This window comes from Geospiza fortis, unplaced genomic scaffold (assembly GCF_000277835.1).
Source record: "Geospiza fortis unplaced genomic scaffold, GeoFor_1.0 scaffold24, whole genome shotgun sequence".
Classification (NCBI taxonomy): domain Eukaryota; kingdom Metazoa; phylum Chordata; class Aves; order Passeriformes; family Thraupidae; genus Geospiza; species Geospiza fortis.
In genome coordinates, this window is record NW_005054432.1 from 149,951 (window position 1) to 222,039 (window position 72,089).

General features: G+C 38.8%; 1 long non-coding RNA gene across 1 annotated transcript; it reads right to left on the bottom strand.

Moving 5' to 3' along the window:
- Positions 1–28,806: 28,806 nt before the first annotated feature.
- Positions 28,807–34,361, bottom strand: LOC115948563. The gene is made up of 2 exons (XR_004082374.1): positions 34,162–34,361; positions 28,807–31,168 (listed from the first exon to the last, which is right to left on the bottom strand). It is a non-coding gene; the product is annotated as an uncharacterized LOC115948563 (long non-coding RNA).
- Between the last annotated feature and the right edge of the window lie 37,728 nt (positions 34,362–72,089).

Below are 72,089 nucleotides of genomic sequence, written 5' to 3' on the forward strand. Positions count from 1 at the left end.
AAACAACACAGCAAGATGACAAAGTAGGAGGAACACCCAAAAGTCCTGCAAATATGCTGACAAGATCACTTATTCACCTTTGTGCTATGAAGTTCTTGGATTAGTAAACTTACTCTCTTAGGAATGATAACTCTTAATCAACCAGCTTCACCATAGGAGGAAAATATTAACATATATAACTCAAATGGGTTTGACTTTTCTCCTACAGGTCAAACCCTTTGGAAAAATTCTCATTGGTCCTACATTTGAAGCTCCAGTAAAGTAGCTGAATAAGCATGAAACAGTTAGTGGAAGAAACAACTTTTTAAAATTCTTCTATCTACAGCTAAGTCTGTAAAGAAATCCTTGGATGTTTTATAAGAAGGTTTGGCTGCATAGCTCAGAATATAGTCTTCAAAAAGCCCAAAGTATCTATTAAGAGTTAACATGAGTGCATCCATTAAGAGGACAACAAATGACAAAAAATGAAAATGAAACAAAAAGACCTTAAAAAGAACAAAATAAAAATTGGGAACTCCAGCTCCTTTAAATCTATTTCAAGAAGGTTTACAGATACAAAGTAAAAAATTAACAAAACTACTGTCATTGAAATTTTTCTAGCTCTTCACTGTGCTAAAGCAGGCTGGGCTTTGTTTCCCATTGAGCCTTTGAACTGCACTTCTTTCTTGTGTTACTCCTTCCTCACTACACTACAAAATTCAAAGGTTTCCTTTGCCTACTCTTCTGGTTTTGCAAGGAATGTGATGCCATTCTGGTGCAGTGTAACTCACGAGATGCTGAATGAGCATCTCATTCTGAGCCAACTTTTATCCTTAGCAACAGTTCATTACTGTTTTTAATTATTTTAATAAGAGATGGAAATAGCAGGAATGTTCAGCAATGTTGCAATAACATAGCTACATTGCTCATTCAAATGAAACTGTATTAGATACAAACTGTTCATTAAAATACCATTTGTGTGAGACTTAACCTTAGAGAGAGGGCAATTCAAAGCCAAAGCTGAGTTTTTTCTTTCATTTGTGCCTGCACACTGCAACTGTCACACCCCATTGGTAAACAGACAGAGCAAATGATTTGCAAGAACTAGACAGATGGGTCAGCAAAGACTTAACCTCAATTTCTTTCCATCATTTTCTTAAACCTCAATAAGAAATGTTGTTCTATATAATTTTTAAAATTTTCTCAGTACCACAACTTGATAAAAACCATGAGTTCAGGAAAAAGCCCAGCCACTCTGTGTAACAGATTGGGAGTTTTCCAAAGTCATGCATAAGACAGATGCCCATTTCCAACAGAAGACTGTGCATGTTTTATGAAAGGTGATTTATTTTTTCTAGTTTAGTAACAACTAAACAGATGTATGGAGGGAAAAATGGCACACAAAGAATCTCACACACAAACAGACTCAGGAAAACTCAGACTTGACGAATCATTTTACAGATGGGGAGGGAAGGTATAGCTCTTTTCTCTTTCCACATGAATATGTCTCAGTGTCATTCAAATCAGCCTCATGAAGGCCTTTCTCTAGTTATTTATGTGAAAGAAAGGACTAAAATTGTCTTGAATGGCTGAATCAGAGTTTGGCAAGAATAACACCCATAGCAGTTTTGCTTGTTCAACTGCCAATAATTCACTGAGCAACATAAAAATCATAGGAACGGCTTGAGTTGGAAGGGACCTCAAAGCTCCTTGAGTTGCAAGACACATCTTCTACTAAACCAGATTGCTCAAGGTCCCACCCAGTGCAGCCTTGAACATTTTCAAGGATGAGGCATCCAGAACTTCTCTGGGTGACCTGTTCCAGTGCCTCATTACCTGCTGAGCAAAAAATGCTTTCCTAATATCTAATCTAAATCTCTCCTCTTTTAGTTTAATGCCATTCCACCTCTCCTCCTATCATTATCTGCCTGTGCAAAAAGTCACTCTCCCTATCTTTTGGAAGTCCCTCCTAAGTTCTGGAAGGCCACAATGAGGTGTCCCCAGAGCTTTGCCTCTCTTCTCTTCCTCTGAATGACCCCTGTTCTCTCAACCTGTCTTTGCAGAAGAGGAGCTCCAGCACTTCGAGCATCTTTGTGGCCTCTTCTGGCTCTACTCAAAAGCAGATCTTCCTCATATAAACCCATCCCATTCCTCTCTCTCCAGAGACACCAGTATATACCACACTATTCAGGAGGAAGGGCAGGGGATCTCTGGATTTTGTAAACTTTTATTCCTTTATATTTGTGATACATAAAGCACAGCCAAATAAACATATTTTATTCATGAAACCAAAGTTGTGAGGGGGGTGGTAATTCTTTAGGGGTTTGCAGAGATGCTGAATTTGTTTGCACCTATCCTCTAGAAAGTTCTTGTTCCTCCTGTCTGATCACTAGATATAGAGGGTGCGTGTGTGCAAATATGCATTTGATTTGCTAATTAAAACAGGGTCATTTTCTCCCATTTCTTATTCTTCCTTTGTAGTACTAGCTGGAAAGAAGGTGTCCCTGGGGATCTCCAGGGTTATAGAACAAATTTTGAGATATTTCTGTTGAATGCCCTCAAAATGCATTAACAATATATATATATTGACTTCACATTTCAGTCAACATCAAAAATTTTGACCCTTGAGGTAAATATTAATCTCAGCCTTGACTCAATCAATATTTACCACTTGGTTCAATACATCTTGATGATCATCTCAAGTTAATTCAATATATACTTGGTATGCAAGAAAGTTTATTACACTGTTACATGGGGTTTATGTATTGTTCTTTCTATTTTAGTTTAAGATAAAGTTTCTAAATGGTATTTTGTTAAATAATATGACCTACCTTTGAATTATATTCTTGATCATAAATAAAATTAAAGATTCATAGACCTGATTTGCAAGCTTGGGGAATGAACTACTCAGCACCAGGAAGTTTTGCTTAATAAAAAATTCAAGAAAATGTCAAAGAACACAAATGTCATCTTTAAAAAAAAAAGTATTTTCAATACTAGAATTTCTTGTACTCACAAAATATATGAAAAAGAGGAATTGTTGTATTAATGTTCCAGATATCTAGTAATTCAAAAAAGGAAGAGACTGTTCCACGGGTATAAAAACCTGTATAACATACTCTCAGAAAAAGAAAAAAAGATGGAAAAATGCAAACCAAATTTTTAGCACTTCTCAAACAAGAGCTCAGAGAAACCTCTGTTCACCACCTGCACACTGCAGCTGTTAAAGACAAAACCCCTGTTACTGAATCTGTACACAGTACTAGGCTATGGTCTGAAGAACCTTGTGTCCACTGAAGCTGCATTCTCATATCTGCTGTGTTTAACTGGTGAAGTCAGAGAAACAAGTTTGGATTTGGTAAAAAACAGGCAATCCCAAATTCAATATTTTGCTTAGTTTGGGAGCTAAAGGTTGATAACAGGTACCAAGCCTAAGCAGGAATCCTAGCACCATAAACTGAACAATCTCCCTGCACAAACTGTTCCGTATAAAGTAGCTACGCAGATAAATTGTTATCCAAATAAAGTGGCTACAAAGCAGGAGTGAAAACTGATGGTATTTACTGACACCAAGAGCAAGGCTGTTTTGAGAACTGAGTGCAAGGCAGCCATCCTCTCACCTTACCCTGCACAGGTCTGGTGGAACTCCTGACACCCCACGGGATCTCCACACCCACCACTCTTCCACAGGTTCCCTCCTGGTTGGAAGTAAAATGAAAGCACAATGCAGATAAGCATCTAAATAACAGGCATGGACTGTGTTTGCCCCACAGACCATGACTGGCCAAATCTCTATGCTATTTATTTTGTTAGAGAACCCACAGAACAAAGGAAACTCCAAATTTAGATTTCTCAGTGTGTTGGCAAAAGCTAGACTTCGGATAGATTTTGTTTCATGAAAAAAGTAGAATATACACATTCATTCCTACAGTGAAGTTATTAAATGTTGAACAATCAGCTGTCACATAATTTTTAAAAGGTTGTGTTTCTGAACCCAGACTGGGTTACTCCTTTAATGTATCTCATGGGACATAATATCAGGACAAGAATTATCTCTTTTACCAAGAAAAATCTCTCTTTACTCCAGGTTTCATTCAAGAAAGCAAAAATCAATCAAATTTTCAGACTGATTTCCTTAACATCAAGAGGTAATTCACAGGCCAAAGTCACGAAGCACCTACCTGGGTATCTTTCATTCACTGTGCAAAACAGTAGAAAGTCTTCTAAGAAACAAGAGAAATTATAACATGTCTCTCCAAATATGTCTGCTATCAGAAGGCAGAGATAAAACTCAGTGTTTTCAGACTACAGTACTTGAAGACTTTGTAGCTCTGACCACACAGCTAATGAGCACTTTAGACATACAATTCACAGGCATACTGATGTTAAAATAGCAGACCTGGTGCTATTTACTGCCTTGGTATTGATTTCCACAGGAGCAGCAGAACCTCTCAAGGAGAAGATGAGCACATAGTGCACTCCAAATATTGGATGTATGAAAATATGGACAAAGCATGCCTAGATTCCCTATAAATACAGGCACCTGAAATTGAATATGTGCTCAAATTTACTGTTTACTACTCCACAGCATCAGATGGTGAATGACAAGTAGTTCTTAGCTCCCAGCTATGAGCTCCCAGAAGCCAGCAGATTGCCTGCAAGAACGAAGAGAGAAAGCCTATATTCAGCAAACTTTAAATTACTAGAGGAAATCTGTTTCTCCACTGGAAAGTTTTTGATTTATGGATCCCTCGTATGATTAGATACCACCAATGAAGGTTCCATCTATTTGTTATGCAAGACTGAAAATGGGATCAAAGTTGTAAACAAACATACAAGATGAAAATTAAGCTAAAACTAGATAAAGCTCCTCTTAGCACAAGGAAAACACTCTGGAGAGCAATTGGGATTCTGGTAAACCATATGGATCACAATTTTTTGGTCTGTTTCCTTTCTCTCCCATTTTCTCCCACTTTACCACCTCAGTTCTGAGGCTGTTAACAACAGTAGAAAAAACATTGCATAATTACAGCACTGAAATGGCTACAGTTCCCAATGAAGCAGCAGAAAAAATGTAGGCTGAAACAAATAAAATATAGACATAAACAAGGTCAACATACGAGAAATCTTTGTTGCATAGGAAACCAGTAAAATATACTTTGGGATAGAGAAACAAATAAGAAAACCAAAAAAACCCACAGGTAATATAATGTGTAAGAAATTGTCTTTTTTAATAAAGTGAAGTTCTTCTGTAAGTAGCCAATGCCACAGAACTGCATTTGTATACAAGATGCTGATAAGTCATGAACCTGATCCTCCAAACCCAAACTCTCAAAGCTGAACCAAAGGTTCTCCCAAACAGTTTTGTCCTTTGACTAAATCTTCAAGTCAAGGGCAAAGACTGGATACTTAAAACAAAACAAAACAAAACAAAACAAAACAAAACAAAACAAAACAAAACAAAACAAAACAAAACAAAACAAAACAAAACAAAACAAAACAAAACAAAACAAAACAAAACAAAACAAAACAAAACAAAACAAAACAAAACAAAACAAAACAAAACAAAACAAAACAAAACAAAACAAAACAAAACAAAACAAAACAAAACAAAACAAAAAAAAGCAAAAAAAGTGTGCTACAAAAAATAAGCACGAATTTGGTGATTGGAATAATAATTCTAATCCACCCCAAAATAAAGAAAAAATAATTAGGCAAACCATTTTTACTGTTTACACATACCATCAGAATTAGGTGCAGAGCAAGTGTGGCCCTTAATAGTTACTAAGGCTTATTTGACCCTATTCTCCATTTTCTTCCCCTACATTCAAAATCAATATGTCAGCAAAGAAAAGATAAATTGAAAGGTGGACAAGATTTGCCAGGGGACTGAGAAATGCCCCAGGTACACCTCATTTCTTCCTATTCCCCACTCACTTTTCTACCTTTGTCTTAAATCTTGGATTGTATGTGTCTGCCAAGACCACATCAAACCAGTGCAGGAGACCCCAAGGAGGCAGTGTATTTTCAGAAATACACTGAACGTCTCTGTGGCCTACCAGAGGTCAGAGATGTTGCCAGTGAAGCTTCATCAATAATTGCTGCCAGCAAGGTATCCTTAATGGGCATTACTGCACTTAGAGCCTTCTTTCACTGAATGCATCTCGTGAAAATGCATTTCACAGTGACTCTCATTTGACGAGCATTTTATTGGGCACTTAACGATAAAATAAAGATCAGATGTGTCACAGGTAAACCTCATAATCTTTAACCCCTAAGACTATCAGAAAATGTTTTTTAAAATAATAAAACATATAGATTTAAAAGAGCTACAGATTTTGCTATCCTCTGTTGAATTCCAGAGTGGCACCAGTGAAGATTTTGCTGACTTTTCCTTTTTGCAGAAAACAAGAAGATATTGAATGATACAATGTCTTAGGATTTACTTTATTGCTCCTAAATTAAGCTTACATCTGCAACATGGAAAAAAAATACAGAGATACCATAAAAGAAACACACTGTCGCAATGAGGAGCTCTCCTTGGACAAGCAGAAGTTCTCAATGAATAAACTGGTGATTCCTTTACAGAAAGAAGTGAGGAGGTGGCAAATTATGTGTCTCTGGGAGAAAACCCAAGTATGGCAATGAGATGGGTGAATCCCAAACTGAGGATACCCAGACTGAAGCTACCAGAGGCTCAAAAATCTGGTGCAGTTTACATATCTGCTGAGCAACAACCAGACTCCAGAATGACCTTTGAGGATGAGACTTCCAGTTAAAAATTCCCCATTATAATAGAAAGTACTGGAAAGAAATTGGTGATTTTCATGATGGGATCATGCAACAATCAGAAGTGGATGCTTCCATTTTCTATTCTAAAATAAACTCAAAACTCAAGCTAAAATCTTTATGTTTCAAAGTCTATGGCATAAGAAATGGAAGTAAAAGAATTTTAAGAGAACTGTGCCATCATCATGACTTTTCAGGGCTCACTCCTTATCTCAGGCTTACTTTAATTAAGCAGCCCCACTGCAGAAGTCATTTACCCTTACAGTCTAAATAATTTCAACCAGTCCTTACACAAATGTTACGAAAAATTTAGCAGCAAAGCAATTCTCTTTGCATTCCACATGCTACTCCAGATCATCAGAAGTTCAAATTGTCTTCTGGGTAGTTGGCAACAACTGAAGGGAATGGAAAAAATAGGTGAGACATACACATTGATGTCTAACCATTTTTGTCACAGTTTCCTACTGTTTTGAGAAGGACTGGTGGAGTCTTCTGTGCTGCTCTAGACCAGAAAAAATAGTTGTGTAACTCTTTGACTACCAAGGGAGATCTAAGTAGAAATAAGCCTTCACACTTAAAGGAAGTCATCTGGCTGGCATATTCACAATTCTACTTGTACTGATATTTTGGGCTGAAAAAAAAAACCAAAAAAATCACTCTCCCTTCAAGCCAGAGCACAAGTGTTATTTTACATCATATCACCTGCCACACTGTTCCTAGTCTTCACAGGGTAAAGAGGCTTCTGTCTTTGAATTTTAAATATTAGTGGCTTTAGTGTTCAGTACCTCAGAAATACTCTGTAAGAAAATGGAAGGTGGATATAGAAGATATTATCAATTCTATCCTAAGCTGAATCCATGGGTGCTTTTGTACTTTAGATGGCCCTCTTTGGAGGAATGTCAACAAAGCTGCTGACTTTGAAACCTTGGCAAAGGAGTCCCTCTGGGCTCACTGAGAAAAGCTCACATATGCAGTGTCACTCACTTGCTTAGCCCAGGTTAGAAAAAAGGATCATGCAAGTACCCTGCCAATAGTTATCTATTTATATTTGGAAATTCAATAGTTTTATATGAACAGAAGTCTATTCAGGGAGAAAGCTTGCATACCAGAAATGAAGACACTTGTTGTCTTAGGAGTAGAGAAACATTTAATTTCTCTTACCATTTTTTCATATTTCTCCTTTTGATTTACTTTAAATAAGCTCCCTTTAGGCTCAGAAGTCTGAAGGGAAGGGGGTTGCTCCCTCTCCTTTTTTGCAGTATGAATAGGAATTGCTCTCCAGGCAGGTTTTTCCAAATGCCCACAACTTTGCTCTTTACTTATATAAAAGGCCTTCGAAAGAAAACAGTGTAGGATGGTTTGTCATCAATTTGAGATTTTTCTAACATTCCTACACTGCTCCAGGTTGGAGGGGTTTTTGGTCAAAACCTCAGCTGCTATTTTCATCCAGCCATAGATGTCAAGATAAGCAGAGCACACTTTGGTACTCGATACTGGAGTCAGGCACATCATCAAGGATGTGAGAGGGGTCATCTCATCCTCACTCTGTTGTTAACAGAGACTATCACAGCACCCACTGAATTTCTCTTTGTGCATATTTTTAAATTCCAGGCTACGATCTTGTTTCACTCTTTAACTTAATGTCACATCCTCTGCTTCTAAATTTATTCTTAAGCTGAGGTTGTTCAAAAGGCACTTTCAATGATATGGAAAGGAAGCTAAATAGGTGTTGCTCTGTAAAATGATATATTCCCTAAAACTGTTTCCATTGGGTATTATAAAGGCTCAGCAAGCAAACTCTCAGGAGGAATAACTAGGTAATGCATCAACCAAGACACAGAAAAACAAGAGGCAGCTGGGCTATTATTAAGAAATGAAGCAGAAGTAGTTGAAAATATAGGGTGCAAGCTTGAGGAAAAAAGCAATTTGGTTAAATAAAAAGAGTAACAGCATCTGAATCTATACAGGAAAGCAAGAACAGCCTTAAAAAAAAAAAAAAGAAAATAAAAGAAAAAAGAAGCAGCAAACCCCTATTTCTCACTGTATAACAGTCTTCTGTCTTTCAGCTGCAACCAGAGCACACAACAAAGTCCATGTCTAAAGGGCTCCTCAAAGCAAAATTTTCTAGGCTTAGTTCCATCTTCACTGAAACCAGAGTGACTTTTGGGGTGTGGGCACCTCCGGGAGGGGCGATGTGAGCCCTGAGCTCTGTTGTTATCTCCACGTGGGGGCACAGTTGTACTTGCATGAGGTGCTGTTGGGCTGTACGGGTCAATCACCCTCCCTCAAACCCTCTAAGCAACACAAGGGCATCTACTTAATTACCTCAGAACAGAATTTGGCACTCCCTTTTGTCTCTATTTTTTTAAAATAATTTATAACCAGGTTTTTACTCCCAGCAATAACAAATTTCACTTTTCCTCTAAGCTGGTCTTTTATCCCTGGCACTGTGAAATACAATGGGAAACCATGAATTGAGATACTAGCTGCTTCAATTTTTATTTTCAATGTATTAAAACAAAATTAGAAGTGATACTTATTAAACTCAAATAGAGATTTCCTGTGGAGGCATACAATAAAGACTTTGACATCAGCAGATCTACAAACATTAAGTGTCACACTTATAATTTGTTTTAATAGTCATGCAAAAGAAACATTCTTTGACTTGAACTGTGGAAATGTGTTTGGAGTTCTTTGTGTGCAGGACACTGAATTCATGCCTGGAGACTTCATTACTGGAAAACCAAACAAGCAAATTAGACAGAATTACAACCGTGCAGATTCAGTACTTAATTCTATAAATAATTTCCCTGTCCTAGTGTATTACACATCCAAGTAAAGCAAAGACAAAAGAAATCAGTCAGAAAGAAACAAAAGAAGAAGATAAAGACCTAAATAATTTACAGGAAGTATCAGAGAACAAGAATACAATTAGTGTTTACATTGCAGTGGTTTTGGACTGAATTTGCTTTATTGTAATCAAAACTAGGGCTTGACCCTCAGCCTCCTAGTTATGGAACACCAAGCCTGGCTAGGTTCCTTCAAACCTCTTTGATAGAAGTAGCTCCAAAAATTCAACAATCCAACATTCTCCATGTGTGCTTTGCTCACAGCACAGGCTCCATCAGACGAAGCACTTGCTGCATTGAGTTTAGTGAAAGCTTCCATGGTCACACAAAGTCAGCACAAGACACTTACCTGGCAAGTGACCCAAGGCAGCAACAGAGGAAATGCTCTCTTCTGACTGATTTTAACATACAGAAAGTGATCAGTTTGTCCAGTTACAGCCTCAGTTTAATGCCTTAAACATAGCACCAGGTAGATGTGTTTCAGAGAGCGTGCAAGTCTCTTTTAGTCCCACCTACAAGTCAGTTTTTTACATTTCATCTTTCACTGCCTATGATTCTCTTCTTTCTGTGTAGTTAGTGGGATTACCTGTCTCAGGTTAACAAAGAAGTTTTATACTCACACTCAAAGCCCAAAAAATTATATATATATATATATATATATGATTTTTTAAATCTCTGGCTGGAAGAAATGACATTTTCAGCTCTTATTGTAACTACTTCATATAAAGAAATATAAGAGAACAAGGCCCATTTTTTCCAGCAGGCCACAAGACCTGTGTTAAACTGCCTGGAATTAGCCTGCTCTCCTTACTTGCCTGCACTGTTATTTATTTGCAGACTTTCCTTTCCCACAGTCATAGATGCAGTCTTTTAAAACTGCTGCCTTTAGTGTACAGTGAGAGATGGGAGAGCAATTAGGGGCTCCATTAAGGCTTTAAATGCTTCAGGTACATGGAATCCTGACCAAATTGTTGCCTCAGTGTTAAACTGCAAAGCAGAGGCACAATTCCAGCCTCCAGATTATACATCTCTCTCTATTAGCCCAACATAAAAGTCACAGTTTCAGGTTTTTTTCTTACTTGCAATTTTGGAAAGTGGTGATCTTTCACAGGGCACAGGCATTAAAAAATTGTGAGCCAATAAGTGTTCAATGCAACAGAAGGAAAAAAAAAGGAGGGAGCTGGGAGGGACAGAGGGATAGATTAAAAAAAAATTACACACCTATGAAAAGGACATACCTACTGACAAAAGAAAGATGATCCAATTTCTATTTGTCTAACCTTAAGCTCATGCAGAGTAATTTAAAATATTTATTTCTAGTCAAGACAAAAGCTAACAGAGGAGACATTACTGAAACAGGATCACATTAAAAACATTTTAAGGGAATTTTTTGAGAGGCTCATAAGGACTCCATCTAGTTTGCTCTGAAATCATTAAGATCCTTGCCACATATTTTTTTTAGAAGGGACATTAGGAAAGAACCTCCCTTGAGAGAAAAAAAAAAAAGAAAAGAGGTCTTTCCACCAATTTATGACTCTTACAATTGTGCAAGTGGAAACAAAATTTTGTTGCCAGCACTTGCCCTGCCATAACTCAGATATTACAGAGCAAGATTAGCAAGAAGCTACCAAACACTGAGTAAATTCATTGTCATATTTTAGCAGCAGCATATACTGTATGAGCACACTGCATTTTAGAAACTGTTTAATTAAGAAGTGTTTAATCTCTTAAGTAGTGTTTAAACTTGACTCATTTTCTGCCCCAAAAGAAGTCACCCATTTTGGCCATGGCAAAGGCACTGCCCTGGATCATCATGGAGCAGCATGGGTTAAACAGATTATTAATATCTCTGCCCTTGTGCAATTAAAATATACTTAAATACATTTCAGTGTAAGAGGAAAAATAGCTACCAGCTGATACTGAAGTCCCTCCACAAACATTTACTCATTTCAAACTGAAAATTTCTCTGTAGTTTCAATGATGACATATGCTTTTGGGTTCTGCGAATTTTTTTGTTAATAAAGACACTGGTATAGGTATATATATATATATTCCCTATTAGAGCCAAAGAAGTGATAGTAGTAGTAATTTAAAATAAAAAAAGATTTCTCAAAATAAAACAAACAAACAAAAAAACCCCCACCAACGTAAACTAAAAAACTTCAGCGCAAAACACAGAAGGAAGACATTAAAATTGGTTCTGTATAAAATGTTAGGGAAAAAGAAAAAGAAAAACGGAATTCCTCCCCTTCTTAAATTTAACCATTACCTTTATCAACAGAGAAGTACAGCCTTTCAAACAGATATGATATGAAGTCTGTTGTGATCTTAAAATTTACTAAAATTTTAGAATTTTCATTAAGTACCGTCACCATGATGCATTGTAACACTCAAACTTATTACAAATAGTGAAAAAAAACCCCTGAGATATACAAAATTTCCAGCAAACTAGATAATCTTCTCCTCTCTTTGTTTTTGTTCTCCCATGACTACAACTCAATATTCAGGGTACAATAGCACTATATAAAACCATGTCATTGCACTGTAAAATCTTTTTAAAAATTATTTTGTCCCCTAAACAGATTGTAAGTTAAATTTCATGCACCATTTTCTTAATCTAAGTGATGCTTTGGTCTGTGAAGAAAGAAATTAAGTAGAATGAGAGATGCATACTCAGTACTCAATTCTCTTTATCATAAGGAAAATAGTTTTATTATGTACAAAGGATTGTAACTTACACCAAAACATGGTAAAATTTTGTATTCTGTTGTATGTATGTATGTATCTCAAGACATCTAGAAGGGAGCCTGCAATTGCCTGCATCTGACCCACCCTAATATAATTTTTCTTGACTGAAACATAAGAGAGAGGGAAAAAAATATCTAACCTTTAAGTTGAAAATTTTGGAAGCCCAAAACAGACTGGTATACACTCTTTTGAAACAATTTAATCAGACTGAACACTCAGCTCAGCTTTTTTTATCTTTCTTTCTTTTTTTTTCCCCCTCTTTCTGGGCTTGTCTGCACAAGAAGGGATAATGGGGAGGTGTATCATTCCCAGCGAGCTGCAGTTCAGTAACTGCTGCATATTTAATGTCACACTGCAGCCATGGCCACGCAGCCAGCTGGCTCACATCTACACTGCAAATAACTGCTTTCATATCTGGGGGGATTTTCTTGACATTAAGCATTACATGACCACGCTCCGTGTTCCTTTCCCCCCTACCAGCCCATCAGCATTGCAGAATTTCACCTGCTGTACGTTTCAGACCACAGCAACAAGCAAACAAAGCACATTTAGCAGCCCCCTGATCCCTCTCCTGCCAGGCAATAATGCATCTCCTCCTCCCATTCTGGCAGTGCCCCTACCCAGACCAGCCACCCAAGTGGAACTGGTGCAGCATTTGTGGTTACCAGCACAAGGGCATCTGGAGGTACATTTGGGGCTCTGCCAGGGCCCAGGGCAGCTGCAGGATGCCAGCCTGCCAAAGCCAAGCTAGAGCCTGGTCACAGAGCAGCGATCAGCCCATCTGTGGCCACCACGAGGGGACACAGCACAAGCGTAGCTGCAAGGAAGCTCCTTGGCATAATATCTCCCCGAGCCACTGCCCAAAATTCAGGGACAGATGCAGATGGTCAGCTGAGCTGTTCTGCCTTGGCAACATTTAACAAAACACACAGGCTCTTCTATCAGCCAGAGTAGTAGAAGTGAGGAAAGATCGGGATATGTCAGCACGGAACATCTGTAATGAGATCATCTCTATTGTCGATGGTAGTGCACAGGTGAGGAAATTTGGGTTTTCTTAATAAAGCAAAAGAGTGTTGAAACCACCCTGTCAATGTGGGCATTTCCAGACCAACCAGTGTGTTAGAAAATGTGTGAGCATTGAGGAGAGAGGGCAATTGTACAAAGAATATGATTGTAGATACCATTTGTTGACTCAGTGCAATTTGGGAGCCACTTTCTGTGCAGACATCCCAGTAGTGTCCTGGAGACTGGCAGGTTTTATCATCTGGCTGCTATGACTTTCTTCATGAAAACACATCTCTCTTATCAATGGATCTGCCAGCATCATATCTAGGCTAATGACTAATAACCTGGGTGGAATTTTGGGATAAAAGCAGCTACATGATATCCAATCGTGCTTTCTATCTGCGGCTGTTCCTGCAGTTCTGGGAGGAACTTACCCTAAATGTACAGGGAAATTTTTCCTGTGATGTTTGTTTTAAAAGCATGGCAAAAGTACAGATACTATACTCATTATTCTGGGGGAAGTCACCTGATGCTCTCCTGACTAATACTGACTTTTATTGGACAGCTAGATATTCACCAAAATTGTTTAGCCACCATCAGAGCAATTGCATCTGGCTGAAGGAAGGATGCTCTTTCACAGCTAGGCTGGTGCTTGCTGAGCAGTGTCTCCACCTGGTATTTTCAGAGCAGGTTATGTGTTACATAACACCAGTGGAAGCATGAGAAAGCAGCTCTCTGGGGGCTGGGAGGCACAGGCTCAGCCAGCTTTGCAGAGCCAGCAGTCAGCCTTCTCTGAGATGACACTAGGGACATGTCTAGCTCTTACCATATTCTTGCTCTTCTTGCTAGATAAAGACTTGTCTTTTAAATTAAAGAATCCAATTTCCAGTGGTATGGGTTGTTTTTTTTCTAGTACCTTGTATAATTTTTCATGCATATTTCATGGGCAGTCTATGCAACACAACATGAATATTTCAAGGCCTTTTTTTTTTCCCCCAGAATTCTAGGGAAAGTTCTTTTCTATTTGAGTATGAAAATTTTCTTATTACTCCTTTTTTAAAGCATTTTTTCTACTGAAAAAGGAGTAAAATTAAGGATGAGTTAATATACAGAATTAGCAACTACTGGACAGAAATCCCTCTGTGAAAATAGTATGATCTAAACTAAACTAGGTGAGATGGATCCTGCCTGTGCAGTCTCGTTCCAGCATTCCTGAGGATCCGCTGCCCCTGGATGTCCATAGGCACTCTTGCAGGCCTGAGGAAACAGCAAATTACTCTTCCAAGTAATGGGGTATGTTTGCTTTGGGCTGTGGGAGAAGCAGGACCAATTATCAGGCCACTTGGCAGTTATATCTGCACTGGTACAAGAATCCCTTTTAGCAGAAGGAATGAGAACAGGGAGCAGAGAAAGTTTCTTTAGGCAGACTAGAGTGATCTCAGCACTGTATATATTATGTCATTCACCAGGACTGTGACATTTGGCATAAGTGGAAGGGCAAAGCTCCCCACTGAGGGATGGGTGACAAGGCATCCACGCTTGGCACAGTTTGGATTTAGTAAATTGCTTTCCCTATCTTTCCATTTCATACCCCCTGAAGTCATGCACAAAGTTCACTGTGAAATAAATGGAGTTTTGAAATGATTGCTGACAATGTCTTCATACTGATATGTATTTTCATGGAATTATTCCACAAAATATTTTTTTCTTCCTCATAGTTCATTGCCTAAGAGCAGCACTAGGTTTTGTTTAAGGGTAAAAACTGAAATGGCTTTGTACAGCTGTAATGATCCAATCTACATGTCACTAAATGCTCCAGGGAACACCTTGCGTGTTGATTCTCGGGTTCTCTGAAATGCACTTCATAACATGCTATGATATTTGTGGAACTAAAAAAGGGACCTGTTTCTTTCTAGCCCTCTCAGACTCCTACTGCCTCAGCTCAGGCTTTTGTGGCAAGAATTGCTTCTCCTGCTCTGAGAGATAACCCAGGCCATCTGCAGCCAACTTGCTGCCCTTCCATGAGCTGCAGTCCAGGACTGGTGTCACAGGACCAAACAGCTCTCAAAGGAAGCTGCTCCTGCCAGTGGAAACAAACTCAAACCACTCTGTTCTCCTGAAATGGCTTCTCCATAAATATACAGGAGAGGGCTGCTTCTTGGCAATCCTTGCAAGCTGAATTCTCAGATCCTTGCTGTTGTTCTGAGGCCAGTGGTCAATCTGAGTGCAATGGCCAGTGAGGGGGCCACAAACATGTATAGGCACCTGCCCACATTCATGTAACAAATGTTTCTGCTGTAGAGTTCCTGAGCACCTATCCCACTGGAAACAGGCCATCCTAAGGAAATTCAAGGCTTCCAATAACCTGATTTTGCTGCCCTTGTATCCAAGACTAGCTGGAAATGGACTGGTCCTGATTGAAATTAAGCACAAAGATAGATAAGAAAGAAGAAAGAGATGGCTGTCCTAGTGGGGAGACAGACCAGTGGGAAGTAATAGCATACTGATGCAAAAAATACCATGTAGAATAGGCCAATTTTGCTCATTATTAACTCCATGCTGCCTAATTTATGACACTTTGAAAGAGAAATATGGAACAAACAATATTCTGTCAGGTATATATATAATATAGATTGTATTTTGTCACTGAATCTTAGCTCACTAAGCTCATTTGAGAAATTTTACTCAGAACCAGTTCCCTTTCCATCTTCCCTTAGATAATTCCTCTGTTTCACTGAAGAAATGAAAGCATACCAACAAATCATGCAAAAAACTCCTGACAGCATCGTATTAACTTTACAGAAACAGACTGATTATCTGTTAAAGTGAACAAAATCTTCCCTTCTGAAGAGAAGGAACCTCCTCGTTTATTTGTTCAATAATAACTGCATGTTAAAATTCCAAAGTTAATCTACTTCTCAAAAGCATTCTTTGCATGTTCCTCCCCCTCACCTTCCTCTGCTTATGTAGCCAGCAGTCCTGTCATCTCTACAGGAGCTTTTCACTAAATCCCAGTGTTCCGGTGGATTAGACCAAGAACATGAATTCTTTCTGTGTGTTTAAATGCTAAAAATAAAGCATCAGATTTTCAGCTGACATAAATCAGCCTGATTACACCGAAGCCTGAAGAGAGCAGGGAATAACCCAGAGTATAAAATCCAGCTCACAGAGATTTCCAAAATTACCCATGTACCTGCTTCAGTGTGTACCCATATTGGCACATGGCAACACAGAATAGGAAATGTGTACTTACTTCAGTAGTTTTTTTGACCTGCAGTGCTTTAATTTACCTGTTCTTGATTCCAATATACACTTGCTAAATTTTAATTGCGCAAAAGGGGTACAAAATCAGCGGTGTAGCAAAGCTAACCATAAACAGGCGCAGAAAGGACCTGTTCACCCACTCGTGTTACCTGCAAAGGCAAGGCCTAAGCATGCCTCTGATGATACTCCCATGGCTTTTACTCTGAGTGACCACAGAGTTCCATCCTCAGGATGAGATGTGCTGGTCACATCTCTGTATTGCTGTTTCATGATGTCTGCAGACCCAGCTAAGCACTAAAAAAGCATCTGGAAAGTTTAAACTTTTTGTTCGGTTTGTGACAGCTATAGATATTTTGTACTTTAAAGAGATTATAGAAATCTCGAAACTCCAGATCTTATGCTCTGTGGGGGATTCCACTATTTGGGCTGTAAGGCTTGTGTTTGGAATGTCTCATGCCAAAACCAGTGGCTAGGTACAAAGCAGAAGCTTAGGATTTACTCGGGCCTCCCTCAGCCTCAGAAAGGGTCACAGTCCACCATTCACATTTCCAAAGATATACTTAGCAATGGAACATCCTTAAACCAGCTGCTGCAGTGTTTTACTTTCCTTCCTGATAAAAAGATTATCTAATGTTTAACTTCTAGACTCCTTACTGAAAATGAAGTCTATTACTTCCTTCTTGGCATTTCTGTCATGAAGATAGGGAATAGATCATTCCTTTCCTCTGTGCATTCTTAAAGATTAATGTGTTTCTCATCAGACTTCTAGCATTGAAACGAAATAATTTACCCTGCAAATGAAGGTATATGGACTTCTCAATTTCCTTATTTCCCTCCATATTCTCTTCAATGACTATGGAAGAGCAGTGGCCAGGACTGAACACAATGATTCAGTTGTGCTTCTTTCTGTTCAGTAAGATGAGTGTATCTTAAAACCCAAACCTGTTGGTACACCCTGGTGTATATTTTGCTGGCTTTCAATAATATAATTATATTTAATTCTGGTTTTGGTCTCAACAATTTGCAGGTCCCTGTCCATACACAATTTACCTGGTTGCTCCCCTACCTGCCTTTGTATGGCTGATTATTCCTACCCAAACTTTGCATATTGCAGTTGTCCTTGCTGACATTCATCCCATTCCCACTCAGCCTCAAGGTAATTTCTCCCATTTTTGGAATAATTTCAAGCACCAAAAGTGTCTTTCGCCACTCTATACCTCCCTACCTGGAGCTGAACACACCACTGCAGAAACTTTGAAAGATCTTTCCATCATGATATTGTTATGAACTGTGGCTTCCCAGGTAGTTTGTTTGCCTTTAGTAGCACATAAAATGCTACTAAAACCTTCTTGAAAGTCAGCAAACTTAACATCTGCTGTTACTCTGCTACAGAAATTTGTTAAATTTATTTAGAATGAAGAATTATTTACTGTCTTGTTTTGCTGCTGTCTTCTAGGTGCCTGCAAAAATTCAATTAAACTGTTAAGTGTTAGGTAAAATAGTTTTTCCAGTCTTTTTATTCACTTCCATGGCAGCTAAGTTTAGGAAGAAACTTTATCTAGCAAAGATGACACTCAACAGTGGGATCTTCCAAATTCTTCTTCTATTAATAACATCAGTACAAGGTCCTTTAGTACCAATTCCTATAGATGTTAAGGTTAGCTCTTATCACATATGGTTGTAAAAGCTGAAACTGTATCAGCTAAGCAGGAAAGAGCAGTGGGAGCCAAACTTAGCCATGTTGTGAAAAGACATCTTGCAGAGAAGAGGCTGTGTAGTACTTATTCCTACCTTCCAGAACGATAATACTAAGGAACAGAATTATCCTTGGACTTGTGGGTGGTTGTCTGCTAGTTCTGCTTTTCTCTGTGCCTTCTGGCAAGTCATTTAACCTTTTTCTGCTGCAGATTTTTTGCCTATATGATGGACATAATGATGCTCACTATCCTTTTAAAAATGTGCTTCAACAACATTAAAGAAAAAATAAAAAATTCTCAAAGTGCTAAGGCGTTATTTATGAATCACTTTCCCTGGGCAAAGGAAAGTGAAATTTTAAAATGGTGTGTTAAAAAACCCCAAGCAGGAAGCATCCAGCATAATAAAGATAATATGTATACAAAAACATCAGAAGTTTCATTGTTCTGCTCTTAGGAGTAAAAGAAGATGTAACATATGTTTTTAACTCCTCCTTCATTTCACCAGCTGTTCCATGCAACCTTTAACTCCTAAAAGTAGAAATAAGCTCATATAAAGTGCATTATTGGTTGGAAAAAAAATCCTGACAAATTTTGCTATACTATATTCACTCCACAAACATTAATATGAAATGAGGATTTATGGAGTTAGTGCCACTTTTTTTTAAGATTATATTTTTTTTCCATAAACTTAAGCATCAATCTTGTTTAGACATTTATGACACACCAGTAAGCTGTCATGTCAAAAAAAAACCAGCTATCAGTGCAAAGAGCTACAGAGATTCTGTGGATGACAGCAGAAGAGATTAGTCAATTTGAGCCCCAATAATTAAACTTTTCTCAAGAAATCACATGAACAAATAAATAAACAAATAAATTTTAGTATCTTATAATACAAAGTCAGTTATATCTATTTTATGACTCCTTGTGAAAGAATGTACAGAAAAAAAAAAGAAGAGAAAAAGAGAAGAAACAAGAAAATGCTTACTGGGGAGCCTTGACTAGACCTGTCATTCAATTTAATTTGAAATATTTTATTAAATTCTGTTTACACCTGTGTCATGCCTTGACTTAAACAGCATCAGAACATTTTGTCCTACCACATTCTGTCATATTTCTTGAAAATGTGAAGTAGTTGCTGAAACACGAAAGTAAAGTTTGAAATCTGAAGTGGAGGTTTTCCCTGGTGAACTTTAGAAGTACCCAACACATGCTGGGGGGTGGTGTTCCCCTACAGAACTTGTCAAAGCTGTATAACTATGTGGTAACATTTGTAAATCCCATTTGCTAGAGCGTCGCCAAGTTCAAACCAGCAATGGAAGTGGTCTTCACACACATTTCCATATGCTTGCATTTCTAAAGTACTTCAAAAGGAGTATCAGGAGTCTCCTGCTCACATATGGCCTGTAGAAGGCATTTAGAATTCTGGAGTGTTAACTTGTGGGATGGGAAGCAGCTCTGTACAGGAGAGATGGTTTCCGTCTGCAAATGCAAAAAACTAGAATTGTATCCTCATCAGAGCCTTAGCATTTACTTTTTCTTTCTTAATTCTCTTTATTGTGAATTTTGTATACTGTGAATTACACATTACAGACCTCCTTTTAGCTTTTCTGCAACAGTCAGCAAATGGAAGTCTATTCCTTATGTTTTGTTCTTTTATTCTTTCCTCTTCTTTTATTTTCTTAAACTCTCCATTACTCCCCTTCAATATGACTACCTGATTATACCTCCTTTATCACATGCTCACTTTTGCTCTCCCTTTCACACATCACACCCACATGTGGTTTTTTCATCAACTTATCCACTAATTTTGAAAATAGTACACTGTGGTGGCTGGTTACACCCTTCTACATTTCTTGTTTAACTTTGTGACTGTTTTTTGGCTGACAATGCAAAATATTGGCAGTAAACTTTGGGTTCAGGACCATTCTCTTGATGTGTCTCACAATATTTTTGTAGAGTCTGGAATATATCAGCCAAACTACCTTATAAATTCATTGCCAGCTGAATAGATCCCAGTTGAAATGTTGTTTCTCATTTCAGTGTGGATTCTAAGAGTTTTAGACACGTCCGTCCTGCCTTTCGTCAAATAATACTTGAAGAACAATCTTTCATTTGAATATGTGTAGTCTTCATAATTGTCCACTGGTTCCAATGGGGCAGGATCCTCAAGCACTGGCAGTCTGGGATGTCATCAAGGCTTCACCAGTACCTTCACTCACAGCTTTAGGTATTTTCATCATGAAAAAATGTTGGAAGACATTTGAACTTGTTATTTGATGCATACAGATCTGCAGATGAGCGTATTTTGCGATAATTTCCCTGTACCTGGCACAGAATTCGGTGCACCTCAAACTCTGCGTTTAGTTTTGGGTCCCTCCTGAAAGGAGGGCATTGAGGGGCTGGAGTGAGTTCAGAGAAAGGCAACAGAGCTGGGGAAGGGTCTGGAAAACAAGTCTGATGAGGAGCAGCTGAGGGGGCTCAGCCTGGAGACAAAGAGGCTTGGGGAGACTTTATACCATTCTGTACAACTCCTGAAAGGAGGCTGTAGCCAGGTGGGGGGCAGCTTCTCTTCCTAAGCAGTAACTGATAGGACAATAAAAAAACACTAGGAGAGATTTAGGTTGGATGTTAGAAGAAATTCTCAATGGAAATGGTTGTCAAGTTTTGGAATCGGCTGCCCAGGGAGTCACCATCCCTGCAGGGATTTAAAAGTCATGTAGATGTAGCACTTGGGGACATGGTTTAGTCGTGGGCTTGGCTGTGCTGGCTGAATGGTTGGACTCCAATGACCTTAAAGAACTTTCCAAAACTAAACAATTCTATGATAATTTAAAGTGTCAGGATAATAAAATCATTTTTGGCAGATTATTTCTGCCAGGTGTTTTTGATATGTGTCTGATATTTCTGAAGGCATAATCTCCACATTTCAAGTTGGTAGGTAGCCTCACTTAAGGATTTCCATAACAAGACCAATCATAGCTTAAGAAGTAAATATAAATCAACCACACTAACAACCAAGTAATCAAACAACTCAGCTCCTCATCTGTTATGAAGCAAGTTTGTAGAGCTCTTGCAAAAACTCTAAGCTTACTGTTCCAAGACAGTTTTTCAGCTCAATTCTGTTTCCCTCTTTGAGCAAGCTCTACAGCCAAAAATATATAAAAAAATAAGCCAATGAACTGTCCCAGGTCAAGCCAACTCTATCATGGAATTTCCTATTATAAACAAACCTTTGGAATCACAAATCAAAACTTGGTATCTATATTGTTCTTTCTCTCCCCAAGTTAACCTTGTTCTTATCCTTTAAACTCACTTTATACGATTGTCTTTGAGGGGTAGTTTCCTTTATATATATACAAACCATCGTTGCAGTGATTGATAATATAAATAAGCTGTAAGCACACATTTCATCTAGGCTTGTACTGATATCCATTTGCTTGTAGCATTGTGTTAGGGGTATTACTCGTGAAACTTAACAACTTATTAAAATAACACTCCCCTGCACAGAAAGATGATGCCTGCCACACTCAAGTGAAGTGAAGAACCTCTGTCACACTTGCTCCTCCTTTTGGACTTGCATCTCTATTTTGAAAAGAAGACTAGTAGGAGATTTGAGCTTAGATAAATCCATCTTTTAACAAGACTGTCACACAAAGTATTTCTAGAGTCATTATTTTTTGTTATTTTATACTAATACTTTTTCAGAAAAGCTGATTCAATTCTTTTCCTTCTCTTACCAAAGCATTCTTCTTCCTTTTTGAGATAGGATAAAAAAATCCTAACAACCTCTTTCTGTGTTATGTTCTTATTCTTCCTCACAAGCTCAAAGAGGAATCATTAAATAATAATTTAAAAGTAACCAATGACCATATTTGTGATTTCTCAGCTAGGCCAGAGATCGTTCAGCACCTTAACTTATCCAGTCCAGCAAAACCTGTATCAGAACTGCCCAGCTCAGCCTCTACAATTATAGATCGATTTAATGTGCAGAGGTAAACTTCAGTGCTCTTCCAGGCACAAATTTTCACAAGATTCTAATTCTTCTTCACCTGTGTACTCAGGCAGGATGCTTTGGTTCTTCCAATTACTTCTTTGGGGGGAAGGTTTCCATGTTGTCTGACATCATAGATTAAGACCACCAGAATGTCTATTATTGAGAGCCATTTCCTAACTCTTTCTCCTATTATTTTCATCTGCAAAACTCAGACTTCTTACTGAGGGCCAATAAGCCCATAACAACATTAGAGTGAATCTAAATTTGTCAAAGGAGAATTCAACTTATCCCAAGCTAAAAGCATTTCACCCAGTTAAGATTTCTCTCATCATTATTTTCCTTTGTGATTCCTTATGTTGTCCTTCCATCAGATAGTCCCATAAACAAAGTTCATTATTATTTTATGAGTTTTCTGCAATATCTCAAAGTCTTTATTTAGTGGAATAAATACATCTTCAACAGAAGAGCAAGCTATTTAAAACAGGGTGTGTCAGTATCAATTTCCTATGCTGAACTTTCAATTAAATGAAGAATTAGGAAAATAATCTAAATAAAATAAGGGTATATTTTCCTTCTGCTTTTTCCCCCAATAGAAGGCTCAAAGATTAATATACCATGCAACAGAATACATGAAACTTCTACAAATTTTAACAAAACCACAGACAGTGAAAACAACTACATTCTGCAGACAATCTTTTAGAGACAAAAGTGCTCTTCAGACAAGGCCTCTGAACAGGTTGTTTGCAAGTGCCTCTTGATAAAGAACTCCCACATGCAGCTGCGCCCATCATTCCCTGAGGAAGAAAATGCTTCCCTTAACATCCCTTTGATGGGCCAAAATTCAGCACCAAAACCTTTCCAGCCTGCAAGAGAGGCCTCCAGAGTAGGAGCATGAGCTCAAATAGAGCTGGTGGGTCCAAGATGGGGGTGTGGGTGAGGGCTCCAGGTGGGGCTGGCCAGAGCCACAAAGGCTTACTCAAGACTCTGTGATAGAGGAAAGAGTCAGAAAATTGAGGATGCAGCCATAATAGTAATAAAAACAAGCAAAAAACCCCAATATTAATCACTTTACATGAATTTCAAGAGAACTGCTTGAAGACAATTCCTCAGTAAGATACCATGCTTTGGGAACTATTAAGTAAAGTTCTGAAGGCTGTTCTTTAATGATTTGAATATCTAAAGCTTGTAGGAAAAGAAAAAAAACCCAGTCATTATAAAATAAACTCCCAACGACACAGACTGTGTATCTCCTCCTGTTTTGGTACGCTGTTCTTTAAATTATTCAGCCGGTAGCCACAAACACATCTTCATGTGGGCTAGGAAATATGCTTGTACAGACTTCCAGAAGGCCAAAGTCTTTTTTTGCTACATCAAAAAGCCATGCAAAAAAGTGTGCTGAAATAGAAATGAAACTCCTAGTACTTTCACAGACTTTACTGGTTCAGTGCATATTTGTTCATGGTAGCTTTTGACAAGAAACAGGATACAGGTCACTGGATATTTTTTCAACTATGATCCAAATAATATGACTTTATCTAATTCTTTTCCCACATGATGAACTTATAACACAAAAGTTTTCAGAGGAGAAAACACTCCAGCCTATTGAAAATAGAAGTGGTAGCCAACCATCAAACTAAGAAGCAATGATGACGGTAAGTACAATCTGACCTCATCTTGGCAGCAATGTTGGCTGATCAAAGAAAGTTAGACATGAAAAACTAACACATGAGATTTGCCAGTAATTTCAACTCCACCTTTGTCAGTGGCGAGTGAGTCCATGTCCAGCAAATCCATTTCCATACTGGCAGGACTGGAATAACCTTTATGTGACTGATAGACTGCTTCTGAAAAGACAGCTGATTTTGATCCCTCAAGCACTTCGGAGGGCTGTGTTAGTCCAGTACCTTTAAAAACACAAATTTATAAACAAATACAAGGTCAGATCACAACATGCTGTATGCTAGACTGTTTGGGTTTTTTTTCCCAGCACATTCATTCTATCCAGTAAATAAGCATTTGGAATGTAATAATTTAAGTGTAGGAAGGGAAAAAAAGGCACAAATAGTAACAATCACCAGGGCCATTAATCTCCTCAAAGCTACCTGCCAGATCTTGGCAGTAGAGGCAACAGACTAGTTTTTTTGGAAAGGACACAAATACAGTACTGTGGTTTATTACTTCTCCAGATATATTGGTTTGGCTCTACTTATATAGACCTAAGTGGCACACATTGTCCAGAAAGTAAGTAAATACTGGAAAAACATGAAGTTCTCATGTCAGATAATGGACTTTTAAAATAATCAAAGTTTTCATAGAGCTGTTACATTTAACATCATTGCCATCGTTTATTTTGTCCCTGAGCAATGGGGGAAAAAAAGGTAGAGAGGAGAAGAGCATGAACTAAAACATATTAAAAGAAAAACAAAACCCACAAACCATCTGCAAATGTTAATGGGTTGATATAAAAAAATCTAGCCAGTCAACAGCTATTGCACCTGGATCTGCTTCTGCACAATTTCTTATGGTAAGAAGATTAAAGATGATTCTATCCATGGCACCCAGATAGCCTTAAACTAAATGTTCCAGATGAAAGGAATGTTGAATATGAGAAGATGATATAAAAATCCATCAACAACAAATGTCAATGGTTGGCACAGAGCAAAACCACTGTCTGACCTGAGACTGGGGACTGGAGCTCTCACACATGTGGAGCTTTTCAGAATGTAGCAAATAATCCCAGCCTCCCTTCTGTGATGATTCAGAAGGATTTCTTTGGAGGATCTGGGGTCATCTGCAGTATTTTCCAGTTCAACAATGGGAAAACCAAGCACCTGTTTGCATTCCCTAATGAAATGTAAGCTACTTAGGAGGCTTCCCACAAGACCGCATCAGAAGCCAGAACTATCTTCCCAATAAAGTGATCTTAAAACCTCTCTCCATGGGTATGCTCCATAGGCATGTGTGTTTGTCTTTTGGAAATGTTGATTTGTCATTTTAAGTTTTAATGCAATTGCCAAACAGTACCACGATATATTGTAAGGTTAAGATAATGAACACGGCAATTTCAGGAAAGAGGTTCTCCTAGCAGCATCATGAGCCACGTTAATTAAAACAGGGCAACACCAAATATTTCACTTTGTGTGAGATCACCCATATCAAAAGACTACCCTTTTCTAAAACAAAATACCACTTTTCATGCTGGGGAAGGTTTATGTTAAATTCTAACAACCTGGAGTAATTATTTGATGCAGTTGATGCAGCAGCTTGTACTGCAATGATCTTGTTTTTTTTCTTCTGGTGACAGAGGCCTTCTTTAGTTTTGAACTACCAGGCTCAGTTACTTCTGGAATTGAACATATAGTCAAATCCTGGAGTACAGATAACCCATATATGTAATTTTATACAAAAAATTAATCTTACTTTAAACCTAGACTCTTCAAAACCCTAAAAGAAAGGAATACCCTCGAAAACCTTACACGCAGATAGGGAGGCTGCATGGTTTATCTGCTTCCTTCCATTACTTATAAAATGCTTTTCTCACCATCAAGCAAATTATTTCAGCCAATGTTAAACTAGAATAATACCAAATCCACAAAAATGGAATTAAAAAAAGCCACCAGAGACAGTTAGAAGAAAAGCTGGATAACCTGAATCCTGTGGTGAATTTAGCGCAAAGAACCTATGTTTCCTCAGTAATTTTGAAAATCTGCTCTTGAAGGATAAGAGGAAGATTTTTGCTGTAGTGACAAAATACAACAAAAAACAGTACTACTTCAGAAGGACTCAATAAAGCAGCTCCAAACTGATAATAACCTGAAGAAGTAAAACTTTTGCCAACTCCAGCAGAGATCAGATCTCCACTGTAACTTTGTTCTGTTTGGTGGATTTTAATTCACTTGAAGATATAACATGTAATTGGGATCTACATGACACATGTTGACATGGTACCAGTATTTCCAATTCAGGAGATTTTTGGCCAACACTGGTGTCCCTGAAAGGAGTGCAACTACTGTAAACATCCAAATCTTGCCAAAACTCATAGTTTCATAGCTGCAGAAAATACTGGGTCTGAATGTGATCATCCTAAGCTCCCCTTCATGGTCTTCCAAAGAAACAGGGAACAGGCATGAGAATGAGAGGGAAAGGCTCCAGCTATTTCCAGCTGTAGGTGGACCTGCCACTTCTCTCCTGCAGGGCCATGGGTGGGCACACGACTCTCCACACTCCCAACTTAGGAGCCTGCAGAGGCTCCAGAGGAGCCTGAGTCCCTCTTCCAAGACAGGGAGTTCACTCAGAGGATCCCACTGTTCAAAGGCACAGGAAAACCAAAAGGGAGGTTGCAGACAAAGTGTGAAACTCCTTCCCAGCCTCCCCAAAATAGATTTGTGTATCCTCTCACTGAGATTCTGTCCTGTTACTTCAGTTCTTCCATAGCCTTATTTATCAGATTTTCATCATTTTAACACAGTAAATTTGCGTGCCAACCAGGAGGAACTGAAATTTGTGAACTTCCCAGGCCCAGGTTCAGAACTGAAGTACATATTGTTTCTTCCCTCAGTTAGAGACACACAGCTGCTCCTGTGTCAGCCAAAGCAGTGCTCAGACATCCAAGTCTGGGAGTTTATTTTTATCAGTCAGCAGTCCAACAGAGGCTTTACATAGGTTGGTTGAATCCTACATTTTTCTGTATATTTTATCCATATATCTCTCTAGCTATTTTATATATATGATACATGCATCTCTTAAAACAAAGTCAAACCTGTCATCAGCTGAATGTTTAATGCAGATGCATTACTTGCCTAGAAGAGAATCTGCACAAGGGAGTACTGCAAACCAGCAGAGTGCATTTTGTGCTTCGGTGCAAGATTATCTCACCTCCATTTCCCCTAAAAATCCTGGTGGAAGAGGAAATTAAGGGAGACAAACTGAACTGTGATGCTTAGGGAGTCCCTTGATTCTGCCTGTCACAGTTTCAAGCCTGCTTGGGGCCTCAGGGGAGTCTGGCTGCTCTTACTCCTCCTCTGCCAAGCAGACAGTAACGGCCCAGTGCTTTTATTCATTACCCCGAATGTAATGCACTAAATTTAACAAGTAACACACTCAGCGGGAATTTATTGGCCTTTTGCAGCATGATTGCAAGGTAGGATATGGATATGGATTCCAATTACTGCTGACACCCAGATAAGAGGAACAAAGCCCGTATATGATTGTTATTAATCAAAGGTGATATCTGGTACTGCGAAGAAAAAGAAAAACAAACCAAGAATAATTTAAAAATACTTAACTAAGTACTTTTTTCCTATCAAAATGTCAGTGGTTGAAAATAAAATTATGCTGGCATTTTCTAGCTAGGAATAATAAAAAGGATAAGCAGATTGTGCAAAAACAGCCAGAAAAAAATGTAAATAAAAACTGCTATTGATTATAAAATGACATGCAGAAAACTCACATCCCAGGAGATGTAATATGCTGTGTAAAGCTTAAAAAAGAAATATGCTTGGGTTCACAGCTGTAGAAGTATTAATAATTGTTAAACAAAATGAAAATTCTGTGTTGTATATTCCAGAGAGCTGAGATTCATATTCATCTGACAGTATTAAAAGATGGGCTCGGAAGAAATTAATTTTTCTTGTTCACATCTGGAGTTTAAATAGGTACAATATGAATGGGCAAAGAACAAGCCAAAGACCACTGCATCAAAATTCCAGAAACCAACAGATGTGAAACACATGTAATGTCTCTCCTAAACCTCTCCCAGGTGTGCACAGAATCGAGCCACTGAGTTATATGGGATTGCATTCATTTCATAACACTGCACCCCACAGCATGTTGAATACTATGGTCATCCAGAGCAGTGAGAGGCAAAGAATTTGGATTCATAGTGTTTGGAATTGCCAGTCAGCTTGGACATAGAAGATGAAAGTCCTTTCCAAGTTGTCTAAACTGTTAAGGCCAGCAAAGTGGGACAAGAGAGCTTATGAAGTTTCTCACTACTATTTCCAATATTCAGGCTGAGCACATCAGATGAATATTTTCTGCTAACAACTCCTTTCCCTTTCTGAGCCATAAGCAGGATGAATTACTTTTCAAAACCATAGTGTTAAAAGGGATGAAAATTTCTGAAAGACACAACAGAAAAATTTGCTTGAAATCCAGTGAGTCTGCTATTCACTGACAGACTGTCTTATATGCCTATAACTTATGTATTACTTAAAAAATTAATCAGAAAATGTGAAAATTATGTTGCAAATACCACAGTGGCTCTTCCTGGATCTATTCTAGAACTCTTTCCTGCTTCTTGAGAACATTTTTATTTCCCAGTCCCTTCAGTATTTGTGAAAGGCAATGTATGTGCCCACTGGGACCAGAACTGACACAGTTGCTGTCTCAAACAAACCATCACAAACTTTTCCGTGAGGCTTCCAGAAAGGAATTCAATGCAGTGACTTGGAGAACAAGCTTAAAGGAGCTTTGACAATCCTTCTGTCTTTAACTAAAGATTTTATTCTACAAGGCATCGTTATCACATCATCTGCATAAGACATGGCACATGCATAAGGCTTACACCTAACTGGGGTTAGCCTGCCTTTCCTGGGGTGCTGCCTCTCACCTGTAAAAAGCAAGACAGCAGTTTTTGCTGACATTGAGAATTACATTTTCATCTCTCCTGTGAGGAGAAACTCCATAAGCATGCTCTACACATACAAGATATATGTTATAAAGATTTATACATTTCATCAAATAAAGAGGCGAGAAAAATAATTTTAACAAAGGCCTTTACTTAGTTAAACAGAAAAGCAATCATGTTTTCTCACTGCTTTTTGCCACTTTACTGGTATATGAAGTGTTTTCAGAGTGGGTAGAGCAGGAAGAAGAAGAGAATGAATAGGAATAAGATATTTATAGGAAATAAAAGTTTTTTAAACACATCCATTATACATTATATACTGTATATTATCTATCACATGACATTTGCTATTTATATGTGAATGGTGGATTGTACGAGAGCACAAAATCTTTTTTGCTGCATTTAATGCTGTAAGGTTTTACTGATAAATATTTGATTGCATTTATACAGCATTTCAAACTGAGGGACAGTCAGCTCGGTGATGCAGCCTTGGATATCAAACAGATCTTTTACTTTTATTAATAGCTCTAGCATTTTCTTGCAATACATGAAGTTTGTCACTGAGGCAGAAATGGAAACAGATAAAATTTTGATTCATCAGAGCATGCAGCTATGTTTATAATTTTAAGCTTGAGATTAGTGCTCACCAGGGCTTTGTAAATAAGGACTTTACTAAGTAATGACTAAGTAAATACACTATTTCCCCAACATTGGCTTCAGAGATTACTTCTGTAGTCCTCCAGCTAAAATGCGTGCTAGTGTTTTACAGTCCTTGCTCACAGTAAAATAAATGCACAGGAGGTAAGTTTCTGTGATTGTCTGCACATTGTTTTCCAAAGGACATGAAACTAATGTTGTTTCCTCATATTGCAACTAGAACCTTATATGAGAAAAGCCCCATGGGTGGCAACAAATGTTGAATCTCCAGTCTTTTGTTCTCAAATGTTAATGACAAAAACCCAACAACATTTTCTGAAAAAGATTACAATTTAAAATGGTAATGGTACATTTGTCTCAAGGGAATTTGTATTCTGTCTGCAAACCAATCAAGATATGGTAAAAGGATTTAGAGGGAAATCACAGCTGAATGCATAAAATCCTGGGAACAAAGAATGGTACCTGCATACAGGAGACAGCTGGCAATATCCATCAGTGGACAGAGAATGCAATGCTCTTTATTCTTACAAATACAAAACCATCTTAATTCTGATAGTTTCTGCTATATGTGACCAGTTTTATTCACACCACGCTGTCAAGGAAGTCACTGTGTCCTCCATATTTTTGCTAGCCCATAGCATGGATGTGCATTGGATCCAGACTCTTCTGATTGGAATCAAAATCACCAAAATGTGGATCAGGTTGATAACTCTAATGTAAAATATTATCTTCTCCTTCCCCTACCCTGTCTTGAATTTCTCACAATGCTTTTAACACACTAATCCTTAAGAATCATTTAAGCAATAAGAGTAGGAGAAGGCATCACACCAGACGGGAATAATTTCATGCCTCAGATGTGTTGTGAAGCATGAGGATGAAGAATAAGGGACTTAGTCACCTGGGAAGTGCAATAATTCCCAGAAATGCACTGCCTAAAGTATCTTTTTGAAATTATTTCATGGGAATTATTTTAGAAAAGGTCAAAAAGAATGATTAGATTTGAGTGATTAAGGTGCCAACCATACAGCTCGTAATTCACTTTTAAATAAATAAGTTCTCTCATCATGCTCTTAAAAATAAAGTGTACATTTTAAAAATTAAAAAAGACCTCCTTGCTCAGGTGAACTTCCACCCTGGCCAAGGTCTGCTACAGCTGGGAAAACAGGGTTTGGGCCACTCTACCTACAAGTGAAGATACTTTCATGGTGATATTTGTCCAAACCCAAAGCAAGAATAACCATTGGAAAGTGCCCATTTCCTCTTCCTCTCAGTGATTCCTCTGCCACAGGAATGGAATCCTTTCTTGGTTTAGGAATGTCAAAGTAAACAGATGTTTTGCACCACTGTATAGGCAAGAGACATAAGTGCTCTCTGGATCAAGCATCTGCTTGGGTGTGGAGCAGGTATCTCAAATTTTACTCTTAGTTTTGTTGGAGCTTTTGTCACCATTTTGTTTCTTTTGCACAGAAAAATCACTTCTATTCTTCAGGGTTGAAAAAAATTGTGTCTTCTTCGTGCAGATTTAATTTTTAATAAAAAAATAGAAGTTTCAGAAAACCTGTAAAATGAAAAATTAAAAAAAATCATCCTTCATTACACAGATAACGAGTTATAGTTCTGTTTGCTGAGGCATCATCTCATGGGTTCTACTAGGCAAATTATCAAGTATTGCATGGAAACAACACTTTGGTTTTGGAAAAAAGGTATCATTTTTCCTTTGAAAATAATTGAGCTGTAGCTAATTTTTAAAGTTATATCATTAATCTAAAGTTTAATCTTTAAAGTCACACTCCTACTCTCATTCTTGGTATATCTTGTAATTTGACCATACTAGATACTGCAAAACATTTTCTTTCTTATTTATGTCATTTTATGTTTCTTCAATGGCATGATGCTACGGGGTATCTTATTTGCCTGATAACATAAGGGGGAAAAAAAGTTAACAATTTAAAGCCAGAGGAAAAGAAAAGGCATTCCAGATTTTAAACCAGAATATTTCTTACTTCTGTTAGCTTGTTATGGCTCTGAGGAACTGATCAGAGTATCTGAACCACTTTTGACATTGCTGTCAAAATGAAATATTTAAATTAAGGGATTTATTTTTCCTCCCCTGGTCAAGTACCACATACAGGTAAAATGTGATAAGAAATCAAAAGGATGAGGCACACTTGAGGGGGTATTCTCTCAGCCTACCCAAGGCACATAACACAGACATGATCCCATGTAACTAAGTTTAGCAGCCAACATCCAGCACAGAGGCAATCATGTGTAGAGGCAGGCTCTGTCAAGGGGTAGTAAAGAAGGTTATTTAGTTCTAACAACAAAATCTTACATTCAAGCTAAGTTTACAGGGCATTTACTGGTTGCTACAATGCATGAAATGCTGTAATTTCCTCTTTCTTGCCTGAACTTCTGCTGGTGTTCCACTTTTGGCAATTGTTCTGGGCATAAAGAGCAGTGAGTGTGTTGGTCTCCGCAGCTGAGAGCAGGAGAGATCCTGCAACTGTTTGTCTTTCACATTAGAAAGGATCAGCTATGGAAGGAGTCTGGGGGCTCAGAAGGCCTTGACAGCTTTGCATCCTCAAGAAGAGACTAATTTGCTGCCAATTGTAAGCAATATATACTGGGGTGAGTAGTGGGCTTAATAACCTACAATAAAATTTCTCAGTTTAAGTATTCAAATGATAATCATGAAATCATTTTCTCTTAGTCATCATCTTCCCTGTGCCCCTCCCTGCTTTGCCTGTGATCTGGTTTACATGCCCTCATTTGCAAATATTTTTGGGACAATGTCAGGTTGCTTTAGGCCAAACAATGAGATTTCTTATCTATTTTTATAAAATTTAATCCCACTGGCAATGTTGGCTTGATTTCTCTAATGGTACAATGAAAACAGTGTTTCATTTGGCTTTAAAACTGTGATCACAGATGAAACATTACAGGGCTATGCCAGAGCATGAGGGCCAGGCACCGAAACCAACTCTAAACAAAAACTGAAACTATGTAGTCTGTATTTTCGTTATGAAATCTGAAAAAAAAAAAGGGGGGGGGGGGGATAACCCTAAAACCTCTATAAAAGTTGCTTATATAAAGAAATAAATTTATTAGATAGCAATATACCGCTGCTATATTGTAACATGCTGCTGATGTGGTATCAGCCAGAGGTGTGGGGTCCCAGATGGGGCAATGTTCATTAACACCCAGCAGCTGGATAATTCATCAGCCAACCAGCACATGGAGTTTCACACCCCTCTTCTGCAATTCAAGGGGGACTTTTCCCCTCCAGCCCACTCCCACTCTGAGTTTAACTCCACAGCACAACTTTTAGGTTATCATTGCAAGGATGTCTAATCCACACTAAATATGCTAATCGAGAAATACCTCAAGGGCCTCTTTGTGCTGGTTTTGGTTCTACATGTATGCAAAATCTGCAGCTTTCAGTGTTATCTTGGGTAAGAAGTCACCATCTCTGGTTCATGAAATGCCATTTTCCTTGTTCTGTATAATGGACAGGTTTCAAACATTATCAACAGACCCAGGCTGGGAGATTAGCTCAGAAGGACACGTTCCATAGAGGCAGGATGGATATTCCTTCTACTCTTTGACCTTCTAATCAAGGGACCTCGGCACAAATAATTTGGTGGGGAAAGGGGAGGGAAGCTGAGAAGAAGTGTCCACCCTGCCATGGCATGCACAGAGGATATCCTGCACACAAGAGCATAGTGCTTACAAGCCCATCAGTATTTACAGCCAGTCTCTTTTTTTTTTCTTTTTTAATTGTGAGATTCCCCAGAAAGAACAGTCCCAGCAGCGCTGTGGTGTGCGCTGCCAGATGCCAAGAATCTGCAGCCTCTCAGAAGTAGATACACTACTCCTACCCCAGTGGTCCTGTGCTTCTCTGGGACATCCTCTGTGATCTACCAGCTTTGGTAAAAAACCTGCTTGCTGTTTTAAGCGTATGAAAAACCTGCCTTATCCCATGGACAAATTAAGCAAATGTCTGTTAGTGAAATCTCATGGACTATCCCTTCCATCAGTAGTTTTAATTGCAAGTTTTTCATAGACAGGAGAGGGGTTTATATCCTGGCTTGAAATCACTAAAACTGCAAGACCATGTTAAATTGTGTGTAAATGTTGGGAAAGAGCACATTTGAAAACTGGACTGAAGAAAATGGTGGCTCCTCCTCCTTCTCCAGCCCGATTTTGTGAACTCAAATGTCCATCTGGTGTGGTGCTGTTCTGCCTGCAGCCACCCCAGGGCCTGGGTGCTGGGCCCTGATATATTCTAATGGCAGATGCCCAGAGCCTCCACGCTGGACCCTCCTTTTTCCCAGGGAGAAAAGGAAAACCAGGGAGGTACCTAAAGAAACAATATGTCAGTTCTTTGTGGCTTTGCTCCCTCACTGCAGGTACCAGCCTAAGATGGGGCACTGTGTGCTAAAACAAACCTCTTGTAAATATTTCATATTCATGAGACAAGTAAAAAAAGGCCTGTCACCACCCTGCGCATTTCTATTATTTAAAGGGTCACTAATCAAGCAGTGAACTTACCTTTCCGACAAATCTCCATACCAGACAATCAATATTCATCTGCTGCTACGATACCCTTTCCCCGCCCGCCCAGCATGGGGATGCAAGCTGGGCTCTCCTCCTCCTCTTCCTCCTCCTCCTCCCTGGGGATTAACACAGCCTGGGCAACGAGCCCTGAGGACCTGGGAGGGTGTGCTGTGTCCAGCACCCCCGGGAAAGGGTTTGGAATTGTCGCCATCGGCCACAGCGGGTACAGTAGTGGCGGGACTAGGAAGGGTTAAAGTTTTGTCTGTGACACTGAAATTGAGGCCAGCTGTAGGTCATATTCATGTCCCAGTCACAGGAAAATGAACCTGTGAGACAGAACCTAATTATCTGCTAAACCAAAAGCCAGTCTCAGTTCAATAACTTACGACAGAGCTGGCAGCCAGATATAGTGTTGCCATGGTAACGCCGAAAAAAAAAAATCCACTGCAGTAGAGAACAAGAAGGAAAAGAAGGAGACTGTAACCCTGAATATGCTGTAGCCATTTGATCTTGGACAAGTAGATATGTCTAAAGAGCCAGATTGCTACAACTGTCTATCCACTTTAATATCCTCTATAATTACTGAAATGAAAAATGCAATTACAGTGTGCTCTGAGCTAAAAACCAGGAATAACTGGCTAACTGGGAATTAATTTTAGAGGGAACAATATCGGTTTCTTTCCCCTCTCAACACACATGGACTGAGAAGTATGTGGGGGCTGGAGAGCAGAGCTGCCTGCTTCCTGCTAGTCCAAAATCACTACATGCCAATCAAACCTTTGCTTTTCCCCATCACCTCCCCCTCCTCCCTCTTCCATCCACAATCCATTACAGACAAGGGAAAAGTTCAGTAGAGCAAAGCACTAAAGATCTCGCTTTGTGGACTGCAATATCTGAACTACGTGGAGTTGAGGGTGACAAGAGTTTACAGCTCACAGGAAAACATCCTGAGCGTGGCCCCTTGCACGAGACACACAAAAAGTCAGAGCAGTCCCTGTGGAACCACACTCCTGGAGCCAGGGGCAAGGGATCATGTCCCCCCAGCATGCTCCTATGGGGAACTGAGCACAGCATCCTCAAGCAGAGCTGGTGCTGGGAATGGGGCTTTTTCCAGCTGAATCCTCCCAGGTAGCAAAACAAAGGATATCATCCTTGAATTACTCACCCAGCTGGCCAGGCACAAGGGCACAGAGCAGTGCCTTGGACCACCCCCACTCTGCCAGGCCCTTCGGCACAGCTGAAAAAAAGTTTATGAAAAATCAGACACAAATACACACCTAACACAAAACTGAATTGTGCTTTGAAATATATATTCAAAAATATATATCTATCAGACACAAGTACACACCAAACACAAAATCAAATTGTGCTTTGAAATATATATTCAAATATATATATATATATATAAATATGTGCACATATTGTTTACTGCTGTGAAGAGCACAAAACCTATCTCTGTTCATTTTGGTCAGAGATGCAGATTTGCTGTCGGGAAGATCAGCAGTGATTCTGTGAAAGAACCTATATCTGTTCATGTGTATTAAAGACAGATTGTAAGTGAAACATCATGGTTAGAACAGTACAATTAAAGCAAATAAGCTACTTATTTGACACTCCTGTATCAGCGTTTCCAGCTTGCTGGAAGAGCTATCTGTGCTTCTCAGAGCAGCTTGCTGAACAGTGAGACTTCACTCCCAGATGCTGGAAACTGCATGGTTTCAGACTCTCACACAGGCATGCTATTCAGACTCAAAGTGTTCTTGCCATTATTAATTGCATAAGAGGCTTCTGAAAAAATTGCAGTATTTCAGATGGTTAAGATAGCAAAATCATTTCCAACCTGAGAATGTGATCAGGAAACATTATCGTCCTCATATTTTTACTGTGCACAGGCTTTCTTTCTTCTAACTGGGCAACTGAAGACCAGATTTGGCAGTTCTTTTCCAGGAAAAAAGGCTTTTATTCTAGTAATAATAGTGTCTGGATAAAAATTACCCATTTAAGTGTGGCACCTTCTGGAGAAGGTTCTGTATCAATCACCAATTCACAGTGCTGTGTATGTGTATGTGAAAAAAAAAAGGAAAGTTCATCCAAAAGCATGTTATTGGCATTCTAGCTTTTTAAGTAAAATATGCAAAAAACACTCAAAAACCCAACCCAAACTCCACAAAAGTCCACAGGCAATGCATCATATAGATCTTCATGTCTCTGTATAGTTTGAGACCCCCATCCTGATCTCAAAAATACTTACCATTAGTACCCAGTCCAGTGAGTAGTTCTGTTGAGGTAGTAGAGGTGTCTGGTATCTACAGAGAAGTGGAGCATGACCTCTCTACACCGGCACAGTTTCTGTCAGCAGTAATGCAGACCAAAAGACGTCCATAGCAATATTTTCAATCAGCCAGCCAGGTGCTTGGCATGCGTGAGATCTCCTAAGGTCTGTGGGTCTAAACCTGATTATGGTGGTCATTAATTTGGCCTGATTTTCATCATGGAAAATATGAACGACCTCGTGCTTTTCTTTCATTGATCTCTGTGTTTCTGAAATGTTAGCAACTTGCTTCTCTGCCAGTCTGAGAATTGTGCTGAGTCTTTTCAAATTATGTAAAGGATTTTTAGGAAAATATCTTCTGGAAATTGTCTTTAATACAGTGGTTTTTGGCCTTCAAGCGATCTATGTAAACTGATAATTCATTTTTGAGAGAAATTTATCAAAAAGGCCTCTGAATCTTTTCTACAAGGATCACTCTCACAGGAAATTCAGAGGCGTGCAAATAATGTAAAAGAAGAGAAAAATTATTGGGAAAAGGTTAAAAACTTCAGCACTGGGAGAAGAAATTCTGCTTCTATTTAAAAAACTGAACTGAAAAAGACCCTGGTCATCACACATGGTAAAAGGAAAAAAGTCTTGATTTTGCTACTGAAATGTGTTTCGTTTCTCACCTGAGCCTACAGACATTCTGAGACAGCACTTCCAAAAAGAGTGGGCTGCCCTTTCCCTGTCTCTGACATGGATCTGCTGAGGAGAGGCAGGCTCATCCTGGGGATGAAGCAAAGGGGAGCCCCAGTGTGGGTCTGCAGAGCCTCTGAGCAGCAGAGCTGCCTCTGCTCCCTGTGAGTCTGACAGGGCCACTGTTAGGGCTGGAGCTTTTTTGGGAGAGAAGAACCCACCCTCACCTGTGATATTGGCAGCACATTTATCACTAACAAATCCCAGGACTGTACACTTTAAGCTGCTCGTTGTAGCTATGAAAGGGGCTAGCTAGAGTACTGATATGTTTACACAGCTGAAATCCAAACGTGTGCCTCAGTTGGTGTTCTGACATTTGTTGAAAGCAGACCAAAAAGAGACCAATTAATGAAAAATGAGAGCACAATTTTGTAATGGCAGAAGCATTACAGACAGCTATTTGCTAAAATGTCTACCCTTTAGCATCAACATTAAAAAATAAATAAAGAAATTAAAGAAAGAGAAATCATGACCTGACCATTATGGCAGTAACTTGTCAAATGCTGTCTTGTGTCCCCGTATGAAACTGCAGCTTTCATAAATCTGAGCTACACCAAGTATCCACTGACATATTTTATTAATTCATGCTTTTATCCAACCTCCTGAAAACATAAACTCAGAAAATTGAAGCTGGTTGTGATAGTCACAGTTGAATATTTCAAGGCAGCATTTTAATCTTCTGAACAAAAGACGTAGTTTGTGAAGTTCTTGAAACTGCAGTGGAACGGGACAGGTAACATGGGACTTGATTTCATATGTATTAAGTGTCTGTTGCCTTTTGTGATGACTTGAAACATCTGAGACATCAATGTGAGGCTGACATCAATGTGAGGCTGGCAGATATGTCACACAGTTCCAGTGGACTTGCCATCTTTGGGAGCAGCACCAGTAGGATGCCCTAAGACAAATGGCAAGTGTAGCTTTACACTTTCTAAACATTTCCAATGACTTATGTCTCCTCTAAAGTCCCAAGCACTAAATTTTAGTCAGGCCTGAAAGAAATACCAAATAACCACATGAATCCATTTTGTTTTGGCTCATCAACTGGGTTGCAATATGCCCTAATATACTGGCATTATACTGCAGAGTGCCTGTACTTGATCTAATTCCCCTAAAATCAGCACTCACTATTAGATGCTAAAGTTTGTTCTAGAAATGAGAGCTCAATCACTGTATTAAAAAGTGAGGATTGTGAACTACTTCAGGTAGAGTATTTGGTAATATCATCACAATTTATAAATTGTGATGCTATAGTTGCCTTAAAAAATCATGTATAGTTGACATGAATCATCCAATAAATCTGCTATATTAAAAGCAAAAATCTCCATTTAAACTAAGCAGTTAATATTTAAACTCACGTTCCATTAAAAATATGCCAGGATAGTTTTGCATCATGTTAAATGATACACAGTGAGACCACTTGATTTGATTCTATTTTTGTTTCAGTTTTTTGGTCCTGTGCAAAGCAGCTAAATATTATATTTCTTTGGTTGAATCTAAACAGAACTTTTCAGTCTTGGAATATAGACAGTTTTGAGTCTTTTTTTCCACAGCTAGCATTCTACTTTGGTGCAGGCTTCAGTGTAAACTTCCCATCTTGTCCTTGAAACCCATGACTAGGTAGATGTGATTTTCTGACAAGGGAAGTGCTTCCCAGGGTTCATTACACTGTCCCCCATGTAATTTGGGGATAAATTAAGCACAGAAGGATCCAGCTCATAGTATGGAGCTTTTTGAGAGTGGAAATAGTTTAAGTGTCTTGTAAAGATGGTGGCCACTCTTCAAAATGTTTAAATTTGATGATGACACCTTAGCAGCTGAAGCTAAAGGCTCCCCTTGACTTTAACAAGGCCAGAGCATTCCTTTATGGGAACTACAATGCTGAGACATACCTCTGTCTTCCAGGACATGCTTTATACAGATAAAAACAGTCATGAGAACATCACAGTGCCAAATGTCACAGTTCTGATTTAATCCACCTTTAAGTCTCTCCATTGTACAGAACAGTGTGTGGCTGGAGAAGTTTGCCAATAAGCTAAACATATCAGAAAAAACCATTGGCCCCAGGTAAAATCTCTCATATGAATGAACATTAGAAATTGTCCCTGACTAGAAAACACTTAGTGAGAAATGAAGTGAGCATAATGATGCAGGTTACACAGAGGCATTGCACCTTGGAAATCCATGCAAACCACTTACACACGGCTCCAGCATTTCCTCAGTCTTCTGTGGATGCAAATGAATCTGCAGAACATTGAGAAATTTGTAATCAAGGAAAGATACCATTGTTATCACACCAAAAGGGTTCAGAAAATTAAAGCACAAGTAATTAAACGCATGCACAAAAGAAAAGAAAAATTCTGCCAAGGGAGCTTAAATAGGTTGGTAGCAGCTATTAGTCACTGCATTGAATTCCACAGGAGACAGAAAAAAAAGAAACAAACCACAACAGAGAAGTATCACTTTACTTGTCCTGATCATATCCTTTTCCTTGGGCATGTCCTAGTGGCTATTGTCAGAGAAAAAGGATTCTGGGCTAGATGCTAGCAATTTGCTAGATTGTTAGTATTTCTCTCCACACCAGACGTGTCTTACTGCTCTTTGAGATGTGCTGTGATAAAGCCCATGAAGAGTGTCTAGACACAGCACATAGCTAAGGCCCTTGGAAATCATTTGATGCACTGTGTCTGTGTCATATATGCATGATTTTAATGAGCTTCTTACAGGTTTTCCAGGGGTACTGTGCAGCAGGCAAGATACACACAAAGAAAGAAAAACCCTTACCTTTGATTTCACACCTGTTGCTATAGACACCACAATGTGTTTCACTCTGTCCTGTTTAAGGGGCTTAAACATGGAATGGCCATCAGATATTTTAAATCCTCTGTATGCTAAGGATGCTTTTCCTTTCTCAGTTTCACATAGGAATGCATCTGTTGGCAAGTTTAGGCACAGCTTACTCACTGGCTTAGATTCTCATACATGCATTACCTCATGCCACCTTCCTTTTTTTAACCAGTGTCCTCTCGATGGTTTTGTTTTGCCAAGTAAGAAACTGAAATTTTGCAGAGCGGGGTAGCTCCTTGTGAAACTATTGGAAAGAACATTTCAGGCTCAGTTTTGGACCTTCAGCCACTGGAGGTCTGATGCCACCTCAAAGCCTTCACCTTGGGCAGTGGCCTTGCTCCAAAGGGGTGTTGTGCTGTGGATGAGAGCCCTCGGAGTGAAGGGCACTTGGAATCATATTTACTTACGCTTGTTAGTGCAGCAGCTCCATGGGTGCTACAGTCACTAAGCTCATTCCCCTCCCTCCTCGGATGGGGAATATCTTGTCTTTACAGTGCATTCTTACCACCCAGGCAAAAGAAAAAAAAAATTAAAATAAAAAAATAGAGACAGCCACTTTAATTTTGCTTGGGGTTTATTTTTGGCTCTGCGAATAATAAAAAGTGCAGCTGAAATTTTTAGAACCTCTGGGCCATTTTTGCTACAGAAAGGCTGTTACAAGCAGGACAATTTATTACACAATGGGGAGTCCTGGTGTGCCAACACTGACACCACTGTGGAGTACCCCACAGGAATTCAGGAGAGCAGGCCTGTGGCATCACATGTTCTGTGCCTGCCTTTTCATCCTTCCCGTGCAGGGAAGCCTCTGTCTTTGGAAGTGGGAAAAAGGTAATGTAGGTTCAGGAGCTGTACCCATCACCTTCAGCAGGCTGTCAGAAAAGGTAATGGTATCAGGTCCTGTGGTGCACTGCACACACGTATTTCTGTGATTTTAAACTTTATGTGGGAAACCAGAGTCATTGCATAGAGCAACTAATCCTCCAACAAAACCGTGGAAATTCTGAATAAGAAGCAAAAAAAACCCCAAAAAAACAAGACCATATTTGGAATATCCCAAGATTTGTGAAATGAAATTGATTTCCATTCAAATCAGGTCTTTTACTCTTCTTGAAAATGTCAGGGTGTCAGCCTTGGCCATTACCAGACTGTGATTTATAGTTGAGGCAGAGCAATAATACTCAGGTGACTGTCTGGAACTGTACTGCTGTGTCTGGAAAGGCTACAGATGACAGCTTCCTCTTTTCTTAACCAACTTGCATTGCTTATCTAAGATCAGTCTTCCCCCATTCCTCCTCCCCAAACACATGATAGGAAAATGATAAAATGTATAGGCTTGCAGATTTACTGAGATCAGGCAAATAAGCCTTGTGAAGGGACTAGGTTAGAGAACTTTGGAGACACATATTAAAAATAATCCTTTAGCTGGCTATATCCTAGCTGTTTGGATGGATACCTGTAAAATGTGAGACTGATTGCCTGGCTTCAACACATGGGTATGTTTTAATCCATCTGTAGGATCTATTTCTGTAACTCGAGCATACAAGAAACATAGGAAATGCTGAAACCAAGCAAGCTTTCAAATGGTAAGAACAAAACAGCTGCTGTCATTTCCTTCTGAAATTAAACTCAATTTATTCAATAAATAGATTAATGGAGGTCAAAAACTACCTGGCTTATAATTACTCAAACACTGATAAGCTAATTTTGTTATTTCTCCCATTGACATAAGGTTTTGCTTAAATAAAGGCAACAGAAGTACTTAACAGTTTAGGTGATAAACTCCTACTAATTTTAACTGGAATTGGGAACTTTTAAATACCTAAAAAAAGACTTTTCCAAATTATTTTCTCTCTTTATTACTTTAGCTACACTTGTGATCTCAGTATAGTGAAGCAAAGAAGAGAATAAACAAGATAAATGAGTAAGAAAGTCAAACAAAAGAATTACTAGCAAGCTAATAATACCATTCCTGACATCAGCTCGCTCATTCTGCTATTAGTATTTGCAGAAGATATCGACAAAATGGAAAAGACTCAAACAAGAACAAACAACGTAGTCTGATCTTCCCAAAAATCTTAGAGTAAGACAATGAAGACAATCTCATTAGTTTTTCCACTGAAAATCCTAAGAGGGGGAAGGAAGCAAGTGACCATTTAAATTGTCAGGAAAATTAAAAAGGTAGCTGGAAACTAATGCTAAAAAAATCCTAATTGGAAATAAAGGCTATGTTTTTGATATTGATGTAATAGACTACTGGGAGACTGTTCCAGGAGGCTATTATGGATTCTCTGCCATCCCAAATCCTAAATATACATGCTAACCAAACAGAAATTGTTGGTGTTGACGTGGGAGTTGCTTGGTGAATGCTTTGGCATGTTTTATGGAGGAAGTCAGACTGGATGATTGAGTTTGCCTTGGCAGCGGACGGGATATTTCTGCTGTGTGTGGGAGACGCAAGGGAGGAGAGCAAGGGGGAGGGAAAAGGAGGGAAAGAAAGAAAGAAAGGAAGGAGATGCCTGGCTGTATTTGTAGCCTAGCCCATGTAAGGTGCAAGTCCTACCTGGTACCAAGTTTCCTCGTCTAGTGAATGGCACATGGTATCTGGAAGCAGAGAGAATATAGGAAGGCATCCATGGCATTCATGGATTGCATTCATCCACAAGTTTTAGCACAGGCAGAAGAGCTTTCAAGTCCTCTCAGAAGACTACTGCAGGTGTTAATTTCTGCTGTCACTTTGTACACTTTGTAATCCAAGCTGAAGGATTTTTTCCACCATGCTAAAATCACACAGAATTGAGACACACACATTAGACCCATTTATACAAAAATGATGAGCCAGGGACTCTCAGTGGGGCTCCTCCTTTCCGTTCATTTTCTTATTTGCTTTTGCAGAAGAACTTTGGGACCATTAAAAATATCAATCTGAAAAAAGTAAATGTGTATATCAAAACTAGTCTGAAGAGTTTCAATGGAAACCAGTTGAATATTGGGATCTGAGACCCCATAGCTTCAGAGTTCAGATGCAACCCTCTCTTTCCGCACACTGCACTAAGTCACTGTCAATAAATGAAGGACAAACAGCAGAAACAAGATGGTAAAAGACATGTATAAAATGTTGCCTCACACTGCCACACTAAATCATGACCTCCTGCTTTGCTAATATTTGCTTTATACTGAGGTCTCAGAGCTCTAATAAAATCCAAGGTCCCCCTGTGACAGTCACTGTGCTCCCATTAGTGAGTGGTGCTCCCCACATGAAAGAGCCCACAGTCAGCCTGGACAGCATGGGAAAATGGCAGGGAAGGAAAGTAAAGCTCAAGGGAACTGGTCTGCATTCATGATGGGTGCCAGGAAGCGACCCTAAATCTTTAGCCATCGATGTAGAATAAAAGAGCATGTAGGCAGCAGTTTGGAAACGTTTCAAAGGGCTTTAAAAGTGTTAGTTATTGCATGTAGTAATTTTGATTTCCCACTAGCATTTAGGGAATGATTACCAAATTTCAGAAAGCCAAGCTGCAGTCCTTGGAATTTATTAACTCATAAAAGCCTACCAAATCTCAACACTCAGATACTGGCAACACCCACAAGAAATCTAACCTTCTGAGTCAGCCAGGAGAGGTTTCCAATGCTGCACTGGTAACCTGCTTCACTTCTAAACATCCAGCCATTGTTTGAAAACCAGGTGCCTCAATGACTCCTAAAATATCAATATTTTGACCATAGTCCTCTATTTCAGTAGGAGACATAAGTTTGAGAATTAAGATCCAAAATAATATGCCAACATAATAAACAACAGAAAAGCACAGTCTACTATGTTTATTTAAAATGTCACAGTAAATCTAGCTCCCTGAATACCCCAGTGCACGTATATAAATAACATCGGCAAGAGCTATAAGCACTGCGTATCCTCAGACTTGTGACAAATCTTCCCAACAGAGGGGTGAACCCTGTGCTTCCAGTGGAGAGCTATAAATCCCACCACAAAATGGCTGTGCCGGCCATTTCACGCGCTGGGTTTGCTGAACGCTGATTCCTGTGCTTTTGGGACACCGTGCCACAGGGATGGAGAGGGGCTGTGTCTGGGTTAGGATCACGCCAGCAGCTGCAGGATGGCAGCAGTGTGAGAGTCTGTGGAGCTGCCTCCTGTAGGCCCAAAGCAGAACTAGGCTCCCTGAGGGCAAGGGCCGACTGTCAAACCTTCTGGAAATATGAGTCTGGTTAAATGCTGGTAGCAAAACTTTCTTGCACATGGCCAGCAGAAACTACCTCTGCTGAACAGAGCAGCAGAAAATTATCCTTAGCCTGCTCTTCCCAAATCACAGTTATTAAATCTGATGTTCCATAAACGAACCTCCTTTCTGATTGCGCAGAGATCAGGACTAATCATGCCATTCTTTGAAAGAAAAGGAGAAAGAAGATCTTTATTTTGAAAACTGCAACCAACAACCTAATATCTTATGTCTGACTACTGGTTGTTTCTGAATGGGGCCAAGGGAGGAAATGCAGAGTCTGCAAAAATTTACAAGTAGGGGCAATTTATACATCCTTCATGTTCAGAATGAAGAACCACTGTTGGGAGAAATGCAAACAGAGGGAGAAAGGATGGTTTAAACTCCTAGGAGAACAAAGCCAGCTTCTTGTAGGCCCTTACAGTGAGGCTATGGAAGGGGCTGAAACAAAGAGATGAAGAGAAGAAAGGGAGAGGTGATTGTTACTCACTAGTAAGATTCTATTTCACAGAATAAGTTTGGCAGAAGAAAAGCAACCACCTTGTCAATTCTCTGGCAGACGTACACCCACATGGACAGAAACATTTTAGTTACTAGAGAGTGAGTGAGGATCCCACAATCAAACTTTTTATGGACACAAAGTTTTCCCCATGTGCTTCAAAGGCAGATTGCAGAGGAGAGAGAGTGTAGAGGAACAGACAGTGAACCACGAAGACTTTTCCATTGCTAACTCTCTCACTTGTATGAAAGTCAGTATATAAACAGGATAAACAGAATCTACTTCTGTATGCATTGGAGGTACTCACTTCATCTGATTTATTGTTATCCGATGGAAATGCTTTAAGCAAAGGGATGCACTATGAAGAATGCATTCTACTAGGAAAGGCTTGAGTTTGAAATTAAATCCTGTGCTAAACTTTTCAAGAAGTATCTACCTTCACAGAAGTCTTTTCATAGCCCTGCTTATTTCTACTTTAAACTTCTCATTTATTGTACTTTAAGCCCCATCAGTGAATGTAAATGGGGTTTCACTATACGTTTAGTGCATTCAAGCATTCTTTGTTACAGTTCCCACCCTGCCGCATTATGTGAGCTCTGCCACGGAAGTCCAGCAGTCGGTTTGTTTTCTGCTATTAATAAAAGAACCTACTTTTCCGCACTTCTTTGAAGAAGTTGAAAGGGCTACATGTTAGAGGGGGAGGTGGTGGGGAACAGACTGTGGTGTAATCCCCAAACGCAAATGCTGTCTAGATTAGAAACCTCCCTGAAGAAAATTTACAAATGCTAAGACTGTGCTTTTTGTGTGATGAACACTAGAGCAATAACTTAGCCACATACTGGGTTCTGCCTAATGCTTAGGGAGCCTACTAGGTGAAAGGAATTAAATGAAAAATAAAATCTTCCAGTTGGCTCTGTGCCGGTGCCATCCAACCCTTTTGGTATCAAGTGACTTACTAATGCAACTATTTTCATGTGTATTTCATCACTGACATATCTTAATATAATACTTAGGAATCTGTTAAAATAATAATAACAAACACACAAATGGGATTTACACATTGCCAGTGTTTTTACATAGTCCAGGAAAAGCTTAATTAAAGGGGTGGGACGTGTCTCTGCTGAATAGCTGTTTTTCCTTCATACCTTCCCATGCATGACACGTACACATCCAAGAAAAGAAGTTGGGGGTGGTGGTGGTGGAAGAAAACCACCCAAAACCAAAACCAAAATTACCAGCCCTAAACTACTCAGCACAACCTTGTTGATTTGCTTGGCCATTTAAATAAATGAACACGCTTCTTGTAGAGAATCACAGCCCCAGCGCAACAGCTAACGAGTAAAAGAAAAGTACAGAATATTGTCTGTCTTGTTCCCTATAGAATACTCATATTGCTCAAACTATCATTACCATATCTAGTTTATCCCACAATTACAACTAATCTTTAACTCTTAAATAAGTAGGAACAGGCATAAAGATTGCGCTTCTGAAAGCCTACCAGATAAACTTTTGTCTGTAGTCAACTGGAAGATTCTGTGATTAATTTTAAATCCTACTTAATAGGTTAAAGATGTTTTTAAAGATGACATAATTTTATTGTGTTGATTTTATTAATCTGACTTTCAATTATTCTCTAAGGCTCCCATCCACTTGTTGCTACTCAGGCACTGCAAGTGAAGCTCATCAATCAATTGAGCTGGATTCTGGTCAGAATATAACTCCCCATAAGAATCACTCTAGTGTTGCCAAGAAGTGCAACAACACAGCGTCCAACAAACTTGGAAGATGCCTATTGTAAGCAGCAAACAATGAAAAAACTTAACAGGGTGATGAATGCCTCAGATACGTTGTTTGGACAAAACCACTTTAAATGAACATAATAAAATAAATCTACTTTTAATTGAGTGATACAGTTTCAGCTGGCATTTTTATAGTACTTCAGATATGTTTTTTCTATTGTGTGACTACCTAGCTAGTTATAGACTTCAGACTCAGATGGCAGGCAGTCTTTATTTCTTTTTTTTATTTTTTTTTATAGGCTACAGTTGGTCCCTAAGAGGAGATGACTGCTTTTCAGTGTGAAATTATGAACCTAGTCAGGAATTGAGCATAATCATCACAAGGGCGAATCAAAATGATGGCTACATTTACTGCCTACAGAAATTTCTGCTGCACTGCATATTAACACACTGAAAATGTTGTGTTAGCTTATCGTGGATGTGCCGATTTTCATTACCCACGGAAATGCAGAACATCTTCTGTTAAACCTCATTGACATTTTTCATCAAGTGAATAGAGCAATGCCCTGAAATGTGATAATTGTAGATTCTTGTTATACAACTTCAAGTAAAATATTCTTCCCTCTAATTCCAACAGTAATTAACTTGGATTGGAATTCCCTTGACTCTTGTAGCAGTCTTCAGCACTGTATTAATGGATCTTAGAGTTTATATGGTTGGAAAAGAAATCCTGTCCCATATACTCAATACTATACAAAGGTGCTAAAGACTTTCAGGTTAATGAAGAGAATTGATCAAATCACCCCAGCTTGAGCTATTAGCTTTTTTATTCTTTTTTTTTTTTTTTGCATTGTTTGGGTGAAATATGAAACGAGATATTGCTGAAACTTAAAATGCCTCAAAAATGAAGCTCCAGAAAATTGTTGCATCTCCCATGAAAACTAAAAATTAAAGTAGACAATTATCATAATAATAACTCAATTGTACATGGCAGACAAAAGAGAAGCTAATACTTCCCTCTATTTTTTTTGACTGATGTTTTGTTGGGCTATAGCTAAACAGCACTTTAAGTTGACAGTAAATTAGCAGACAATATGAGGGAGGAAAAAAGAAAAAAAAATCACGTGGGGGTTAAGATGTTTATGTAAAACAGTGATTTTCCTTTTTGAAATTAAAACGTACAAATAAGCTGGTGTCAGAGCCTAGGTGATCCTTCATTTCCACTGCATTGAGCAGGCTCCCATCAGCAGCAGACAGCCGCTAATATATGCGTCTGGCTCAGTCTGCTCCACCAACTAGGAACCCATCGAATTGTTAATATCAGTCCTTTTTTGTATGCACCACACATCTTTTTCACTCTCTCTCTCTCTCTCTTCCTCCCCCTCTGCAAGAGCTTGTGTTTTTGTTTTTTTGTTTTTGTTGTAGCACAAGCTGATTACTCTGAAATCACTTATTAAAGAGCATTTAAATGCCTTTTGCAGTGAAACAACATCAAATTGTATAGAAATATATGATTCCTATATATAGAAATGCATCAAAATTCTACACATATATCTAAGCATAGCATACTGAAGATTATGCTTTCTATTTATTTGTGCTAATAGAGACGGCTTTCATATTCTGTCACTGGGTAAATGGGACTGCTTCCTGCGTGGTCTCTGTAGGCGTTGTCACGCAGCTCCATGACACAGAAAGACGTTGTTGATCTTGGTGGAAATTCTGCCTGTCTGAAGACCTTGCTTCTTCCTCCCCTCCATCCACCTCTGCCCTACCTGTGCACCTGAGGTTGGGCTGGCTGTGCTGAGACTGGGGAAGAAGAGGGAGCAGGTAAAAAGGCAGGCAGTGCACCAACTTTCCCATCACTATGGCAAGGGGCAGCAGTGAGTATGATGGGCAGAGTGGAGCCACTGGAGTCATCCCAGTTCAAGCAGTAATGCAGAGGCAGGACTGTGTATTCACGACTTTTGCTGGAGCACCAGATACGCCAGGCAGGGGTGTATAATGATTCATTTTCTTCTCACTCTCAATGCAGGGCAGAGCACAGTTGAAATCTTCAGACTGACAGAGACAAAACGTTTCACACCACAGTTTCACCTTCATTGTACATACAGTGTTAAATGCAAGATTAATTCAGAGTGCTGAATGTGAACTATCTTCATTCAAGAAAATTTTGCTGATCAAAAAATAAATGCAATGACAATCTTTGATATGCATAGATGGGTGCATCTTACAGCTGATTAAATCTATAAGGACTTTTATTTCAATAAACACTACGTGTAATTTAAATTATATATTGACATGTATATAGCAACACACAGTATAGTTTTATCTCATTATACAGCTCGAATGAAGAGAATATGTGTTCACCTGATCAGTATCTTAAATAACCTGTTTTCAGTATTGAAAACTGCTACAGAATATGTATAAATTCCTAACAAAGTGCTTCACAAGTATAGCACCTACCTGGGTGCATTTGTCTTTCCTATACACATTCAAATCTACTTTACTAATATTTCCAAAACAGAAATCAACGTTGAATATCACATCTGTGTTTAAAAGGTTACCTCTGTATCTGAATTTTTGCAAGTAACTCTTTTGGGTGTTCTTAGCATGTGGAATTGACAGTTTACGAAGAAAAGAATTACATATTTACAGGAACTGTATCATCATTGTAATTGCTAAGGCAATATTTTTTATGACTATTTAAAGACTAATTACATCTTGAGCAACTTGAAAACTATGTACTGAGCATAGTTTCTGTCTCTTAAGAAAACAAGACAAGAAGAAAAAGTATTATACTAACAGATAAGAACAATTTATTTTAACAATAGTGTTGATGCTTACAATAAAACACAATTCCTCCCACACAAGTGGAAAAAATATACTGTAGCCAAAATGCCACTTTTGAAATGAACAAATACTTTAGATGCCTGATCTGTGTGAAGCCTTTGTTTCAGCAAAGCCTGATGTATCCACAAAGTCCTTCAGCATCTTGATTAGACACAGGAAACAGAGAAAAATGACTCAGAACTAACTCACCTATAAAATATCAAGAAATACAAATCAGATTACGTGTTTTAGATCAGATGTTTGAGACAAATAAGCAGTGGAGAATAACTCATGTGCTTGTGAATCTCCTTATGCAAAGTCAGTAAAGAACTTAACACATGAGGGACAAGCTACAGCTCACACTGTTGTTTTCCAGAGGGATAAAAAATATAAGGAGTGATGGAGAAGTTACAAGTTGAGTTCAATGCCTAGAGTATTGTGGGTTCGCTTTAAATTGAGCAGGTACAAGAAATATGTTTCTGAGTGCAAAGGGATGGTAATGCTGCAGTATGATTTTTAAACCAATATTCTCTTTCAGATTAAAATGTAAATTAAATGAGAGAATATTTTAAATGACATATTGTGTTCTCACTTGGACAAAGAAAAAGGATGACAGCTAAGTACAAAATACTCTTTGTTCCACGTTACAGGAAAAGCTAAGCAACAGTTTTCCTGTAGACTGAAATCATTATTCAAACAATAGAATGAATGTTTTCTAGGCCTCAAACATCAGTGTTTATGGTTTATGTTTTGAAAGTCAATTGATGCTTGAACAGTAAGGATGAATATATTCTTTTTGGTAATTATTTATCAGAATTGTCCACAATAATAATAGTAATAACAATAGTATTAATATTATGGTTGTAAGTCTTTTATATATTTTAGTATCTGTTTTGAGTTGGAGTTTTGTTGTTTTTGTTGTTTGGGGGGATTTTTTTCGTGCAAACTAACATTCAGGTTAAATTATAATTCTAAATGTTACATGACATCCAGTCCAGTTTTCTAAACATATAAATATGTAACATCCTAATGCTGCACGATGAGTAACAGTTGTTTGGATTTTTTTTTTTCTTTTCTTTTTTAGGAATAGTTCTGATGCTTAACATTTAAAATAGGTATATTTTCCTTTTTACCCTTCCAGGCAAGGAAAGCTCCTTTGGTTCTCTAAATTCTGCAGAGAAACAAATACAGTCCAAAGCTGCTGGTTCCCCTCCGCCTAGGTCCCAAGAGCCTGACTTGTGATTGTTGCTAAAAAACCTCACAAGTTAGGGTCTCAGGGACTAGGAAAAGTCCGATATGATCCAGAAGAATTCGTCTTCCAATAAACTGAATTGTTTAGTAGTCATAATCGCTGTCACCAAAACTTTCACTGCTATTGTTAAATAGAAAAAAAAACCCAAACCCAAAAGAAACCCTAAATCCAATGTCCCGTCCCCCCACCAAATCAACACCACCTCCTTCCCCCCAAAATAAACAAACCACAGTTTCAAGTAGGGGGCAGAAAAGATCAAATAAGCAGGCAAGACGCATACATACATTCGAACAATGTATCAGCTGACCGAACAGACTTTTCTGAGTATGGTCCTTAACTTTTGAAAAGAAAAAACAAAGAACACAGGATAAAAATCTTCACTGCCTTGTCTCACAAGTAGCTATGTTACTATAATGCATCAGAGGGAAGCGTCTACAAATGGGTTAAAATCTGCTTCCAGCAGATTTGTACAGTAACAATTTTATTCTATTTCCTTAATGCCTGAAAGAAGGATTAAATGCTTGTTCTAATTGAAATATTTCCCCGGTATACTTTTAGTCCTGCTGTTCAGGTGGGCCCTGGGTTAGAGAGTACTTTAAACCCATCCACGATGCAAGGATAACCTTTGGGTGTGTATTCACTTTTTGCCTCTTCCCCACGTTCCACATTTAATCCTTCTACAGACTGCTAGAAAAAGCTTCTTCCTTTCCAAGGGCAAAACTAGCCTTCACTCCATAAGCTGCAGAAAACATTGACATGCAGAAATTGTTGTCACTTGAACCAGATTACTCAAAGCACACATAACTTTCAAATACTGTCGATACAGTAAGAAGAATTGCTCGGATTTCCCAAATAATTTTGTTCTGAAGCCGAACACTTTTAATGGCACGACCACAATCCTGAATTACTTTTGCATTCATTCTCCTCTGATCTTTAGCCTTGTTTGCAGAATGAAAAAGAAAATTTCTACTTTAGGGACAGGATCCATCGTGGCTTTTTTTTTTTCCTCCATCAGATCCCAGAGCAAAAGAAACAGCAGCCATAAAGGTCCTAGCCACTGGAGCAGAATCTGGCATAGAAAACTCAGCTCTTCAGGAAGCCGTTCAGCTTTAAAAAGGAAAAAAAAGAGAAGGGGGGGAAGAATTAGAATCTCTGCTGGTCGAACAGGTGAACCATCCATTTACAAGAAAGCTGTACAGAGTGCTCTGCCGAAGAAAAGATTTGCCAGTGCCCCCTACCCCCACCCCTGCCCTTCACCCTCCCTTCCAGACTGATACTTCAGATTTCAGAACATTTTGGATTATTTACAATATTATTTCAGCTGATGATATAATGAAACATTATATAAGAGCCGTTCCTTTGTCACTGTGCACCATTCAATCAGTTATGCCTCAGACACAAAATAGTTAAATGAAACAAAAAAAATACATATATGAGAGAGATATATATGTATAGCAGTCCCTAGATTTCATTCAATTTCTTTTTTTAAAGCTGATCATGATTTAACAAACAATTTTGACCACAGCTTTCAAATCAATAATTAGAATGAAAAATCTCTCCCCTCTATAAATATGACATTAACATAATTATACCACCCCCATCGCATAGACCCATCCTCTTTAGGGAATACATCTGATGCTCTGAAGATGGAAATCAGTCAGATTTTAGTTGCTCTCGAACGTACCTTTGCTTCTCACTGACTGACTGGCTTTACCTTCCATGCACACACACACACACACACACACGGTCACAGCACACACACACGCACACTCACACACACATGCGCACACACACACACACACACACTCACACACACAGGCACAGAAAGGCACGGCAAAGCAGCGGATGCTGACTCAGAGCAGTTGTGTGTGGAGGGGGTGGTATCGGCTGGTATTTTCACTGCACTCATCATTAACATTAACTCACTCTCTAGCATCCACCCTCTCTCAGACCTGCTGGACTGCAGCATTTGCATGACGCTGTCACTCTAGCCCTTGTGGGTCAGATGTTAGAAGAAAAAAAAAAACAACAAAAAAACCTCAAGGCTCTCATAAGGAATGCCTTCATTTCTTCCAAAGGGTCCCTCTTCTTATTTTTCCACCTTTCTACTTCCTCTGTTGCTGTGTCTCAGTTGTTTGACATCTTTCCGGAAGAAAATGTCTTGAGCTGCAATAAGCCAGTAGTCAGTCGGTCCTCCCCTCACCTCACACTCCTATTCCCACCCCCTTTTTTCCTAATCAATAAGACAGATCTCCAAATGCAGTTGTGAAAACAGGCTCTGACACACAGACTTTCATCCTCGATCCTCTGCCTCAGGAATAGCAGGCAACCCAGGCTCACACGTGATGTAGAGAGAAATAATGCCAGTAATTCTTGAACAGTCTTAGGAGTTTATTCTACGCCTTCTTCATTTTTTCCTCTGCTGGAATAAATACCAGTGGGAAGGACACACTAGCTCTCAAAAGCTACAAGGATCCACTTCTTCAGAAAATAATGAACATTAAAAGACTAATATTAATCTTCCTCAAAATTAATGCTATCTTCCTCCCCCCTTCATTGTACTCTTTATAAGTAGGAATTGTCTCATAGCCAAAACCCTGCCAGGGTCTGAATCACCATTCACTGTGCTGAAATCGTGAGTTTCTGGGCTTCAATTGGCATTTAACTGGACTAAGCAATTTTTTTCCTCTTTTTCTTTTCTTTTATTTTAGACTTAGTTAGAATAAAATAAAAAGATAGAAGCTGCCTGTATCAAAGGGAGCACTGCAAGAGAACAATGGCAATACACCCGCACCACCACACTGAGTACTGAAAATGCATGTTTGAGCCCCACTTGTGTATTTTTTCTGTGCGATATTTGCTCCGTTTTGGTAGAGAAGTCTGAACACATACATACACACCGAATACACACACACAGAAACTGAAGACACGTATAGAAAATATACAACACAAAACAAAGCACAAAGGCTGATAACTGAAACACAGGCACAAGTTGTCTGACAGGCTATGAAAATCCACAGAGCATAATCATTGTGTGCATTTTTACCTTGTTCCTTTGTTCTTAAGGCAAGGGACTTTAATGGCTTACGGTGTTGACAGTCTTTCGGCTTTTCCCTTTTTTACGCCAACAGTATTTGGGAATTACTTTTCCAGACAATACCACACCACTGTGATTCGCGGTATAGAAATTATTTACCAGAGGGGGGGGACAGGTGATACGCAATTCACCAGCCAATTCTCTGAGCTGCCTGGTGCTGTGGAAGCCCCCGGCGTAGCCAGGCGGGCAGGTCCCAGGATGCAGCGCTGCAGTCCCGGCTCAGGTAGCCTTTTGGCAACCCTACGGTAGCAGCAGCCAACGCGAAGGGCATCCGCTTGCAGGGAAGGTCCAAAAAGAAAATACCACACAGCCCCAGAGTAAAGGAAGGAAGCCAAAACGCCAGGTACACGCCCTAAGTCCAGCTAGTGCGCGCTTGGGACCAGTTGTGGTGATGGTGATTGATTTCTTAGGAAAAGGATGGAGGAAAGTAGGCAATTAGGAAACAGTTAAGTTTGTAATCTCGAAGAAAGGGAGAGACGGAGACAGACACACACCCACATACAGAGAGCGAGCGAAGAACGCCAAGCATGAGACAACAAAAACAAGACCAAAATCAGATTTGGGAAACTGAAAAAATACAGGATTACAGCATTCAGCTTAGCAGTTACTGAGGTATATGAAAAAAAAAATTACCACATGCACAGCATGGCTTAAAATACTTATTGCCATCAACAGTCTGTGACGGATGCCGGCTTCTTACTGCTATACGTACATTAGATTGGTCATCGCCTCTTAATCTCCTTTTGCTCAGACCCATCCATTTTTTGCTGCTCCAGCATCTGTGCCCTTTATGCTTTTTTTCTGTATAGCTACCCACAATACCCTGGATAAATTAATGTCATGACCTCACTATGGCTATCAGAAAGAAAAAAAAAAGTCTACTATTTTAATAATTGAACGTGCACGTACAGCAAACTGCCTACTGATAGCCCAGCTTTGTGGACTGCCTCCAAAAGCAGCCTTTGCTAGCTCTGCGAATCAGAGACAACAGATGCAAATACTGGCCACAGAGCCCCGGCTCTCTGCCTTGCCTTTTTTTTTTTAAAAACCCACCCTTTTCAGTCTGTGCCACTTCATTTTCCCTGTGCCTCTTCCCTCAATGGTTAAAAACATTAGCCTGATGAAATTAGAGGCTTCTGAATAAAAGGATGAAGATGAGTGAAAATTATAAATGGTTGCAGATTCTGGAAATTTATATCCAGACAGTGAGTAGGGAAGAGTACCCAGGTTCAAGTGCTGAACCTCACTCGGGAGCACCTCTGGGGCCAATGGGACTGCAGACTAGATTAAATCAATAGTCGTCTGAAACGAGATGTCGTAATCAATCAGCTCAATTACCACTGTCATAGATCTGGGCTTAAGGTCTTTCCTGATTCCACTCTTCTAATCATTAACCCTTATACATCCTCATAATAGGAACTCACGCTTGCTCTGCTGCCCTACCTTCAGACCAACAAAGTTTAGCTTAGTATTTTCTCCTCTTTTTTCCTTTCCCTATTTAAATTATATCTGAGTGGGTCAGCAAGAAATGTTTTAAATGTGAATATGGTGAGATTAGATGCATTCCTTTAAGTGTACCTATTATATATGTGCTGCTGTGCACTTATATATTATTATTATGCCTCCGGGAGTGGCTGGGTGGATCAAAGACTGCTGTTTAATTAACATTCAACTCAGCTGTTTCCTCGGAGATTAAAAATAGAAGACTAGTTGAATTAAACTGAAGCTGTTCACTCCTTTCACTAATCCAATATTACAGAACCCTCCTCCCCACAACTTAGTTAGAAACAACTCATTTCTGGTTAATCAGCCACCAGGAAAATCCATTTTCAGTTTGACGGTAAGTGTGAAAAAGTTGGAAAGACAGTTTTGTGTGCATATCTGAATTTCACAGAATTGCCCATCATTTACATTTTGCATCCACAATACAATAAATCTTCATGCAATGCAAGGAGAAAAGAACCATCAGGCTTGACTGTGAGCATAACCACTTTAAATTCTTGCCTTTAATTATTATTTACTGTATGAAGATTAAATGTCAACCATTAAACTTTGTTTTTTGTAATTCCTCTGCAAGAAAATATCTAAGAGGTTTTCATTAAAATGCTCTAGCAGTTCTCACATATCTGTCTCTGATTTTGTTAGGAGGAAAGAAAGAATACAGGTAGCAGTTATCCAGAATTCAGGTCTCCTAAGTCTGATTTCTTCTGTTAGACTTAAATAATAGTCAAGAAAGATAACCCTGGTACATTTACACTTACATCACTGCCTGTACACACACTGCCTCTGCTTCCAAGCAGAACCACACCTTTTTTAACCATAGATCTGCTTCTCATCTGGACAGACAGAACGCACAGCCCCACTCCAGGCAGCACTGAGAATACCAAATAGAAGAATTAGCTGTGGTAATGGTATTTGCGGGGGTGGAATTTGTGCTCCTGGAGATGCTAGCAGTGGGTATGGGACAGGGGCAGCAAACACAGATCTCACGGCAAAGGCAGAGGCCGAGGTCGGGGGTCTGTCTGGACAGGGCTCCATGCTGTCCAAACCAGGTTATAATTGGAGATCGACTGCTGGATTTAATGACCCGCTGTTTTCATTAGTAGAAATATAAAAAATTGGTCTCGAAAATGATTCAGCTGCTAGCATAGGTGCTTTTTAACAGGCTTATACCTCAGCCAGGAACAGCTTGGTTGCAGTCACTGACCCCTCACAGATGGAAAAAAAATGACCTCAGCTTTGCCTCTTTTCTGGGAAAGCTGTAGCTGGCAGGGGGATGAGAAACAAAAAGAACCTTAATTTTGTCCTTTAGTCATGCTAAATGAATGCACTGCACCAGACACCACCTTAAACTGGCTGAAGGGCACTGCTCAGTTTTGCAGGCAGCAGCTCAGACTGTGAGCACCATCCACAAGGGGACAGCATCCACATCCACACTGGAAAGATGCAGTTTGTGTCTGTGAGGAATAGAAAGGGGAGCAGCCATTGCTGAAAGCACCCAAAAATAATAATAATAAAAAAATTAAAAATTAAAAAAAAAAAAGAGAGACAGAAGAAAAAAGAAGACGTTTCCTGGATTATTACTTCTGGATGGAGAGGGGGGAGAGGTGAGACTGGACATGCATGTCAGATATCAGAACCTGCCCAAATACTGGATCAGCCTTTTGTTCCTTAAACAGCGAGAGTGAGGTGATTTGCAATATTAACACAAACTTTGTGTGACACATAAGGACTCTCTGGAATAACAGATAGTAATGTTAAGAGAATGTGATGAGAAGAATTAGATACCATTGGAGCAAAATCAGAATGTATCTAATGGAAAGAGAGAAATGCACTAATAGCAAATGTTATTCTGATTTTACAGTTCTCATCTTCATATGCTCAGTGTGCTTGAACTGAGACATAACACACTCATCCCTTTTTTTTTCTAGAAGCAAAAGTTTCTTCATCACAGTGCACATGGAAAGGATATTCATAAAAAAAGGTTCTCTTAATGTAGGATTTAAATGACTTAAAAGAGTAACACTGTTAGAATGACTCGTGCCTAGTTGGAATGACCTACACCATAGCTGTGTGATTGTCCCTAACACCTTCTCACCTCACTGATGAACAGCAAGGGGATAAAGACTTCAGAAAATTCCCACGGCTGTCTAGTTCCTGGTTTGCCATAAAAAAATCTACCCTTCTATTTTCTTATCTAGAAATGTTACATCCAGAATTCATCTTGTAATTTAGTAAGAGTGCCTTTTTTAACTTAGCTGTAATTCCCACCTGATCATAAAGTATTGAAAATATATATAGCCTACACAATCTATTACAGAAAGGAAATCACAGAAATAAAATTACAGAGAAACAGCAATATCCTTCTCTTCCTACACAAGCTCCATCTTACTCAAGAAATGCTATTATACCATCTCCTTGCTGACTTGTCAATTTACCTGCCCTTTATTAAAACACAGACATATGACAGCAGAAATTATTGCAGTTTGAATTACTTTTTGTGTGAATTCTATTCAATAGACCTTGATTTTGACAACACTTTCAATTAAAAAAAGTAGTTATATGTGAAAACAAACCACTGTGATATGTACACTTTTTTGACCTATGTTTCCTTGAGCTGTGAGAGCATGAAGTAATGAATGAATTGACTTTTCTATTTATGAATACTTTTTATACTTACTTCACTAATTGCTTTGTGTTACTACTTAATACGGGATCAGCACAATGTGAAGAAAGGAAGGGCCCAGTACTAAAATGAAAATCCAACTGTTCAAAACCTATTTTTCCCTAAACTGCCAGGTCTGAATTTGTAGTCTGTTCAATAAGAAAGATGTAAAGTGCCAAGCACTATTTTAAAAATCCCGCTTCGTAAATTTTCCAGTATGACATTTTTACTGTTCTCTGACCTGTAGATATACCTGCACATACACACATGCACACATAATTGATAAAAACACAATATTACAGTGTGAATAGACACCAAAATATGCTGTCTATTCCCAGAAGTCACCCCTCCATGCTAGTTACACTATTGCAATCACTGGCGGGCCTAATCCTGAAATAGGGCAACACAAGTCCCTTTATTCGGGTGGAAAATGTTTCTGAAATTACCTAAACAATTTCTCTGAGCACTGACTCTGAGGTGTGTATTTGCCACATAAAAGCCCAAGTTTGTAAAAGGAAATTAAGGGTATTTGGTGCATGCTGCAAACACTACGAGAATGTACAGAATTCTGCTGTAGGACAAAACACTCCTGTTTTCTTAACAATGCAATCTGAAGATAAACATTTGTGAGAAACATTCAGACACCACATTTCTACAATGTTGTTTTTAGAGGTTTCAAAAGCAGTCTGGAGAAAAGGAAAGCATTCTAAGAAGAAAATACAAAATAGGTTCAATGCCTGCAAAAACCAGAATATTTTAAATTTTCTAGACAGTGAAGGTTAAAGCTATCCTGCATTCTCATAGCTCTCTCTCTCTCTCCTTTCAATCAATCTCATTGATTTTTTTTAAAGGTCAGAGGCTATACCTTCATTGATCAAAGAAACAGCCTGACACAGCGAAAGAGTCTGCCAATTCCAGACAGATCAATCACACCTTTGTCTGCTTTTGATACATTATGGTTATTTATTCTGCATCACCACGACTTTCTGTCGCATGGCTCCTAATGTAATAATGCTGCTCGGGGACAACAATAAAAGAAAAGGGGGGAGGGGAAATATTATATTTAAAATATTTTAAGCCTCTCTCTGGTATTTCTGAGGGTGGCTTATGATGGAACTTGGCCAACTTGTTTGATTTCATTTTTTGCCTTGGAACTCCTGGATTTTTAGCTCTTCTTGGTCAGCGCTTTGTAGGATTTTAAAAAGGCAATCTTTTGAAAACAATTTGTGCAAACTGTTTTTAAAAAAGTAATTGGATCTTGATAGAATAACAGTTGTGATCTAATCACAACCATAATTTTCCACATTTATGCACTATTTTAGAAATCTTTTAATAAATAGGATGTAACTGATACTTGGCTACAGCTACAGCTTTATGACTGTAAAAAGAAACTAATGGTCAGCCTAAAATAATTACTAGGAAATATTGCTGAATAAACATATATAAGTGCTGAAAAGCTCCCAGCTTTGCAAACTATTATGCTGAAAGCCAGCTAAATCTTTAAAAATTCACTATAAGCTCAGTGTCTGCCATCACTGAAAGTTCTATGCTATTATTTTGCTCTCCATAGCTCCTGCAAGAAGCCTTCAAAACCCCTGTTGGTCTAATATCAAAACTTTTGTCCACATTTGGTAGCATATCACTTCACTAGCATTACTAGCAACAGTTTCACTGCTTCAGAAAAATCACTTGTAGGTCTTGGGATATTGGTTATAAATAAAAGCATTAAAATACACTTTTAAAAGTGAAATTGTATCCTAAGAGAAGCCAGTGGTAACATGCCCAGTGACTGCAATGGAGCAGGGACTTCACTGGAAGATGTTAATCTCAACTCCTTCAACCCAAGCTATCTGCAGTAGAAAAGGCAGTTTGTGAGATTTCAAAGGACCCTAATTGTATAAAGATTTGAAAAACCTGACACGCTTTTTATATTATCAAAATAGGTAACAAAGTTGTGATGGGCTGTATGCACCACTCAGTCCTATCAAGCAAAGTGGAACTTTCCAGTAAAATTAAGCATGTAAATCTTTGCAGAATCAGGATATCAGATAATAAGACATAATCACCATAGTTAGAATGTTAAAATAAGATAAGCAATAATCCAAACACTTGGCATTAGTTTCTGATTTCATTGTGCCTGCTCTGTAAATTATTGTGCACCCAATTTACAATTACATCAGCACTATTATGTAGAGCAAAAGGTAAGTGGTATATACAAAGCTGAAATATTAAACCCATTAAAAAGTTATGAGTTTGACAGAGTCCCTACATGTATTTGCATTCATGCCAAGAAGTGCATTTGAAAACCTTTAACGAAAGGAAACTGCCTTCCAGTGATAAACTGCAGTGCCTACAAGACATTGCTAAAATGCTACTGCCACTTTCAAAGGCCAAGAGACCTTAAGAATGGTTGCTGGCTGACAGCATTATACAAAAACATACAGTTTCTTCTGTAAAGAAATAAAGCTGAATGCACAACATTTCAAACAAGTTTTGAATAAGTCTATTTGTCCAGCTTACTTTGCAAAGGCTCTGAAGAAAACAGCACCATAAACACTTTCAGTCCCCACACAAGGGCTAAACAAAGAGTCCTCTTTCTAGCCATTTAATCCAGTAATTTATTTTTTCAACCATCACATAAATCGAAACACAGCTGTAACCAATGACTTGCAGATCCAGTTCCCTGCCAGCTGGATCCTGTTCTGCTGAAGCAGCAAGATTTTTACATTGTTCACTTCTGTACATCTGGAGAAATCATTTAGGTTCAAAGGTGACTAGAAAAGCTCTTTAAATAAACTCAACCAACAGTGAAGAGAGGTCTATGTATCTACGAAAGCTCCACAAAGTTCCATTTTAAAAGTTTTTTCTTTAAATCAGTGCGTAGAGCAGTTTGCTTCTTTAACTATTTTTGATTATGACATTTTAATTGAATTCTAAATCAAATATGCATTTTGATAACAAAGAAATATTTAGTATTTCCCATGAGTTTTCAAACATTGTCAAAAGTGATCAGAGTCAACAGTGTGTGTATTTATCACATCAAAAGAATGACCAAACAAATAGCAGTGCAGTGAAAAAAAAATATACCTCAATTAATGCATCTTAGCTGCTGCTTGAAATGCACCTCGACTTTAAATTAAAAAGAAAACAAACAATAAGAAAGCATATACTGTACTTGGATATGCTGAACCTGAAATCTCTTAGAAGTTAGTCCTTAAAATAGCCTTACTTCAAGAAGTCTGCCTCATCCCATACTGCAGGAGTCTGCAGGTTAAACAACAGAAATGTCCCTGACATTTTACACTGCACACAGAAATTGATTACAATGCAGCATTTCTTCCACAAAAGCTATTGCAAAGCAAACCAGCTGAATCTTTCAGAAGAAAATAACAATGAATATTAAAGGCTTATATAATCTGTATCTCTGATTACTTTTCAGGCAAAACAAGCACTCAAACACTTTGACAATGGAAGGGGTTTGTGCCTAGCCCAGGCCCCACTACCAAAAACATTTATAACATTGAAAGTTCTGATGATAGGTCTTATTTACAAATTCATAAGCACAAGCTCTCAGTTACAAATCCAACTAAAATTTTTCTCTGTCTTTGTGTTTCTGTTGAAAGCAGGTGAGCTAGACATATCCGGAACATGCCCCAGTTGCTCAGGTAAAGATGTAGTTCCTGTCCTGCACATTATTAAAAGGCATTTCAAAATTCAGTTACACTTCACTACTGTAATTGCTTCTTTTCCTCTTTTAGTACTTACTGTAATAGCTGCTTTGAAACAATGCTGATAAAAGTATCCTTTCTGCTTGCCTCTCTGGGCACATCTCTGCACTTCTTCGTCTCATTGCCAGTTCTCTCTCCTCACAGATTAACTGAGAAGCTACCTCACCTTCAGCTCTTGCTTCTCCTTGTCAACTCTTGCCTGCACTCATAATTATAGGAATGCTATCTGTGCTCTGTTGTGAAAATAGGAGCATTAAAAAAATAAAGAAGGAAAATATAATGTCTTTAAAAGCCAGATAAACCAGATAAATCACCTGCAGAAATTAACATGCACAACTCATAACCAGGTAATTATCACATCACTCCAGGGCAAACTTCTGAGTATCTAGACATGCATTTCTGTCCACTAACATGTACAGATTCACATAAACATGCTAAAATTAAAAGTATCTAGTTTTTAGTAATTACCATGTTTCTGGAAAGCTTTCTCACTTCAGTGCCTAATGTGTATTTACCTGTAACTGTGGCTGAGTTTTTGCTTGATAACCAAGGTAAGTGTCATAAAAGGATGTGAACTTTGTCAGAACAGAGGTCATCACTGCCCAGTGAGTGAGGCTCTGCAGATCTTGCCATGATCAACTTTGCCAAAAACATCAGCATGATTTAACAGCATAAACTTCATTTACCACCCATTTTTTTTTTGTTTCACCAGCAGCAGTCCGCTGTAGTTCAGATTCTGTCTTGCCAAAACTATTCTACTCAATAGGCAAATGGAAAATAAATTTCTATCAGGATTTATTTAGTTCAGACATCATCTCTGGTCCATGATGTGACATTGCCTGTTTTCTGCCTGCCTGCCTAGGTTTTCAGGTAAGTTTGGTTTGTGTAACTTTGTCACAATCTGAAATACACCCTTTGAAGGCCTGTGACAGACTAGGAAAAGTAAAGTAGCCTGGAGGAAGGTGTTACCTCTTTTTGTTAGCTGCCTTTGGCTACTGAAAAGACCTCTCTTAACTCCCTCACATTGCAGTTGGCAGTACAGATGGTATTCTGATTTATCTAGGAATATAACTCCCATGGCAGATCCTGAGGAGGTTTCAATATATATCTCGTTTAAAACCCAAGCTCTGCTGAAAGAATCTCCCAAGTGGAAATCCAACTCACCAAACTAGGAAGACCAAATCAGAGATGCTGAGATCCCAAAGGCCAATTGCAGAATGTGCTAAGCCAGATATTCCAACTATCTGCATTTTTGTTTGGCAAATGTTATGGGCGCTTCTACCTAAGAGTTTGGATAATTGTGTTTGTCTTCTATAAGGTATTTATTTGTGCCAATTTAAATTGTGGAGAGTACTTTATGTGACCTGTGCCACTGGGTACTTGCAGCAGGGATGAACAGCTTACAAAGCCTGGAGTGCCAGACTTCACAAACATCTCCTGTCTTAAAGACAGAGCTTCTCAATAGGGACTGAATGGGGGGACAGGACCTGCTGCCACTTAAAGATGAGTGATGCTGACAATCATTTTTTTGGCAGACTCCTGCTCCCATGCAAGGCAGCAATTCCCATTTGCCAATTCCCAGTGAGTGTGCAGATCAAGACCTGTAGCATAAATCAGGACATCTGCCTGAAGTGGTGGTCCTTTCTGCTTTCCCTCCTGAGCTGGGTCATTTGTTCCTCCACCTTGTTTGTGCTGACACTTGCCTCTCACAGCTGCATCCTAAAGCAGATTAGGGAACTGTCCCAAAAAGCAAATCAGAAGAAATATTAGACTAGTTTGCAGCAGGATCAATCCTTCATCTGGCTCATTTAACAGTCACATAAACTAAGTGCCAGCACAAAAAGCCAAGGGGAAATGAATGCCACTAGCAAGAGGATGGAGTTCTTCTTTCAATGGCAACCTGAACCCAGGCAGAATATGCGTGGCCTTGCACCTAGCTGGAACCAGGAGCTGTATGAACCTGGGCTTCTCCAAGTCAGCTCCTTAGGACACTAAAGGTCCCCATATTCTGACTATGAAGTAGTGCTGCTATCCTCCCTGGCATCTGTGCTGAGCTCTGCAACACAAAAGTAAAAATACTTTCTGATGCAAAGGTATGAGACTGTTTTACAGCCAGAGAGAAATTAGAAGCTACAGCCAGGGGATAAAAGACTAGACACTCCAGGAAGTATCATGTAGAAGGGCTGTTCAGGGTGGTCAGAATAGTAAATGAGATATTAGCAACAGTCAAGCAATACATCAAGGCTGTAAATAACTGTGAAATCAAGTATTAACAGTAATCATACAACACACAGAGGCGGTGCTCAGAGATTCCAGTACACTTGAAATGCAAATTACAGTAGAGCTAAGGGTAGTTTTGACAACAGACTTGAGCCAAAAAAATTAGATCTCTAATTTTCAGACACTATGAAGAAATGTATTAGAACTTTGCCAAAACAGGCTGAAATGTTCCATATACATATAATTACTTGTACAGTCTTCTCTTGCATGTATCTCATTCCACTTAGGCTATTTATAGCAGTGTTCTCAGTCAATTATTTACAAAGATAAAATGGACAGGCTAAGGGTTTTCATAAAGTCCATTATAGCCATAAAGCATACAGAGAGAATCAATAAATTGTATGTTATCTCCACATAGCATTCAGCATTTTCCTGTCTTTTATTTTAGGGGGGATGGGGAGGGGAAGGGGTAAATAACACGCCTATTACTGATGTAGTCAGTTCACTTTTCACTGGATTGTGATCCACACACCACAAGGCAAACATATGCCTTTTCCTTCACAAATCAAGTGCCATCAGTCACCACACCCGTGTTTGTAAATCTTTTCCGAGATGCTGTGTTCTCACACGTGCAATTTGAGAGCAACAACATAAGATGAAACATATCATTGTGAAACATATCACATCCAGGACTTATGAAAAAGAGGGAGGGGGAAAAAAAATGAGGTGGAACGGCACTATCCACAGCTAGGTTTACGTTGTGCCCTGAATTCCTAAGCAGAACATCTCAGCACAAGGACTGAGCATTTCAGCCCCCAAAGGCCCATGCCTCTCCAGGGATCAGAGCATTTGCAAGTGCATGGGGATTCCATGTGACGCAAGCATGTGACAGACTCTGCCTTGGAACCCACCAGCTGGCTGGAAGAGACCAGCAACATGTGCTACCAGGCAGCTTAAAGAATTATTGCACAGACAGAAAACAAACTTCCCACGTCCATGCTCATTTACCTTTAAAACAGCCCCCAAAACATAACTACTTCTGTAATAAAGTAAATTTGACCCATAATGCTGGCTCAAAGCCCTTTATTTGCATATCCTCAAAAGAATATGTTCTTGAGCATAATCCTAGGGAGATATAGGCATCAGGGAATACAGGTAGCTTTTCTATATTTTCTTAATTTTTGATTATTAGGTTGCAATGGCAGTTTGAAAGGCACAGTTTCCCTTGTGAAATCCATCTGTACAAAGTCTTGCCTTCCCAGGATCCAAAACTGCAGTTTGTGACAGCAACACAAAGACATTGAGCAAATCCTCCTTAACACACCAGTTTTCTCCACAAAAGCTGTGCTACACTTTGAAAACACATGCTTCCATGCTAGCAGAAGATATGCCTGTAGGATAGACAGCAATAGGAGGAATGTAACTCTCAATCCCTTATGGAGCATAAAAATGGCCATAATGGGTTAAATCCAAGAGCCTTCTCGCTCAGCATCCTGTCTTCAACACTGCATATAAATAGATGCCAAAGGTCTTCCTTTGAATCAGACAAGCACAGATGATCCTTCTAACAAAAGACTGTGAGGTGACTATAAGGAAAAGGAACAGGTTTGTGTATTATTAAGAGAGACTCCAAGTGAGAAAAATGAAATATCACAGAATTTTGCAGTCACATTTTTTTCAGGAACTGAAGGGTGGCAGAGGACAGGGAGGGGGTTAACATGCTGTTCTCTGAAACCCACTAAAACTTCCCTGTTCCCAGCTCCTCTCTGTTTTCCGTGGATACCATTACAGGGATTTCAAAGCCTCTTTGCAATTCTTTCATAAAGGTCAAATTCCACACTCTGTTCAACATGAGCAGTGGTAACTGCACTGCCTTTGAACATCAGCTCTCTGGTGCAAGGAATCTCTTGTTACCAAAACGGGAACTGCTTCATACAGTCAGAGCCTGGAGTCTGCTGAGTGCAGCTACCCAGATGACAAAGAAGCAAAGCCAACAAAACCCAGCAACAACAGCTAACCAAGAGAAATTATGTTTAATAATTTGGTTTTTTTTTTTCTCTCTCTCTATCCAGGGATCCCTCAGAATCTATCTTGGGAGCTTTGCAAAGAAAGAAGAGTTATAAACAAACTCCTAATGACAGGGTCACATATTTCAACTGCATCTGGAAAGTTCAGAAAGCCACTTTGAAGATTCTGTCTCTAGGTGAGTCTGATAAACATAGTTAAAAGCTCTTGTGCCCTACATGTCATCAAATACACAACTGACAAGTTTAAAGAGAGCTACTCCACTAATAAAATATACAGGATGCTAAGTAAATGTATGTTTCATTTCTGAGGCATAGAAATTCTTCATAAAGCCTTAAGCCAACAATTGAGAGCCTTATAGTCTGAATTCTTATATATTTCCTTTATTAGACAGAAACATTATACCTCTGGACAGGGTACTGACACCATAAGCATAGTTACTTGAAAAATTAATTACCAAAAATTTCTGTGTATTTTAGTTAGGTAACTGCAGCCTTCATGGGCTGAAAACAAAAACCTGTAATCTAGCCAAATATCTAAGTATCCAGATTTATGAAGTGGTTCAAGGCAATGCAGAAGTGGCAGGCTGCTTTCCTAAATCCACCTGCAAGTGAAATGCCACGTGATTTTTTTTCCACAGGAAAGTGGCCCTCTTAAGCCTTGATGATATCAGAGTTCTTCAAAAGCAAGATGAAGCACAGTATTTTTTCAGCCTGCCTTTATACTTGCTTCATTCTTACAATTCAGCAAATAAATCAACAGGCATTTTCATTGTTTGGTGAGGAGCATCAGAAAGCATGAGGCAAACAATACACGAGGATAGGTTTATAACTTCTACCTCTCCATCAATTCTTACAGATTTCAGTTGTTTAAAATTTTCTTCTTCACTCCTTTCACTACTTTAGCTAGTGAAGTCATAGCAGCAGCTTTTAATTTTAAATACCAGGCATTCACACCTCAATAAATGTGTAGCAAATTACACTACATCAGCACACAGTTTCCCTTTGTTCACAGAGAAAACTGCTTCTAAAACTGTCTTAGGACTCATACTCTTGGATTCCCAGATTTTTTGGGCAAAGATGCACCAAAAATATTATGTTCATTATTAATCTAATTTATTAATATTTTTCTATCATTTTTGGGAAAATGAAAATAAATTATATTGCATTCCTTTGAAACCCAACATCCATTTGAAGTTAAAAACCTAACCCAAATGAAACAGTATCAAATGACACTCCCCATTCATTCATTTGGACTCTTGGTACAATTGTTAGTGCTCATGATTGGGAAGCCCTGGACTCCTCTCACTCTTAAGTTCCTCTAGATGTTATTCTGTTCTTAAGAGACAAAATTTATTTGACTCATATGAGAATAGCAAATTTCTTTTGATTCGTAAGAATTTCAAATTTGATGTTGTTAGGTGTGGGAGTGAAATCCACAGAATCAATGTAACATTTCAGCTTATTACCCAAAAGGTTAAAATAAATGGAGGGAACAATAACATTTCTTTCACAGATCACCTTTTCTCTTCAAAATAAATAAAGCAAAGGGATCTCAAGCAAAGAGATCTCAAGTAAAGGGTTTTTCCATATAAACCCAGTCATGTAATTCATTAAGGTGATCTGACTCCTCTGCTTCAGGACTACAGTCAGAATTTATCCAAATTGGCATTGAACAACAAGCTTGCACTACACATTTTTCCTATAGGAATTTTCTCCACTGATGTAACCTATATGCAAACAAAGTGTAGGAGAATATTTTCTCATTTACCCTTGCTACCAGGGTACTGCCAAAATTAGCCTAAAATGAAATGTACAAGTCAAATTGATTTTTATTAGCTCTTCCCACTCTTGCCATCCTGTTATCAGAAACACTTTGATAATGTGGAGGGATTTCAGAAAAAAAAAGAAGAAGAAAATAAAATTAAAAAAAAAGGTTTTGATTAGGCCAACATAGTCTGGAGAAGAACTGTCAAGACAGATGCTTTAAGCAAATATTTTAGGCACAACAGTCTACAAGCATTTTTCAGGCAATACCTCCACAGACAAAGTGCAGAGTTTTTCCATAAAGAGTCCTATGTAGAAGTGAGATAGAAATAAGAATTTCCAGTTTTGTAAGGAATTCTTTTTCACAATGAAACATCACTTCAAGATAATGGCTATCATGTACAAAACTAGCTTACACCAAACAGGAGCAGGGACTAATCCTTCTCTGGCTCAGAAAGCAACATGGATCACTTTTAGCTTCAGTTCTTAAGGGCTTTTATACAAAAATAAGGAAGTTAAAGAGTGATATCAGTGGTGAGAATCAATAGAGAGGAGGCACCTCAGAGCATGGCAGGAGTACAAGTTTTGTCTGCCTTGATAGGGACTGAAAGAAGATCACAACAGCAACATGCCAGTGAGAATTCTACAACCTGCCCTTCCAGAGAATTGAGGTTTTTATGAGAACATGAAAATATTGTAAACTGTAGAAGAGAACAGAAAGTAATTACAGATTAGGAGGACTATTCAATGACAAAAGAATGATGAAACCTTCTGATGTTGAAAAATATTTAGTAATTTAGAGGAATTTTCAAGTATATAAAAGAACATAAGATGAGACAAAACTACCAGAAAGCAGAAAAGAAGACAGAGTGGTGCATGGATTTGCCTAGGAGTTAAGGGTAACTGTGAAAAGACTTCAATTAATTTCTTTGATCTGGGCTTTTACGGAGATTCTTTGCTGCAATTTTAATATGGAACAATTTGGCAAAATATGAGACAGATTTATAACCATAGGTAAAATATGGACCTTTTCTTTATGCTGAACAGTCGATATATGTCTGTATGCTCAACTCATACTCAGTTCAAACCAATTTAGTGAAAGAGGATAGAATCATAGCATCAGAGAATCATTTAGGTTGTAAATGGCCTTTAAGATCACCAGGTGCAACTGTTAACCCAGCACTGCCAAGGCCACCACCAAACCATGTCCCTCAATGCCACATTTCCATGTCTTGTAAATACCTCCAGAAGGGACTCAACCACTTCCCTGGACAGCATCCGACCTCCTGCCTCTGCCCCTGTGAAATCTTTGGCACCAGAAGTTCCATCAGGGAATGAATCACGGGCACCTTAATGAGCACCTTTTAATGGATTTCTGCAAATCCTCTCTTTTCCAAATATTTTTAAAAGCACCGTTGTTTAACAACTGCACAATGAACTTTTCTCCTTGAAATCTATTTTAATCAGTTCTGTATACAAAACTAAAAAAAAAAAAAGAGGATGCTCATTTTACTTTTTCCTTCCTCTCCTCCCACGTGTTCTGCTTGGAGGTACACTGTGTAAAGATCCCTGCTGTGGGTGTGGGACTGTCCATGGCAACACTGGCACGGTTCTTGTACAACCGTGCAGTTAATTTTTTACAGCATATGAGATTTACTATTACCCTCACCTTTGGACTGGAGAGAGATACATGTAGCCCAGCAAATGCAGAGGATGCAGCCAGGTGAATTACAGGGATAACCCTGCAAACCTTAGCTGTGCTAAGTAATAACTAAAATGGTAAGCAAAGAACAAGGACTGTCCTGAGAAATCCCTCAGCTCTTTCAACAGTGGCAGAGATGGTAAATCCTACCCCACAGAGGGAACAGTGACACCGAAGGGCTCAATTCAGACCTTCCCTGACACCTCCCCTCTCTGGATTTCTGAGAAAGAAGAAGAGTCTCTATGGGATGCTCAGCACCCTGTAATAGTTGATACTAGAAGCAATTTTATCTCAGTTTGACTTTACACATCTAAATTCCTTTCCCAAATGTAAGCATCTACAAGTTGGGAACCTTCTTGCATAGACTAGAATTTAGTCACTTATTTAATGAAAAAAATGTGCTATACCTGCACAGATAAAATTTGTGTCTCCTCACTTTTGCCAAATCTTCACTCATTCTACTTTAGAAAGAGGTACAACATATTTACTAAGAAATAGGTTATTTTCTTCCTCTTGTTGCTTATTTCTTCTCTATCACAGCAGTCAGAATAAGAGAAGATGCTGCATTGCACACTATTGGCTGTACTGGATGTAGTTTATTGCACAGACAGGGTCATATTGCCATTAATTCTTGTTTTGTTGTGAGGGGATCTTTTTATTTGGAGAAATTATAAGAGGAAGGGAAAGGCTAATGAAACTTTAAACAGAGATCACAGGTTTTATTGAGTTGTCCACAATGACTTGATCTCTTTTTCTGGTATTTCTAAATTAATTTAGTACCCAAGATAGGTCATAAATAGTTCAAATTACTTCTTTCAATGCCTGCTAGCTTTCATACTGCTGAATTTTGTTTGACATCATGTCATCCACTGCAGTAGATCTCAGGGTTCCCTTTTGAAGTTCCCCACATAGTGTGTGTTTCGGATCTGAGCAACCCAGCTAATTGTGATATTTGCAGGTGCTGTCATCTCATTGCCTAACTTTCTTTCCATTATTTCCATGGATTAAATAATCAAACATCATAACATAAAGCAGTGGAGCAGCCCACTTAATCTTTCAGTCACAGTGGAGGACGACTATATATTTTTACTCTAGACTTTGTCATCCAGCCATTTTCACTCCATGAGGAGGATTTTCCTCTCCCCCAGTGACTACTTAACTTCCTTAACAGCTGCTCCTGTGGAGAAAATTTTTGAAGTCCAAATATTATGTTGACTGATTCATTTTCCCCTTCTTTTCTAATAATTGGTTTAAAAAAGAAAAAAACACAAATAAGAGAGCTAATAGAATAGGAGGAATTAATATCTTTTCCAAAAAAGACCTGGTAACTATGATATTAGCATTTCAGAATCTTACTTTAAATAGACCCCTCCTCAATTCCCAGTCTCTATTTCTGCCTATTGTGCAGAAATAAACTTCACTAGATTAATCTGTAACAGCTTTCTGAAAACTTGTCACAGTACTATTCAATTCTTCAGTAATGTAGAGTCTTTACTCTTCCTTTGTCATAGAGAAACTAAAACGTGGCCACATATAAATAAGAAATGTTTGTAATTTTTATCATCTTGTTCCAAAAAGTACATTACTTTAATGTAGGAAGGGAAAGATATTGTCACTTTCACAGACCAGAGAGATTGAGACCTTTTAATTACATTAGCATCCAAATATATCAAGCAAAGTCACTCAAATCAGAATAAAAATCCACATTCCTAGGCACTTTTTGATCTTAACCTTTCTGTATTTCTACTACTTTTATAATCTTGAACTGAGAATTTTACAGATAAACTCTTTCCCACTCAAGTGTCAAACATTATCCCCAGAGCTGTGGGGTTCTTAAAATTTGTATCTGAATATTGCAGTTTGAGATTACATAGGGTTTTTTACCACATCCTTTAAAGAATTAAGAGAACAATGCTCACATAAATACTTTAAACTTCTTATTCCTAAGGTGCAGAACACACCGTTCACACCTTGTGGCAAGTGGAATTAAATGGATTCAATCCAATTTTCAGCCTCCTTTATCCTGGGCTGCTCTACATCCCCTCACATAATTCAGTTGTCTCTTTGAGACTGCCTAGGACTGAGCAGGAAATGCTCAGCTGCCCATGAGCTCCAGCCAGGATGGCTGGGATTTGTCCAGCAGTGCCTGGCACACTTGGAGTTCCTGCACCCTCAGGGTTTGCCTGGAAAGCAGCCTAATGGCCATTTTCTTGCTTCCCTCCACAGCAGAGTTCTTCCCAGGCTGGACCTGGGGTTCTTAGGGCCATGTCTGGCAGGTCTAGTGGTCCTTTCCATAGAAAAAGGGCCAGGGCACAGAGGATACAGAACAGGTGAAGTTAAATGCTGCGGGCAAGGGCATCTCTTCAGCTTCCTTAATGGAAAGTCAATGCTGCAGATTATTTAAAGAGAAAAGTTTGGACTTGCCATCACTGCTCCCCCTCCTTGTTCATATGCCATATTCCTCTCCTTTTAGACAATGAAGATCAACAAAGGCAATTTTCATTTTATTTGTACAGCTACTTTTACTTTCAGGATCCACTGAGCTTCAGCACTTGAATTTCAATTGGTGTTGTTTATTTTAAACACCTTCATTACTGCAGTCTTTATATGTGCATATATTATGTTGCTTTTAATATTTATGACAACGAAATAGTCTTATTAAATGTGTGTTATTATTAAATACAAGAGATGCATTAATTTCCAGAAGAACTGTGGGGCAAGCTGTGTAATTACTACATTATAAAACACAATGTGAAAACATCACACTGATAGAGAAAACACATTCCAACGTGATACATCGACTTCAAACTGTGA